At 43.4% G+C, this 72,089-nt stretch overlaps 3 protein-coding genes across 3 annotated transcripts in view; all 3 read right to left on the bottom strand.

The window, feature by feature from the left end:
- gpr156 (G protein-coupled receptor 156) overlaps window positions 1–9,811 on the bottom strand; it is a gene marked incomplete at its 5' end in the record, with an annotated part of 10,663 nt that extends 852 nt beyond the window's left edge. Inside the window, 9 exons of the mRNA XM_080786424.1 lie at window positions 1–1,887; window positions 2,421–2,579; window positions 3,199–3,435; window positions 4,111–4,206; window positions 4,744–4,869; window positions 6,032–6,142; window positions 6,835–6,970; window positions 7,448–7,575; window positions 8,759–9,811. The exon at window positions 1–1,887 is cut by the window's left edge and continues 852 nt beyond it. Of these exons, the coding sequence (XP_080642550.1) occupies window positions 475–1,887; window positions 2,421–2,579; window positions 3,199–3,435; window positions 4,111–4,206; window positions 4,744–4,869; window positions 6,032–6,142; window positions 6,835–6,970; window positions 7,448–7,575; window positions 8,759–9,811 (3,459 nt within the window). The 3' untranslated portion in view covers window positions 1–474. The remainder of the gene's footprint in view (window positions 1,888–2,420; window positions 2,580–3,198; window positions 3,436–4,110; window positions 4,207–4,743; window positions 4,870–6,031; window positions 6,143–6,834; window positions 6,971–7,447; window positions 7,576–8,758) is intronic.
- A 13,697-nt stretch (window positions 9,812–23,508) lies between these two features.
- Window positions 23,509–33,419, bottom strand: lrrc58b (leucine rich repeat containing 58b). The gene is made up of 4 exons (XM_080785558.1): window positions 32,681–33,419; window positions 29,172–29,300; window positions 27,159–27,436; window positions 23,509–26,278 (listed from the first exon to the last, which is right to left on the bottom strand). The coding sequence occupies exons 1-4, from the start codon at window positions 33,142–33,144 to the stop codon at window positions 26,085–26,087; spliced, it is 1,065 nt and encodes a 354-aa protein (XP_080641684.1). The 5' UTR covers window positions 33,145–33,419; the 3' UTR covers window positions 23,509–26,084.
- A 1,363-nt stretch (window positions 33,420–34,782) lies between these two features.
- fstl1b (follistatin-like 1b) lies at window positions 34,783–68,014 on the bottom strand. The gene is made up of 11 exons (XM_080786674.1): window positions 67,893–68,014; window positions 67,679–67,735; window positions 47,418–47,519; window positions 46,779–46,908; window positions 45,562–45,594; window positions 45,152–45,282; window positions 41,884–42,002; window positions 40,977–41,089; window positions 39,573–39,683; window positions 38,565–38,659; window positions 34,783–36,449 (listed from the first exon to the last, which is right to left on the bottom strand). Exons 1-11 carry the CDS (start codon window positions 67,893–67,895, stop codon window positions 36,408–36,410), a joined length of 936 nt encoding a protein of 311 aa, XP_080642800.1. The 5' UTR covers window positions 67,896–68,014; the 3' UTR covers window positions 34,783–36,407.
- Window positions 68,015–72,089: the final 4,075 nt, after the last annotated feature.

Genomic DNA, 72,089 nt, shown 5'->3' with positions numbered 1-72,089 from the left:
CATATTCTTACTGAAAGTATAGTCAATCTATTAGTTACATGTCATAGATTTAGTTATTCGGTTATCCTCAATGGCAGCTTTGCATCACCAGCGTCCCATGCTGAGTAGGACACATACAGTATTCAGAAATAAAAAAAAGAAAAGGATATTGGGTCATTTAAAGTGCACGTAACTGAGGAAACGAAACAATAGCAACCATCAATGATATGACCCATGGCTTTATAGAAGCACAGACATCCTCCATTCATACAACGTTAATTCAATAAGGTTAGGAAGGGAAGACCGTACGGTGGACTCCATGTTGCTCCCTGGAAGGAAAGAAACATGCGCAATTGAGACCAAGGAAGCTGAACGGAAAACGGAAGTGTTGGCTGCATATAGCCCATTGCGCATGTTTCTTTCCTTCCAGGGAGCTGCAAGATGGAGTCCACCGTACGGTCTTCGCTTCCTAACCTTATTTAATTAACCTTGCATTCATACAAAAGTGGGTTTGAGGTCCTCTTTGAAGACCACAGGGTGTGGCGATCGATAGAGGTTGCTGTAGTTTCCGTACTCGCTGTCGTCGTCGTCGGAGGAGTCCGAGGAGCTGCCGGACGACAGCAGGGAACCGTGCCATTCACAGTAGGGTCGGTGGTAGTAGCAGTAGTCTGTGGAGCTGCTGGAGTCTGAGTCCCAGTACCCACACGAGTCTCTAGCATGTCTATGGACCTGCCCGCCCTCGCCGCTCGCTTCCGTATGCGAGGGAGACACGACAGGGCCGCCACGGCCTGGCCCGGCGCGAGGTACGCAAGAACACTTGCGAGGCCTTAAAACATACCTCCTCCGATCCCTTCTTTTCACCTGCTGCTGCTCCACCTCCTCCTCCTCCTCCTCCTCCTCCTCCTCCTCTATGTCACTGTTGTCCAGGTGGAGAGAGGTGGGGTCCGCAGTGACGCCCCCTTCAGTTTGTTGAGACGTTTTGGAGGAGGGGGGGTTGTCTGGATGCTGCTGGGGCACAGAGATGACTCTCCTCTTCCCCCAGACAGGAGGCTCTGGTCCCGTGTAGAAGCAGGCAGGGGGACCTCCCCTCGGGGAGTGGAATGGAGGCCGGCGTTTCCTCATGGCATAGGGGGAGATGCTGGGGTAGCGGAAGAGGACGGGAGGACGGGGCGAGCAAGGCGAGCGGAGGGAGAGGGGAGAAAGAAGGGAGGGATCAGTGAAGTTAGCTTGAGAAGGCCTTCTGGGTCCCCAGGCCTGACCGGAGGGAGAGCGGAGGGCGGTTTCCCTCGCCGCGTCCACGCTCAACTCCTGGAGGACCTCCTGCAGTTGCTCGCTGCTCACAAAGCCTGCTTGCCTAACCCCCGGCCCCAAGCTCGCTATTAGGTCACCACCGCCTGCAGTTTCGACACAGTTTGACGGAGATAGGGGCGCAGTTTCGCCAATAATTGTCTTAGAGCCTGCGGGGATGCCGGGAGACACCGGCTGCTGTACGTCGTCGTGCCCTTTTGCCCTAGACTCATCTAGGGCCACAGCCCGTGAGATACCCTTCTGAATTGCACCACCTCCAGCGCCATTGGTCAGAAGAGGAGAGGAGGTAGGGACGGGGGAGGTGGAGGTCGGAACAGGGGAGAAGGTCTCGGGGAGAGGGGTGGAAGGGACGGCGGCGGCAGTGCGAGGGGAGAGAGGGCGCGACGAGGAGGAAAGGTGAGGTTTGGCGGTGTCTCTCTCGGGTGGCGGGGGGGTGGACTGCACCACCACCGTGGTCTGCGTGGAGCAGGAGTTGAGGTTGGTGGATCCAGACGAGTCCATCTCCTGGTCGACTCGGGGCTGGCTGGCCGACATGAGACGGAGCAGCTTACCCTTGGCATTATTCACTTGCTCCTGCAGACTGTCGATCACGGCGTTTTTCTTAAAAATGTAAAAAAAAAGAAATAAATGTGCATGTATTAGTTATGCGGTTAACAATTTGTTGCTCACGTTAATACACTTTTTTCCCCTCTTTATAATTAACACATTTCGACCTGAGGACGATTCTACAAAACACCTTCTAAATCCTAACAGTTTTCTGAAAACTGACACAGAAAATGTTTCTTGTTTATTTCATGTCAAGGACCGCCGGAATTATCTGTATTTGGCCATCGACTCCCATCTGAAAATATGTTGTCTGTCCGTCCGTCCCGTCCCCCCCCCCCCGCGCCCCGAAACAAAGATTAGAGTTTAACACGCGGTCGCTGTGAAAGAATATATATTCAAAGATTTGCGCCACATTTTCCCCATTTTTCAAAAATAGCAGAGCTACAAGCTCGTAGCTATATGAGCTTGTAGTTCTGCTATTTTTCAATAGCTAAAGAATAACATAATGCTTAAAACACCAAGAGGGGTTCCTATAGTGTACAGAATAGGTTAAACAGAAAGTTCACTTGAAGGATGAAAGAGTATACCTCACTGAGCAGCTTCTTCATGGAGTTGTTCTCCCCCAGCAGGTAGTAGATCTCATCCTGGCTATATACAGAGGGCTGGCTCTTACTGGGGCTGCTGAAATACTTGGCCATCTGACTGGGGTTGTTGTGCTCCTCTTCAAACTGCCGCCACTGTGTCAGCTGTATGCATGCATGCATGCGTGTGTGTGTGTGTGCGTGCGTGCGTGCGTGCGTGCGTACATGTATTTGTGGGTGTGATATGTGAAATTTGGTGGAGGCAAAAAAACAACTTAAAGTCAGTTACACTCTAACAACCGCAAATATACAAGTACAAACTGTGTTTCCAAGAACCATATCACCAGGTGTGCATTTCAGTGTATTGCTCATTGTTAAAATATTTGCTCCCTTTTCCGCCGTGGAGGTGCATTCCTTTATCGCAACATAAGCTCGCTTTAACAGCTACCTATACAGCCATCAAGCTGCTGGCACAGCCTACATTGCGGTTGAGTCATAAACATCACATGCATGAGTCATTCCCCGAGGGAAACTCACCCACACGGAGGAGAACAAACGTGCACGCAGTCACATACATTTCTCAGCTTGTCAAAACAGCAAGAATTTCAAGGGAATCATATGTCTGTCTATAGGACCTACGTAGGTGCTGAATGTCATCTCAAAAACGAATTTCACCCACCTTTTCACTTGTAAAACTGTGACGTGAAGATGATTCTGATTCTCTAGTCAATAAAAATGGTCGGTTGTCAAATGGCTGTGGAATCATCAATGTTATAATTCTCACCTGAGGAACAAACAGCACACAGTTGGTGGCCAGTGTGCAGATGAAGATGGCTCCGGCCACGGTACTGTAGACCAGGTTGGGCCAGGCCTGCAGGAAGATAGTCATAGGGACGGCCACGGCCGAGGACAAGGTGACCAGGGTGACCGCTGTGATGATAGTGGGAGACTGGTTGACCGGAGGGTGGCTGACATTGCTGGTCAGTCCGGCCAGATAGGTCCCGTACAAAAGAAGACTGCCCTGGAGACAGAGGGTGCAGGGATGGAAGAAAGGAGACAGGCACAAAAGGTCAGTATGAAAATACTCCCTAATGAATAAAATAAAAATGCATCTGTTCATACTGTTCTGTCTGAACTTGTGTGAAACCTCAAAGTTTCACCTGATATTTAAAAGCTTTGCATGATTAATTTCTTTGGTATACAGCAGTTCGTGTACTGCCCAAAGTCAGTGCTATAATACAGGCAGAATACATACAATACAATATAACACAGTTGAGATGGTTGGTAGGTGGTCTCGCCACTCTTCCAAATTTAGACCACGTGTTCCATGTTAACAGTCTTTGTATTGAGTTTGTGCTTGAAATGTACTGTAATTCTGCAAACTGTTAATAAATATTTCAATCAATCAATCCCTTGGATAGGAACACTACTGGTTGAAAAGAGGTAGTGTTTGAAGCTGAAAGTGTAATGTCTCCACTATCCAAGTGGGCGATCCGTCTTGGCAAGCAGCTCAGAAGTACAAATGTCAGCGTGTGAACGAGAGCCAGGTTAGAATGCCAGGTATAGGCCATAAATCTTACAGATTGCACCTCTAAAGTAGTTTGATATGTCTTGAGTCGGCAAAAAGAAAATATTGCTTTTCATGAAGCATGTTAAGCACTGGTAGTTAAAGTGTTGAATAAGAGTGATAACCTACCTTTTGTACTGCAATAAGGATAACCCACAGATCTGAGTATACAGAGGAACAGGAGTCCAGCTGAGATAAAGAGTAGGACATATCTCTCTCCACCACCTAAAGCAATAGAATCCACATACTGTCAGTAAGCAGCAAAGAAACCTTAATTATATCATCTTTGGACACAGCCAAATTGGCAGTGTCTATAATCAAATCTACTCTAATGCAGACAGCCAGTCCCTTGAGGAAAGAGTGATTCTGCATTGGCAAGATTGTTGCAAAAATCAAGAATTTACAGCTATGTCGGCCTATTAGTGGGCCTAATACAATTTTGACCTAACACAGAGAAAGAAACTTTCACAAATTATCAGCAGTAATGCTGTATGATACGGTAAATGCCTTTATCATCAGCAAAATGTTGATTCCACATTAATTGTCCTTCAATTCACAAGTTTGGCTGCGAGAAGCAAGACATAACATGTATACAAAAACTATTCATGCGTAATCACAGAGAAACTGGAATATGGCTGCATTTATACAGTAAGTGTCCAAAGAAGTTGTCCTTTTCCCGGCCCCCCCACACATGTAAAGCATCTTTGGGTATTAAGAAAAGCGCTATTTAAGTCCCAGATATTATTAAGAAGTGAAGTATACCTTGACAACAGCTCCAAACGAGCGCGAACACCTGATGGGGTCAGTGAGGTTCCAGGCAGACAGGACCAGGATGTCCACCACAATCAACAGAGCCACCATGCCCATCAGCTGGATGTCTCTGATGATCTGCAGCCCATATCACAGGTTATACAGCACAGTGAGCTAGCTTCATGATGTATACATCTCATTCATGTTGTACGGTCCTCAGAATGCTGTTGTACTCAATGTGAATACTATGTTTGTTGTAATGTTTTATAATTATACAGATCGATGCAGTTATAGCTAAAAACAGGAATTGCCCTGTTATAGCACCACCGTGAGGCTGATTTGGGGGGAAAAAATAGCGGCATGTTGTCCTCGGCCTAGTGGAAATGTGCGTGTATAATTTCACGTAAATTGCACACTGTGTTTGTGATTTGTGGCAATTTGTTACGAAACGGACCAATCATGTGAGCTTTGGAAGGATCTTAACCAATCAGGATGGGAGATGGGAAATGGTGCAGATCTGTGCTGATCACATGACTATGGAGATAGTGTATACCGAATTGTGTGATCTATGTATAAAATGTGTGCGATCTACAGAAATGTGTTTTTCCTAAATCGGCCTCATGGTGGCGCTATAACAGGCCGTCGTGAAATATTTGGGAGGTTCGTCATTGGCCTCCAGGGAGTGTGTGTGCAAAGTTTGGCACGGATCGGGCCAACGGTGCCGGAGATTAGCTGGTAACGGACGGACAGAATGGAGGACAATGGAGGACACTCTCTCCCCATGCCTTCGGCCTGGTGGAGACAATAAAAACATTTCGTCTGTCTGTCTGTCTGTCTGTCTGTCTGTCTGTCTGTCTGTCTGTCTGTCTGTCCAACTATCTACTGACCTACTGTATATGTCTAAGTGTAATTTCCCCGTTGCTAAGGGAGATAATTGGCCTCTGGTAATGAGGCAGGACTGCTGTGCTACACACATCCATATTTAATGCATGCCAGCATACTAAGGTCACGGTGTGTGTGTGTGTGTGTGCGTGCGTGCGTGCGTGCCTGCGCGCGTGCGTGCCTGCGTGCGTGCGATATATATGCTGTAAATATACCGTCAGATTCCTAATGAAGAGACCATGGGCTCCATTTTCGTCACCTTTATTCTTTGCCTTTTACTATTTTGAAAAGCATTTTTGAATAGTTCAACTAGCCAATCTATATTGACACGCTGTGAGCTTAGACGGGCCATTTTAACTATTCAAAAATGTTTTGCAAAACAGTAAACGAAAATGGAGCCCCAGATGTTCAAGCTTACCACTCTCTTGTCGGGCACACGCTGAGTGAACACTCTGTAGAGCCTCCACGTCTTCCCCAATATGGGGCCAAACACCAGCGTGCTGCCGATACACAGAGTCCACATTCTTGCCTGCATACAGAGATACATTACATAGTTAAGAGACACAGAACTGTCACGTCAAACAGACGGAGAAACCGGTGTAGCAGGTTCAGTGCATTTAAGCCTATAGTTTTCACTTCATCACATAAAATCGTAAATCATATTATTAAAAAATCCCGGCGAGCGGCACAGCCGTACGACAGTATAAAAATGAAATGGGCCGTTATTAGACGTGACTGATTGAAGGTGGGAGTAGGTAACGATGTGAGGTGCCATTGTTTTCGTCGACTAAAACTACAGCGAAAAATGTTCGTCGACTACCTTTTTTCACTGACGAAAACTAAATGAAAACTAAGCTGTGGTGACTAAGACTATGACTAAATATACTGTCGATTTTGTCAACAAATAAAAACTAGACTAAAATGTTAGGAAGGGAGTAGTAGTTGTAGATCGGCTATTTTCAGCAAGTGTAAAATCAGCCATTACGACGGCATCAAGGCCCGCCAAAACACATTTCAGTCGACTAAATCAAATGTAGATTTTAGTCGACTAAAATATTATGACATTTAGTCAACTAAAACTAGACTAAACACTAATACTAATACATTCCAGGTGACTAAAATGTGACTAAAACTAAATGAAAACGTTTCAAGAGACTACGACTAAAACTAAAATGGAAATAATTTGCTGCCAAAAACAACACTGGTGCCATGTGTGGTTACCTGGAGCACAGCCCGCGATGCTCCGTCCTGTGGGTGCGTTCGTTCATCAATGGTGAACAAGAAGCCGCTGATGTAGGCGAGGACACTTCCACAGAGAGTGAGCACGTTCAGGTTGGGACTGGACATCTTCACTATCCTGATGAAGAACACAAACACATGAGGCAATTCAACATGTGTTTACTTTATAATTTATTTTAAAAGTAGCGAAAAAATGTAGATCTACAAAGCTCAACACACACATCACGATGCAACGCATTGTGAACTAATTGCTATTTTAGATTTTGTTGATTGAAGTATTTGTCCGTTTACAGAATTACAGTACATTTCAAGTACAACTCAATACAAAAGCTGTTAACTGTGAGTGGGCGACACCATAAAGCATTACACTTGTTTACAATAGGGCCCACCATTTTCAATTCATCAAAACATTTAGAGACGTACTACGAATATTCTACTTCTATATAGCCAAAAACAGGAAATCATCATAGGAGGTAAAAAGGGAAAAATATATATACAGCGAGGGGGAAAAGGGGTGGGTGGGAGGCTGGTATAGGGCTTAAGTGGTTTATTTACGTGGGTACATGTGTGCGTGACAGACATGAGTATCTTGTACCTGTTGTTCTTGAAGCGCAAGGTGAATAGAAGGAAGCAGAATGACAGAAGAATGCCACTGGAGAGAAGAGTCCAAACCACTGCAACCAGCACTGGAGAGAGAGACCGCCGGGGCAGTTCTACCCCCATCTGTGAACACACGCACGCACGCACGCACGCACGCACACACACACACACACACACACACACACACACACACACACACACACACACACACACACACAATAAAAAAACAGTGAATATCTATATAACCTTACGTCCTTTCTAAAGAATATATTATCATTACGTGATTTATTTTTTGTATTTCAGCGACAATATACGTAGGAAGAAGTTCATAGATCATTTAAACAATTCTTTATTGAGGCAAGCACGCCAATCAATCACCAACTTATATTGTTCACGGGTGCACAGTATCTGAAAAAAAAACAAAAAACAAAACAATAATAAAAACCAAAAGCTAAACAGCAAAAACATTATAATAATAACAGAGATATAAATGTAAAATAGTGGTTATTTCCCATTCATGGCATGTCCATTCAGACACAGAAGAGGAATTATTCGGTCCACAGCGGCTTCTGTGACTTTGTTCGTTATGATCTTATGAACATTTATAAGTGTTACGAGGTCCCCGGAAAGGTCAGTGGCTGTAAACATGGAAATAGAGCACTTATATGATCAATCTATACTTTTCTATCTATGGAATCAAACTATAACCGGGTCGTCAGATTGAGACGGGGGAAATAACCAGTGGAGCCGAGTTGATTCCTCTGTGATTCCGCCGGGGGTTAAAGTAGGGAAAGACTCTCTCCCCGAACGAGTATCCGGTGAACGAGTAGACGTGAGAGCGAGAGGCCACGTTATAAAAGGACACCTGGCCCCTTTCCACGTCCACGTACACCCCTACACATTGGGGCTTGTCCTCGAGTGGCAGGTGGACGGGAGGGCTAGCGAGAGCCCAGTACTGCTTGCCATTCCTGAGGCCAACGGTCCAGTAGCCTCCCTCGGGGTTCAGCATGTTGCCTCCCTTGCGGTTGACGGATTCACGGCACACGCCGACGTCCCACTCCGTCTTCCCTTTCACCTGGACTTCATAGTAGAGCTTCCCGGAGGCGAAGCCCTGCTTTCCCAGGACACTCAGACCGGGGTAGAACCTCTTGGCACTGTCGTTGACACCGAGGGTGACATCGCCGTGATGGACCTGCTTCCCGTTGGTGGACAGCATCAGTTTCGGGTGAGCCGTGTCCGGGTCCAGGGTCACGTCCACTTCCCACGGCTGGACTCTCTGGAACTCGGTCTCGCACAGCCTGTTCACCTGGGCCTTCAGCATCTCCTCCAGCTGAGAGGCCACCCTCCTCACCGCTCGCCTCGCCGTCCCCACGTACACGACGCTCTCCACCGCCGTCTCGGGCCGTTCCTCGGTGACCGGCGGCGTGGAGACGACGGGGAAGCGGCGGAGCAGGTGCAGGTGGTCGTCGGTGTCGGCGAGCCGCTCCAGCTCAGCGCTCCATCCGCTCAGCTCGGCGGTCTCCCGCTCCAGATCTTTGACGATCCCCTCGGCCCTCCTCTCCGCTTCCCTCTGTTTGCCCTCGATGGCTCCCACGAGTTCAGCTTGACCTCTCTGGACGCAGAGCAGCAGCGCCGCGAAGACCCGCAGGCCGTCCTCGGTCTCTCTCTCCGTGTTTCTCCTGCTCAGCTCCACGGTGCGTCTGATCTCGCCGACCGCGTGCAGTCTGCCCTGGATCTTCCGCTGCACCTCGGCGTCTGTCTCCCTCAGCTGAGCTCTCCTCTCCTGGCTCTCGGTCTCTATGGGCACGGTGGCGTGTGCTCTGTGGTCCTTCTCCATGCAGACCTGACACACGTACACCTGGTCAGTGTTGCAGAACGACTCCAGCAGCCTCTCGTGTTTCTTACACACTCTGTCTTGCATGTCCATCACGGGGTCGATCAGACGATGCTTCTTGAAAGTGCCAAGGACCTGATGGGGTGCTAGGTGCGTCTCGCAGAAGGACGCCAGGCAGTCCAAGCAGGATTTCAGAGCCTTGACTCTCTTGCCTTTGCATACGTCACACGGAACCTCTCCTGTTAACGGCGGGGCGGAGGCTTGCTCATCGGCTCCCATCTCCACCGTTCTCCTGAACTGAGCAGCCAGCTCCGATATGAACGTGTTGACTTTGAGCTCGGGTCTCTGATAGAACTTCTGCTTGCACATGGGGCAGTGGCTCAGTGCGATGCTCCGCCAGTATCCTTGTATGCAGTCCCTGCAGAAGTTGTGCCCGCAAGGAGTGGAGACGGGTTGGGTGAACACGTCCAGACAGATGGGACAGAGGAGCTGCTCCTCGGACAGCAGACTGCCAACAGAAGCCATTATCTGGGAACACATGCAGAAACAAAACAATCGATTATGTAATAATGTCGTCCCGTGCAGTCCCTAAACTGAATTTATTTCCTTCCAGACCATCAAAGGACCACACACTGCATGTTTGTTTGTTTGATTTTTGTGGAAGCCATTGGATTATCTTTATTTCGATACTGCAGTATAGTGGTTGACAAAGAAAGTATGCATATTTCAGTGAATCTCTTAATTACACCAACAGTGTTCTTAGGAAGTATCGTTTTGGTGAAATTAAAATAATTCTATGTCCACTTTAGAGACATGCCTGCTATAAAACAGTCACTGCCTGTGATCTTTAGCTAAACTGCTTCACATTGGTGTAAGACATTTGTAGATTAATTTTCTTTCTTTCTTTTTTCCATCATTATATACAGTATATATATTGTTTTGACATACCAGTATATAGATTATGAAGTCAGTAAGTAAGTAAGTAAGTAAGACACTCCCACAATACACTATATATATAGCTGAGAGACACGCATAGATGAACATGGAAGTACAACATTGAAATCAGATATGCTCCACATCAACTGGCAAGAGACGATCCGAATACTCTGAATAATGTTGAAAGCTGTGACTAAGAGTGTCCCTTTAAAAGCACAGTCACAGCTGCCTTGCGTTGTGAGCTGTGTCCACTTCCATTAGTAGCAACAAACTGGTATATCATTTCATTGAAGGATATTTCATTTTAGCCAGCAAGCCCACTAATCAGGTTTAATAGATTATTAACACACTGTTAATGTAACTCTGAGACTGTATAAAGATGTTACCGGAGTGGTTCATTTTAAAATTAACATCCTATATAAAACTGTCTGTCGTTTCTTTGTGCAGTAACATTATGCAATACATGAAAATGTTACAAAGATAATCTATAAATACGAAGAACCTCCGTATGTGTGTGTCTACTGTGTGTCTGGCTTTAATTATGTCATCTCGAGAAGCGTTAATCTGATCGACAGAGGACCCAAGGGAGTGCAGTGTCGAGTATTCCGCAGTACCGGCCCACTTCCAACGGCCCCACATGGGTACGGCACTAGTAATTCCAAACAACTGTAGCCAACTGCTCCTCTCGGAAACTATCTATATCTAGACATCGAAAAGGTCTGGAAAGCTGAGAGAAAAGCATGAAAGACAAACTATTATGGGACAAAATCAAATGAAACTCACCTCCTGGCTGCCCAGTAGAGTGATATGCCGCGTGAAGACGTGTTGAGTTCTCTAATACTTCGGTTTCTATATTTGTAAAGTGACATTAGACAGCAATACTGTATCCTCATATTGCTGGTGGGTAGTCCGCTTGACCTGCTATTAAAGGGAACAGCTGTTTTGAACTAAACATAGAATCCCCCCCACACCCCACCCCAAAATGAAAAAAAGCCTGCCTGTCTCCACAACTCATTCATTCATAAATAACTTACAAAGATAATATTTTGGGACTATTATTATTATTATTATTATTATTATTAACTAGAAAAAGTCTCCGCCAGGCCAGGTTGCCTACCCACGGCCCGCAAACTTTGGTCATAGCCAGCACTGCAGAGGAGAGACAGGTGACCAACAAACAAGTGACAATCATTGTCAATAAATAAACATTTAAAACTGTTGCAATCAGTTCCATTGTTTCTGCCTCTTGGCCAGTTCCCACTTGCAAAATAGACTTCAGTCTCAATGTGTTTTTACTGGTTAAATAAAGGTTAAATCAAAATAAAATAAAATTGTGCTAAATTACTTAAAAATGTTATTTGTACAAATTGAATGTATGAAACCTGCAACACAAATGCAACCATGACTCAGCTAATGGTTTTCCATTATAACATGCTAACCTTCCAGGAATAGAACTCCTGCAGTTTCTATTAGTTTGGATTGCCCATCGATCGATGATGTCACTGGTAGGCGGGTTTCTGACCTCCTCTGAGACACAGACAGAGTAGACAAAAAAAGGTATGTGTGCGTGCGTGTGTGTGTGCGTGTGTGTGCGTGCGTACCATGCTGAGAGTACATAGTCTCTGCAGTATCTCCAGGCCGTGTTGCTTGTTAATACCAGGGTGGATGAGGCAGTGTTCCGAGTCACAGTGGGAGCTGCAGTTGAACTCAGACTCCATGGTTGGCCTCAGTCTGCCCTCTGTCACACACACATCCTGAGGAAACAAACAAATGACAATGAAACAGCCACCTCCTCCAAGTATTGTATTATTGCCCCAAACATACACAGTAAAAGCCGTGGCGCTCGATCGCTTGTCGCTCGATCGCTTTTTCAACCTCATGCCTCATGCCATTTGTCCCCTCAGCCATCGCGACATTAAACAAACTGCCCCGCCGATAGGATGGTTCTGTATACAACGTACATGTACGATAGGATGGTTCTGTACACAGTGGGGACCTCATCTTTTTGTATTGTCTTGGTGCCTTATGTGCTCTGTGTTGTTTTTGATGTGGGTGTTTGAACAGACTGTGAAGACAAATATCCTTCAGGACAATAAAGATTATTATTGTAGATCATTTAACTCCGACAAGGTGTACAAAATAAAACCAAATGGACCCATAATAATTGCAGAAGACAGATTCACTCATGATCCTATAAATTAATTCCTTCCGTGACATAAAAGCCTCAGTATAATGCACCCAGAAGGGAGTTAAATTAACTGTGTAGGTATAATGCATATATAGTTTCAGCCATGTGTATCATTTAAGTTTTAATAAAAAGCTTTTAAACCAGAGCTCCTCAATTAGGTTTTATTGTATACAGTATTAGTCTTGATGCTAATTCATCAGATCGAGACTTCAGTGTATTCTTGGCTCCAAGTAAGATTGACATACGACACATACGTCATGACACGACCCAATATATGGCAGTGCTCCACTTTGAAAGTGCTCTCTTTTTTTGGATCAGACCCACTGGTTGAGAGTTAAGCATGAGACCCACTTTTTCAGACTACCCGCTGATTGAAAGTCACTGGAGAGTCGAGACTGGGCAAATCAAAAATCCAGGCAAACGATTCAATAAATATTTGTATATGCAACACTTGGTGGGACCACCATGTGGTGCTCTCACAAATTTCTCCAAGAAGATGGTTCGGACATCCATGGGGATTAGAATTAGATTGATAGTGAAACCACAGAAGTAACAATAGACAAATCGAAATGTATGTATCCGCAGAAAAACAACAGAATAAAATAAAACAAAGCAAAAGTCAGGCTAAAGTGGAGGTAAAAAATAATCAACAAGAGGTCAACAAGCCACAAGAGCCACAAGCGCAGGTCGTCCAATGATTCGTGGGGCAGCGGTTCGAATCCCGGCTCCCCCTGTCTACATGTCCTTGGGCAAGACACTGAAACCCACGTTGCCTCCAATGAGTCAGTCGGTGCCTTGCATGGTAGCTCGCCACCATTGGTGTGTGAATGTGAGTGAAGTGAGGACGCTGGCGTTGACTGTTCACCTCCCAAATAATGAATGGATATTGCAAAGCGCTTTGAGCACTTTAGAGATAGTGTATACTACAGACTATAGAGATAGTGTATACCGATTTGCGTGAGGTATGGATAAAATCTGTGAACCTGTGTAATATAAAGAAATGTGTTTAATATATAGCTTATCTCACAGATAGTATCAATCGTGCCTGGAGTTGGACCCTATCCCAGCTGAGGACCCAGGACTTAATTGGCCTACGTATGTGACAGGAAGCCTGCATGCCTCTGCTTATCCTCAGTTTCCACTAAAATGACATCACAGATGTGAACCGCCCATCACATGATTATACTCTGGAGATAGAAAGCAACCACAAGCTGTCTACAAATGTGATACCAGTACGCACGTGTGTGCGTGTGTGCGTGAGTGAGTGAGTGAGTGAGTGAGTGAGTGAGTGAGTGAGTGAGTGAGTGAGTGAGTGAGTGCGCGCGTGTGCCGTGTGTGTGTGTGTGTGTGTGTGTGTGTGTGTGTGTGTGTGTGTGTGTGTGACAGAGAGAGAGAGCGAGAGGGAGAGAGGGAGAGAGGGGAGACCCGGGAGAGGGGGGGGGGGGTTGGTTGACTCGGTTGATTGATGGATGGATGGATGCAAATAAATGTAGCTGGTCCGTCAGTCATCTTACGACTAAACTCACAAAAGACTATACTTGTCACCTGAAGGGTTTTTATGAGACTGCAAAATGCTGCACTGACATGTTGCAGATGTATAATCATCCGTTACGATATCAGAGCTACGTAGTATCACCACCACGATGGGCTCCCACAAGATGCATAATTGTATAGGCCTGTTGACAACGTGTAAGTCTATCTGCTTTTTTTGATACTGTATAGTGTCGGCCTACCATCCATCCAGACAGGTGGTGGTGTGTGTTTACATGAGTAGCATGTTTATGGGCTACATACCCCGTCATTGTCTGTTAAGTGACTAAGACCCCCGCGGGCTGTATGGGATAGGTGCAGGGTGAGGGTGACGGGGATTCCATCAGGACAGTGTGGGAACGAAACTCTGAGAATCGGTCTGGTTTCGTTACAAATGAAGTCTGGGGATACATTAATTCACTTTACAGTATGCAGCAACTAACTCCAGTATGTCTCTGTGAAGCCTTTTTGAGTCTAAGCCAGTGATATTCAAGTTTGGTCTTGTAGCCTATATGTGTGTGTGGGACTGGGGTTGTTGAAGATTGAGCCAAAAACAACCAAATGACCCAGATGCAATAATTAATATTCTTAGTAATGTCAAAAGAACAATGAGGCCTCAGGCAGCCTATATCTGGGAATGTCTGCAGTTCCTGCCTGCATGCCCCATCATCCACTTTTCCAAGTTTAGACCACAGTTCTATACCGTTTCCTGCAGGAAAAGCCGGTGGAGAGAGGCATTTCCGACGTTTTTTCAAAATCCTCTCTCTCCACACGCCTTTGACAGGGGGAAGAAAAGACCGCCAAGCCACCCTGAGAGGTCGGTCAACATCCAGCCATGGGGGGTCACACACACACACACACACACACACACACACACACGAGCAATGAGCAAGGCCGCCCATCCCAAAACATAGGACATGTTTTGACAGTTCACACTAGTCAGAAAAGGAGTGTCTCTGTCCTTTTGTAGTCCTAAAAACCGCAAGTAGGCCTAATTCCTGAGACAGTCACTAGGCTACCTGTATTGTATAAGGAAGGGCACAATAGGTCAATCAAACCTTTTTGCTTGTTATCCCTATAGAGTGCATCTAATTTTCTTCATTAACTGTATAGAATATATGAGCAACAATAGGCTTACTTCATGCTGTCTGACCTCAGCTCAGTGCATAGGCCTATACACAGCAAGACGTATAGGTTGTTCTGCATTGCCTTTACTTTACAATACTTTTCTTTTATTTAAGAAACCGCGAGTTTAATCCATTCATTGTGCTGTCAGTCATCCATTTCTATTCCTTGGTGCAGCATATTGCAATCCAATGCAGCCTCAACGCAAAAGGAGACCTCCCGTTCAGTAGGCAATATTAAAACATTCCACTTCTGCCAGTAATCTCTTGAGCAGTCTATTATTCTTTAAGCTGATCAAGAGTAGGCTACTTTGAACGCAATATTTTTTGGGCCAGTTTCACAAATACTTTCAATTTTTTTCAGACCACATGGCGCTCTTACAGGCTACCCGGGTAGGAAGTTAATTAGCCTGGATTATAATTTCTCGTTTCTCACCTGCGTGCCAATAATGCAGTTTGTTTTGTTTATTATTATAGTCAAGGTCTGCCTTAATCCATCCATATACGCCATCACCGTTTCTAAAAGAAATACCACAGCTCTAATGGTAGGCGGGATGTTCTAATTATATTAATATGGCCCGGCTTTGTTCGCAAACGAATAACTCCATCACAATTGGTTTTTTTTGTTTTGTTCTTCTTCTTTTTCTCCAGACAATCCACGAGATGCGCAATATAGGCTGTTGCCTGGCCGTGTATCGCACTCACAGCAGACCAAACGGATGAAACTTTAGACGTGAATAATATTATACTATACGATACGCGCTGTTTTGTTATTTAACAAGTAAAAGAACGAACCTTTACCTACCTACATATCCCTGCATGCGCCTGGAGGGGTCCGACTCGCCACTCTACTGGCTCCATGTTGAACTTGTACATATCCCACAAAACTTTTAACATGTGCCGCGATGACTATAACTTGGCTCATTATATAATATAGCTACACACAACAGTATAGCGTACAGACAATTGTTGTAAATAGATCCAGAATGTGTGAGGCTGTGAGCACTGTCTGTTGTTCACGAAACTGTCCACACAGGCTGTCGTCTGCGAAGATGACAGTCAGGAAAAGTCATCATCACTGCCTGAGTTTTCACGATCACGGAGTGTGTCCTGTGTGTGTGTGGACTGGAGAGGGACGTCTGTGTGTGAGTCACTGTGCCTGAAGGGAGGCGCGCGTGTGCGTGTGTGTGTGTGTGTGTGTGTGTGTGTGTGTGTGTGTGTGTGTGTGTGTGTGTGTGCGTGCGTGTGCGCGCACAATGAAGGTGTTCTATTATTGCAGTTATAATCCATGTGAGTGGACCATGTTGCAATATAGTAGCACTTATCATTCTTGGAGCTTTCCAGCACCAACTATTACCGTATAATCAAGGTATAAAAAGAGGATTAAAGTGAGAAAAGGGTAAAAGTTACTATGTGGACTTGTTGCCAAAACGTATTTCTGGCAAAGGCACACAAAACACTTTCATCTCCAGCTGAACTGTAAAGAGTCTGCATGAAGACTGAAGAGAAACATTTTAACTTTTTAAGTAGGACGCAGGTCCCTTTTAAAAACAAAATTAAAGATTGGACAATATATGGAAGCTGTGTAGTTTACCTTTCTGGGGTGGGTGCTGGGTGGTGGTGGTGGTGGTGGGGGGGGGTGTCTAGTTTTGCTTTTGGTGTGGCTTGTATGTCTTGTATTTGTTCTTTGTTTTTAAGAGAGATTCTGTAAAGTGATGTGAAGTATAAAATAGAGTTAAAGGGGTTATTCGTTTGCTGCATGGGGACCCGCTGGAACCGCCTCAAGTTCTCCGGACGGTCGGACCCTACTTTGAGAACCACTGGGCTATATAGCCTATATATTATACTGTAACAGTATGGTATGTAGTCTGTCACAATGTCACATGCTGATGCTTGGGTGCTCCCACCCAACCACGACCTGACAGAATGGAGTCCCAGGGGCCAGGGTGGTGCAATGCAGGCACAGGGTGGGCATGCGAGGAGAGGGAGGGGAGGGGCGTCACAGATAAACATTATTCAATAACAGCACTTGTTTTAGCGGAAAGAGAAGCACTTTAGTCATTGTTATGTTCATGTGAAAATTCCATTACACAACCTCAAATTCATCAAAAATAGGCTTGTTGGTTTTGGAGAAGGTACAATCTATATACCACACTAGAACAGAAAAGTATTCTGTCAAATCTGTGCTATAGTCCTGCTCTACATTGTTTTACTGATTGAATGCTTATAGTCATAAAAGGATAACAAACAAAAAACTCTGGGAACTTGTTTACATTGTGGTCCTGTATTCAATTCATAATTATAATGGCATAAACAATTACACAATGCATGGGAAAATTACATTTACCTCCCCTTGAGGTCTCTGATTCTCACATTTTGGTGGCAGAGTATAGGTATAGTATAGTAGCTATAGAATCAGAATTTTCCCATGTTTGTTCAAAACTTTGGGTGGTACCAGATCATGGTTGTCCCAACTAGTGTTGTGGTTGTGGGTGTCACTCACTTTAGAGCAGTTAGACAAGTATGAGGGTATTGAGGACACTGCAGACCCTTTGACTAGCCTATCTTAAATAACCAATCCCATTGATATTTGCTTAACCCTGTCTAAAACAAACTAGCAAAGTGTGTTGGAATTAGGTGGGTCATGGGCATAAGGCAGAGAAGTATATGTCATATCATATGTTTGTTTTGGGAGGTCGGAAGCTTATAGTTTTCAGTGACATTGAGATTAAACCAAGTGGTGAAAATGACATTGAATGAGTGCTCCTGCTAGTTTTGAGAGCACCCAAAAATCATGTATTTGATTGACTTTCTTGATCACTTTTGTTGCACGTTTTTCATCATTAGTTTGTTGTCAAGAATACAGACCAAATAGGTAACCTCTTCTTTGCTTGAGATATACTTAAGTCCTACATGCCTACTTGCTTCGTACAAAATAGCAGGTGACATGTTGTGAGTATGTAGTATAGAACATGTATTTGTATTATTACAGCAGGGTTAATGTGTTAAAGCAGTGGAATTATTTTGATATCTCCTCCATGAGCGACAGGAGGAAAAAGGTGTTATTAAGATATCACAGAGATTTACGGTGTGAGCCTACAACAAGGGTCATTCCTGAGGAGGGAGTGTTACTGACACTCATGTGGGGATAGGGAGAGCATTAGACGCAGACATGTCTGAAATGATCAAATAGGAATGATAGTCACATGAAAGTGTAGCTGGTTGTTCAAGTGGGTATAGTTATGTGAGCCCACATAGTCACTCCATATACACTGTATGCACAAGCTTCCATACACGCACACACATTTGACAAGTTTTGATTGTAGTTAATGTTAATGGTTGGAAACAAATTGGCAGCCTGAGGCAGATTCATCAGATGTATTCCAATGGTGCGTGTGTGTGTGTGTGTGTGTGTGTGTGTGTGTGTGTGTGTGTGTGTGTGTGTGTGTGTGTGTGTGTGTGTGTTTGCATGTGCATGCATGTTTTGGAGTGTATTTGGGAATAGCAGGCACAACTCAATTTTTTTTCAATGACTCAGACGTGATGCTATTGTCTCGTGTTGGTAGGATCCTTGATTCCTTGCCATAGACTGTTGTTATACAATGCGTGAAGGGGGGGACACTGTTTAGTGACATCGCCCCTATGTATTGGTGGAAATGGCTTTATTGTGATGATCAAAGAATGACATTGAGGCTGAAAGTATGAAATCATGTACTATACCATATATGGTCTTGAGTAAAATAAAACTTAAACACATCCAATGACTAAAATGACTGACAGCTTAAAAAAAAAACCCTGATATAATTCACAGGGTGGCAATTTTGTGACAGTTCTCTGTGTCCATTGAGGATGAGAAATGTGGACGAACAAGTGAATCCCAACACGAAAAGCAGGCTGTGAGCTGAACAATTTTTTTAACTCGAAAGCCCAAGATCAAATGTCAACTACATTAGCTCCCCATTGCAGCGGCTTTGTCATCTCTGTTACACTCTAAGCGTGGCAATTACTATCATGTTTCCTCAAGATCAGGATCAAGTTAGTACTCCGATCTCGTCCAATTGGAGGCTTGGCGGTACGGATACTCAGATTACCGGGGGGGGGCCTGAATATTTAATCTCGGGACACAGGGTGGTCATTTGAAAAGAACCTACAGTCACAGAGGAGAAGGTGCACACGATGAAAGGGGACGCGTCATGTCTCTCGGCTGAGGTTATCAGGGATCGACGATCTTGATGGTCAAATTAGGTAACAAGTGTCTCTGAAACCTTCCTTTTCTCGTATAAACAGAAGTATATTCACGAGGAGTACATTTCCAGCACAACAAAATATCCACTTTGATGATTTAATTTGTAAAAAAATGATTCAAATGTGACATACTTTCATTTAATTTGTGTTATTTTGGCAGCGTTGCCAAAGTCTGACAAGTAGGTTAGCCGGCAGTAGCAATAGCCTTTGTGCAGTATATCATACACAGAGAAATATCCTAGAACATGGACCAAATGGTCTTGTAAGGGACTGTGCATTGTATTGTACATAATAACACCTGAGGTAAAAGTCCACCAAATAACATTTGGTCCCGATATTAGTCACTCACAGACCATTTCCTATAGACTGAAAATCTAGAGGCACCATTTCCTGCCATGGCAGAATCATTTCCTGTGCAGCTGTGACTGGTATCCGGAGAACTCGCCAGTTTTCCGACTCGCCGCGTGCGGTTTAGTGCATCTTTGTTTTACTTGTGCACCTTCATTTAAATTGCATTGAATTGAGAGAGAGAGAGAGAGAGAGAGAGAGAGGATAGTTGTTTAGAGTTTACACTAGATGAAGTAGGAATGCTAAAAGTTTAAACACCAAAGTACCGAAACAATGTAATTAATTAGTAAACAATTCCTAAAACGGTAGGCCTACTATCACATACCTTTTTTTATCATTATCCAGCTGACCCATTTAATTGTTGCACAACATCATTTGATCACTTTGGAAATGAACTATAACATCTGTGGGTTTGACGCACTACACTGATGAAGACAGCATGTTTGGCATAACGATGAAGATATCGATGAAGAATTCTCGCTTGCGGCTGGAGTTGGCAAAACTGGCGAGTTCTCCAGTATCCTGACTATACTAAGTGGCGAGTGGGAGTCCCGCTCTGTAATCCATGCGCTTTGGTGGGTGGAAATTGTTCTTTGTGCAAAGCTACACATCAACCCCCATGCAGTCCTGCAGGCCTCTCCTGCCCCACCCTGTCCTCATCAACCAGAACAGAACAGGACCCTCCCCTATAACATGCCCAGGTTTGCCCGCTAGCATACCCAATTCCAAAATCCCTCTCTCTGGAACAACGCAACTCTTCCATTTTGTGTATAGCCATGGAGCTGCATTAAGCTGTGCCTCATCATGAAAGTACCCCTGAGGGGTCCGTCCGTACAGTAGTATACTATAATATAGTATATGTCGTGCGATGTCAAAGCATTAGTAGGACGAATGAGGACAGCGCAGGACAAAATGTATAGGCCTAATACAACAAAGCACAAATACAGTAGTGACTCTTATAACTATAGATAACAGGACCACACCTCTTGAACATACACATCTACAGTAGCCTATATACTGAACATACATGCTATGTACCACTCCATCATATTCTGCGCAGCTGCTTGCCTGCTCTGTTTATTCTCAGTATGGAGGGAGGGAGGGAGGGAGGGAGGGAGTGGTGTGGTATACTTTGACACCTTGACATGGATAAATTGCTTTAAATAGATATTTCCAGCCAAATTAACTCTAATCACTTCTTTTTGAGGCTCTATTTTTTTAATACTGCACCACGCTCTTTGATTATTGCTATTACTGTGTATCCAAGTAACCAACAAGTCACGCACACACGCACGCACGCACACACACACACACACGCGCGCGCGCACGCACGCACACACACACACACACACACACACACACACACCACACACACACACACACACACACTCACACACACACACACACACACACACACACACACACACACACACACACACACACAGGATTCTGAGAAGAGGACAGAGAAGCGATTTTAGGTTGATTGTTTTTTATCAATTTCTTTACCAGAGAAATATACTGTCTGTAACACAATAGTTGATGTTTAGTGTTTGTTAACCCCGGCCGCCACTATTACATGAATTAGTCCCGGGGAGCTTAGCAGCCTTACTTTGAACACAAGGCTTGATTGTTGCGAGGACGTCTGGAGTGTGTGCGGGCTATTAGTTGAGCGAGTGAATGTGTAGCCTATTTGAAATTAATGGGGTCTGTGTGGGGGGTCTGGAATGCATGTTAACACATGAAGGCCATGATGTGAGCTGATATGGAGTGGTGTGGAGTTGGCTCAGGTTGATAAGAAGCTTACTCTATTATAAACCAAAATACACAATTCAGATTTCTCTGATATTTGATACACTGTCTGTGGTCCTGCTGTATGTATTCTTCAAAACTGCAGTTTATCATCAGAGAACTTTGGCACTGCCCACAGTGCCAAAACTACTAGTAACTGCTCTACTGACCATGGTATTACTGTGCTTAACTGACCAGCGAACTGGCCTGACCTGAACCCCACAGAGAATCTAGGTTGTATTGTCAAGACTAAGAGGAAGGTGTGAGACATGAGACTCAACAATACAAATGCATTCACGGCTGTTATCAAAGCAAACCTGGGCTTCCATAACACCTCAACAGTGACAAAAGCTGATCACCTCCATGCCACGCCACATTGATGAAATAATTCAAAGGTAGCCCAGACCAAGCATTGACTGCATACATTAATATACTTTTCAGATGGTCGACATTTGAATTATATTAGGGGAGAAAATTAACTTTTACACAATATTCTAATTCATTGAGATCTGGACCACACATGCATGCACAGCACGCACACGTACGCACACACACACACACACACACGCGCACACACACGCTGCAGTACCTGGCTTGTAGACAGCTGTAGAGGGTTCCTCCTAGTCCAAAGGCACATGCAGCATGTGTCTTACATTTCATCTGTATCCGTAGACTCAGCAGATACGAGGTCCTTGAATTCCAACATTTTCAAATTATTATAATATATTATATTTTCCGCAGTTCTGTTTTGTAACTGTTGAGAGGTGAACTACTATGCAAGTGTGAGTGTGACCTCCACCACGCGTGGTGTTTGCTACTGATGATGGGGCGCACCACTTTGTCTGTCCGTCAGGCTTTACTCACTGCTGGCTCCATTTCATCATGGCCGCCTCATGCAGCTCAGGTTGCAGCCGGCAGCATCCTCTTGCTCGGTCGTATACAGAGCATATGTGCACAACATCCCTGCATACAAAAACTGCGGGGTGTGTGTAACATAACTCCATGCGCACATGGTTGATGTAATATACAAGGGAGAGGACTCTAGAGAATCAACTGTTGTTGGCGGAGGTCTCCTGCGTGAGCATGTTGGTGTGTTCAAAGGAGAAAATTAAAAGAGGCACAGTGGCACACAGGCAGGAACACTGCAGCGATATATGGCCAAACAGACCATTGAACAAACAACACACCAAAACAACAAAACAAAACATTGGTCTGGAAGAGGGGGGGGTAAAAGAGAGAGAGAAACATGCCAAGGCAGGGAGGGGAGCTTCGAGGGGGGTAGAGAGAAAAGAAGCTGTTAGTGCCCTTTGGCAGGTGATGTAAAGGGGATTAGATTGAGAATGCACTCACCCTGGCATCTCTTAGTTCTGGGTTAAAGAAGAGGTCTCTCACTATTGAAGCCTGGGGACTGAAATCACCTTCATATGCAAATGAAACCTGGACATATTCAAAGTAAAAAAAAAAAAAAAAAGGTTAGATTGGCTTGCACACACACACGCACACACACACACGCAGCTATGGTGTATCACACTAATTATAAGGACCTGCCATCGCGCAAATTCCAGCTTTTCACCAGAGGAGAAAAACTTTTTTTTTCTTTCCAAAATGAGTTAATAGCACAGGCAGACTCTACACATGACATACTAGAGCATGCTCAAAATGTACTTTAAGTAGTAAAAATAAAAGTACTCGTATTGCAGAATGTCCCATTTCACAAGTTCAAAATATGTACAAAATCTTTTGAAAATAGCCGATCTACAAGCTTGAAATGTATAGGGTTTGAAGTGGTTAATGTATGTTTTCTAATGAACATTAAAATCACCAAAGTAACTAACTAAAATTTTCAAATAATTGTACTGAAGTAAAAGCACAAGTTTTGGCTCCGAGATGTAGTGGAGTATAAGTAAAAGTACTGTAAATTGGAAATACTCAAGTAAAGTACAAATACCTCAAAATTGTACTTAAGTACAGTACAGTACAGTACAATACAAATAACTTTCCACCACTGCAGAAAATATTACATGACAATGTTATTATTAAAATGATTAAATCAATCTTTTATTGTTATTATACTGTAGTGTACAGTCTAGATATATTAAGTTTTTAAAAAAGTACACAAAATGAATACTGTACATTCCAATATAATTGTCAGTATCTATTCAGCAAACCACTTTCACAAAACATGTAGCTGTGATGTTGGCATTAATAACAGTGATATAGTTTTGTTACAACACATTGCTTTGTTTTCACCTTGTGGTTAAGATTGTTAAAGCAAAAATTATATATATTAAAAAAAAGGCAAAATGCATAGAATTAACTGTCACATTTCAGGGTGCAAATATCACATTTTCGTGTATTTCTACATGTCAGAAATCACTTTCATCAGTAAGGCACTTTAGTAAGTACAAAAACAGCTCTACTATAAGCACTATTGTAACAAAGGAGTATATTCTAATATCTAAATTTAGGGCCCTCCATAAAGACCATCTGTGTTCTTCCTGTTCTATACCAACTTGACACACACTGCCTGTGGGGGGGGGGGGGGGGGTCATTGTCCCCACGAACAGAGGAAGCAGGAAAAAGCTGGAAAATTGAGAATCTTCCAATGGAAGTAAACAGGAGCTGTATGCCGAGTCCTGAAAACATTGAGCACGAAAGATCAGACCCAATGTTTATCCAGAGAATCAAATATAAAGGCCTGCCACTCGTCTCAATCAAATAGCATTTTTATATTTATTATCACTGGCAGATTTCGATTTCCAAACGATCCATTCTCAATGCCATGCCAGGGTAATGCTGGCTATGAAAAAGGCCATGACGCTCAAGAGAGTCGAGCGTGGCTTATTCCAAAAAACGTCTCCACTGAATGTTTTCGATGAGTCAATTCTGCAGGTCTCCGCTCTTCTTTTTATTATGACTGAGTCACTTTTGGGAGAGCTGACGCACCACTTAAAAAGAAAAATAGGAGAAAAAAAACTGTGCTGATTGGGGCACGAGGTGGTGAGAACATCATCACTATGTCTAGAGAAAACTCAACTCTGAACAAACACTCACACGTGGCAAGCATTACGTTTTGTTCAGCTACACTGCGGTTCCCAAACCTTTTTGGTCATGCACCCCCTCTTCCCTCCCGACCTAGCTGACGCACCTCCCCCCCCACATGAAAATATAAATTGCATAAGCTATATAGAGACACATTTCCTATTTATCCACATATATGCACATGAACCTGAATACGGCATATATATGCAGCAATGGGCTATATTCTGCATATACTTGCCATATATATATTGGCATAATATATTTAAAATAAAACCATAGCACTGTGTACCATTAAGCCTTTTCATGTCGTGCACCCCCTAGAAGGCGCTCGCGCACCACAAGGGGGTGCACACACACCACAGTTTTTGGGAACCACTGAGCTGTAGCATGTATTTGCGATTCCACTGGGAATGGGTGTATTTTATTGTACAATAGTCTACCCTGGTCCTCTCGATACACAGTTCTTGTGCACAGTACAAAATGGAGAATACATTTTGCACCATAGGCAAGTTTCACATCATGATTTGAAAGATTTGTCTATCCTGATAATCCGTGTGGTACATACCGGTAATCATTTTAGCCGAGATAAACACCAGTACATGGTTTATCATGGGGCAGCCCAGCTGCACCAAAGTCCTAGTTTGGCCATAGTTTGCTCCGATTAGAACACAACAGGGACTACAGAACAGTCAGCGTGTAGAGGATGGCAGGAGTCTATAAAAGGTTGTTTAGTGATAACTCAAATCATCCCTGCTTTATTAACTTATGAAATTCACTCGAAAACATCGTTGTGTCGCCATCCTCAGGAAATGCCGAGTATTTGATGAACCAGAGGAACCACCCAGTGCATTTCAAGCTCTTGAGTTGCATTGTTGCACTTGCATTGTTCTGCATCTGCATTATTTGTATCCAGTCTTTCTTCTCCCGTCCCTGGAAAAAAGGAGAGAATTTCCGACAGCAAGTTCAGCCTCACAGTTCAACCAAGAGTTTTGCTGCCCTCCAATGCTTGACCATGAGGTTTGATTTGCTGCCCTTCAATGCTTGACCAACGAGGCCAACACTTTGTGGGAATGAAGAGAGTCACGGAGCTACTAGAGCTGCTGGGGATTTGGGAAACAAATAATTTCCCCCCCAGTCATGTCTCCTGAACAGAGATGTAGTGAACGACAGAGAAAAGAAACCCCACATTAAGGCATGTAATGTGGTTTTCAATTTCAAACCACAGTATAGCACCTATTTCTTTTTGTCTTTTAGTGTGTGCACTGGGCTCATGTACGGTCCGAGTTACACTTAGTCGTGCACCAGTGTGGCACACCGAGAATTGCCGATCTAGAAAGCTCACGATACGTGTCGGCGTGACACCTCGTGAGCCTTTTGTGAGGTTGGGTGTGCGACACCAGTACAAAACTAAGTAAATACTGTGTGCGCACCCTGTATGTGCACCTGTATTTGTGTGTGCGTGTGTGTGCGCACTCGCACACACAGCATGCCAACAGGCTGTTAATTGTCTCGAGTTAATTTCTTCAGAAATGTCTGAACGAAACAAGCGAACGAAAAGAAGTGATGCCAAGGTGTGGCGACACCTCAACCTCTCCTGCTATCCCAGAAGCACCCTCTGTAGGCGGTCGGCAGGCACGCTGATGTCGTCCTCCGAATCTGCGTCACTCGGTGGATTAGAGCTGCAGGGAGAGGTGCACTCTGGAGAACACAGGTAATGCATGAGGGGCAGCCGGTATTTCCCGCAGAAATCCACAAACTTGATGTGCCGCACACACGAGTCAAAGTAAACACCTGCCAGAGAGAGAGAGAGAGAGAGAGAGAAAGGGGAGGTATAAGTGCATGAATGTAACCAACACCAATGCTGCATGATAGGAATGACTTTACGCAGTGCACAATATCAAGAACCGCCCCACCGGTTGACTTCAAACTCGGTGCACAATAGTAGCGCCGAGGACAACAGGGAGTGAAGTGTGTGAAGTCAGTTGGATCGGTGGTTGTTCAGACCACCGATACGCTCGTATGTACATTCATTAAATCTCTGTGCGAGTGTCCTCAGAACATCTCGAGAACCGCCCAAACAATCGACTTCAAACTCGATGAGTGCATTGCCCTAGAGACCAGTGTTGTTTTTGGCAGCACATTTTGATCTTAGTTTTAGTCATAGTCTCAATAGTTTATTTAGTTTCAGTCACATTTCAGTCACCAGTCTAGTTTTAGTTGACTAAATATCATAAGCTTTTAGTCGACTAAATCTACAGTTTTTTTTTTAGTCGACTGAAATGTATTTTGGCGGGCCTCGATGCCATCGTAATGACACCTGCTGAAAATAGCAGATCTGACGCGTTGTGAGCTTGTAGAGCTGCTATTTTCAGCATGCAACCAGGTGTAAAATGACTTATACTGGAGCTCTTGTCCACTAGTCCCTTCCTAACCTTTTAGTCTAGTAGTTTTTATTTGTTGACGAAATTGTCAGTATATTTAGTCTTAGTTTTAGTCATCATAGCATAGTTTTAATTTAGTTTTCATCAGTGGAAAAAGGTAGCCGACAAACATTTTTCGTCTTAGTTTTAGTCGACGAAAACAACACTGCTAGAGACCCCTAGGAAACGTGTTCATAAATAACCAATAGTCGATTCCACCCATCTACTACCATCAATATCACACATCTTACCGGCACACTTGGGGTTGGGGCATTTGCTGGCGAGGTCAAGGTAGTGCAGAAGGTTGGAGGGCAGTTCGTGGGGGAAGTATGGGATATTTCGGCTTTTAATGGTGCGGCCCGCCAGCTCCAGCAAAGACGGGGGGTCGTAGGTCATCTCCTTGACGAAGCGCACCACCAGCGGGTTGCCGCGGAGACTGAGCTCGTGCAAGTGGACGAGGCTGAGGATCTCCCTGGGCAGGTAGGTCAGCAGGTTGTTGTGGAGACTCAGGGAACGCATCGAATGAAGCCTGGAGGTCAGAGATGGGGAAATTGTTATACATCATGTGTACAATTTAGGCCCTTAGCAGACGCTCTTAATCCAAAGCGATTTACAATAAGCAAGAACAAAAAGCATGGCAATACATCACACATACATAAAAAGTAGTTATCATGAACATGCGTAAGCTAAGAACGTAACCATGGAATATCTATATAATGAAAATATACATACCGGTCTAAACTAAACTATACTATACTATGGTATGACTACATAAAATGCAATTCTACTGCTGTCTAGTGTCTACCAGAGTAATCTAGTAAGAGAGTGGTATCTCGCCGCAAAGTGGGTGCCTATGGGCGATAGTTCCAAACATTGCTCCTATGGCTGGAACTATTCCATTGAGATAGAATGAGCACTTCCACATTCCATTGTTACAATGAGAGTCACCGGGAGTGTCATTACTCTCTTACTAGAGTACTCTGGCGTCTAACATGCCATAAGTCTGTATAAAATGCTATCTACTGTAAGTCTATATAAAGTGCTTATCAAAGTGTAAGTGTTGTGTAATGATGAGTCAGGTGAGGTAGATCAGTCACAAAGATGGCTTTGAGGGAAAGCACTGATCTCACATTTATGGCAGAGGTCCTTGAATCATTTAACCCAGGGGTTTTCAACAGGTGGTCCGTGGACCACTGGTGGTCCCTGGAAGTATTGCATGTGGCCCTTGGCCATTCATTTAGTAATGTAGGATTTGTCGATTTAAAAAAAATGCCATTCCACTAGTTGAGAAACAGTGAAGTGAATGACCTGGTGACCTATGATGACCGTCCATGTAGTCATTTACCGACAAGTTGGAGGTCAAGAAATTCAACAGAAGAAGAGAGTAAGAATCTCAAAGAGGGGGAAGTGCAGCGGATTGTCTGGTTGAGTCATTATTAATAGGACATTATTAGTAGTCAATGGACCATTGGTTGAGAAACAGTGGGATGTATACCTACTACGGCTCTTGTGGCACATCATGAGGCCGACGTGTGCATAATTGGGGAGATGTGCCATTTGCCATGTTTGAGAATTTCAACAAATTTACCCGTACAGTACAGTACAGTACAGTACAGTACAAAAAGGGGTGCCTTAGGGGCGCAGTGACGGTGCTACGCAAGTCCAGGGGAGCCGCGGAATACTATTTAATAATAATATAAAATATAATATTTGAAATTCATCAATATCACTTTAACCACTTAAACCCTCTATACTAATAAAACAGACCGGGCACTTACTTGAGGCATTCTTTTTTAATTTACTGCCAAAAACTACAGATCTAGTTGCGATACATTGTGATCTGCCATTTTTGGTGAATGTTCCCCCCAGAAAAGGGGTTCTGGGGTTCAAGTGCATGGTTAAACAAGTATAAGGTTTTTTTTTTTACTGTAAAATGAAATAAATGTAGTATTCTATAAAGTAACAATGTCATTCAGGGGTGCCATGGATGAAATAGTGATGTGCCCTGAGCCAATCAAGTTTGAAAACTACTGCAGTGCACTGCAGTACATACAATGCCTACCGCTTTCAACGTACAAGAGGTGAACAGCTAGGTGGCATTTTTTTACTATTATTATTACTATTTTTTTATAGATATCGTGCAGTTGGCAGGATGATCCAACAAGCTTCTCCATCGTAGTTAGGTCAAGTGTAGCTGCAATATGTTAATCACGTGGATCAATGTGAAAAGCTGATGGCCGTGTGTTGTGTTGTGTTGTGGTTACCTGGTGAGCTGCGGGGGAACACTTTGGATGCGGTTGTCACACAGAACGAGGTAGCTGAGGTAGGGCAGGTTGGCCAACTCTGGCGGAATGGCCGTGATGAGGTTTCCACCCAGATACAGCAGCTCAAGACTACGAGGAAAAACAACAAAGGCGAGAGAGAGAGAGAGTATTATATCAAGCCATTATATCAAGCTTCTATACATGTAATAATACTGTATATGTTTTGTGTAGGGTCAAGATGAGGTCGGGTAGGTCAAAACATGGTTATGTTCAGTTTCAAGCACTGAGAAAACTGTTGCGCCTTTCTCCGTCCTTTTTTTTCTCAAACTTGACTACGGTAGCGGTGGTCTCAAAAACATAAGGGAAATGTTGACAGAAAAAGACTATAGCACTGACGAAGGTCTTAGGACCGAAACGTTTGCTTTTTAATTGCACTTTGAGCACAGAGCACTTTATGAGCATGATAAAATAAAATATATTTTTTTTTCTTAAAGGAGAATTCCATGCTAGAATGCTTTCTTAACTTTTTTACCTTTCTTTGTAGTTGTTACGTCCCCACCAAAGAGGTCCAGGTGTTTTTTTGTGCAAAAACTCCTTATTGGCTATTTCCCTGACCATAAGCCCTCAATGAATTGCATTGAATGGAATGGGAATTGAATGGGGCTATGGGGTGTTGTGCTAATCTAAATAAGTAGAAAAGTGTGCCGCTTGGGATATTATTTACATTATAAAGAGAGGATATATATACAAAAGAATAATCATTTTGAGCAAAGGAAATAAGCTAATTAGCACAAAACCCCATAGCTTAGTCAGGCTTACCCATGACATAAAATACAAATAATTGGTATAATTGAACTAAGTGGATAAACTAATCAACTGACATAATGTTTCAGAACTTCTTTTTTTTTTTTAAAGATGACAAATAAATAAATCTACAAAAATAAATGGCATGAGCTTCTAAGCAAACCATTTTTAAAAGGCACCAGAGATAAACACTCTCACAGCACATACCACATGGGGGTGTTAGTGTCACAGGATAGCATCTAGCTGCGGCTAGCCTGTGTTAGTGCTGCCAGAATAGGCCAAAAATGACATTTGAATATTAATTTTAAAACACCACATGGATTCAAATGAATTTCGAATGTATATGATTTTAATATGAATATTGCAGCCTCAAATGCTGTAGTACTTTCGATTCCTTTACAGTCCTGTATGGGCCGCGGTTGGTGCTGCAGAGAAATGCGCTCTCTTGAGTCTTGCGAGATCAAATGAATGATTCATGATTATCTTAATAGCCTAATTTTTGTATAATGTTTTAGTTTAGGAGGCACAGAGTCTCACCAGAACTCACACAGCAAGTTATTTATTTATTTTTGAATCTGAACAAATGCACAGAGACAGTGTCAACAGTTTACCTATACTGAGGACAAGTAGCACACAATCGTCAAAGAGGTAGTAGCAGGGATGAAGCAGGGACAGGGGAGTCACAGTCAACAAGAGAGAGAGAGAGAGAGAGAGAGAGAGAGAGAGAGAGAGAGAGAAGGGGTGGGTGAGCTGGATGGTCAGTGAAAGCAAGCTGTCAGCCTAGTGGAACTGCTGACCACAGCAACTGAGAGAGAGAGAGGATGCTATTATATTGTCCTTGGTGCCTGAGCAAGCCTGCTCTGTCCAGGGGGAAAGGAGCCATTTAGGACCCTCTCAATGCCTTCGCCAGCAGAAAGGCACAAATTATGAGAGAGAGAGACAGAGAGAGAGAGAGAGAGAGACAGACAGACAGACAGACAGAGAGGGGTAGAAGATGCTGCTGATAAATGGTGTTCAAGTTATGTAGTTGTTGATGTACAAGCAAACTTGTTCCTGCATTGAGGAGTCCACAGTCCATCGCCCCTTAAATGTATCTGCCTATCTTATAGTCATCATGGCTTTAGCAGGTCAAACCTTACGTCAAGACCCTCAGATCAAAGTACCTCACACTTTTCAGGGGTTGACAGACTTGACACTATAAGGGTTGCCCACCTGCTAAAGTAAACCAGGTAAATAAAAGATTTGGTCAGGTGGAGTTTACTTTCAGGTTGCCCAACCGTGCAAGTAATCGTTTGAGAGTTGGACCCAACCATCTATAAACACAACAGTGTGGAAATGTAAAATAAGAGCACCGTTTGTCTATAATATGCCGTTTTCGCTGTTGCTACATTTAAAAAATATAAAACAACAACTGTGAACCCTACGTCATATTCATACAGGAGGTATTTGTCATAAAAACTAATTGGTATGACATTTCTTTTTTTAAATCACACAGCCCCCGAAAGTAAAATGTTAAAAAAATAAGTGTTAAATTGAATGGCAATTCAAATTTTACCCATACTAATTTACTTTTCGGGCAAGTGGCAAGTAGGCAAGTAGAACATGACCTGTACTTGCCCGAGAGGCAAGTGCCTCTGAGACTTTATAGTGTCAACCCCTGACAAACAACCAGCCACGACCAGTTGTTTCTTATCAGACTGTACACACACACACACACACACACACACACACACACACAAACTTGCATTGTTTGGATGGATGTTTAGCTGATCTGTTATTTGTGGTTGTGTTGAAGCGTTCACCATACCGAGTGCAAGATGAACTCATTTCCTGTGATGGGAATGTTTATAGCTAGCAGCAACTGTCCCAGATACAATCTAGGATAGCTATCAGAGCAACAGATGACGACACACGTGTGGGGTAATTACTTGGATAAGGATTTGCACGCAAATGGTACACCGATAGTTTCTTTCTTCCAATGGATGTGGTGCACAAAGGTTCCCTCTCTTCATGTGTCGAAGTGCAAAGTAAAATGTATAATAAATAAATGGAAATGTCTTATTCATATCATGCCCTTCCATTTCTTTATAATCCTAAAATTTTATGTGTACTACACACACAGAGAGAGAGCCCTGGAGTTAAATAAACAGGTGCACAGTAAAAAATTATCCGAGTGTACAAATGCAAACAAATTAACCTGATAAGAGTGGATTTTACTGTGGTGTTTACTTTGTTTGCAATGTCACTATACAGCCACCTGCTCTGCTGCTGCTGCTGTGGCTGTCTGGCTGATGCAACAGGCTACTTTGGTCTTAGTTGCACCTTACCCTGATGTTGGTGCATCAATCATGTATAAGCTATCCCGACATGGATCACGACTATCATACTAATCATAGATGTATTTTTTATCGATTTTTAGTACATTTGCATATATCATAATAGTTATAAGTAAAAGTCATACTCGATTAAAAAACAAAAACAAAAAACATCTGACCTGTGTGTGTGTGTGTGTGTGTGTGTGTGTGTGTGTTTTCTTGTGAAGATCCCTCTCTGTTCTTATGATGAATTGAACATGGGCCCTATTGTAAACAAGTGTAATGCTTAGTTTATATGGTGTCGTCCACAGTTTTGAGTTGTGCTTTAAGTTGAAATCATGTACTGTAATTCGCCAATCTGTTAATAAATTCATCAATCAATCAAAGTACCTGGTCAAGTTTTCTATCTCCGCGGGTATGCTCTTTAGTCTGTTCCCACCGAGCGACAGCGACTGCAGACGCCGCAGCTTGGTGCACTGCAGCGGGATCTCCTCGAAGCGGTTGCCGCTCAAGTTCAGCACCTCCAGCTGCATGGAGCCGAACTCCTTCGGCAGCGAGAACTCGTCCAGGCGGTTGTTCTTGGCCAGCAGCGTCTTCAGCTTGCCCAGCCGCGTTATGTCCTCGCATATGACCGACAGCGCGCTGTTGTTGCTGATGTCTAGAAACTCCAGGTTGGAGAAGATGCACGCCGAGGCGGGCAGGGAGGTGAGCTGGTTGTAGTTCAAGTAGAGCTGCCTGGCGTCCCTTTTCCTCTCCTCGCTGACGCTGTCAACGCTGAAGTTGTTCAGACTCAGACGCGAGAAGTCCAGCACGCCGTTCCCTGGTCCTCCTGCTGCCCTCCCGTGAACCTCCATTTGCCTTGCAGTTTTATGGTTAAACTTCCAACAGGAATTCTTCGATTTGTTGTGGTGGGCTTAAACCGCCCCGAAAACCACCGAGTCTAAAAACCCACCCAGCTAGAAGAAGATCAACATTCCTCCTCGTAAAGACGAAAAGGCAGGGAGCCAAAATGCCCATTTGCTTACATTTAATTTCATCGCGCTTTACCAGTCCACTATATCTAGGTCAGTTATTATTCACGCTTGGTCATGGTTATTGGTAACCATGGAGTGTAGTGGAGACTGGAGAGAGAGATCTATAGTTTGCCAGAAGCTGATTTCCATGAGAAACACTAAAGCCGTCCTATGGGGAAGTTATTTGTGTTCCACGTTTCGGGGTTGGCTGCTCGAGGCAGCGACTCCGCCCCACTACAACCCGCTCACTGGCTGGTCAACCACTCCGTCATGTCATGTGCAACAAACTACAATTAAGCGATTTATTGATTTTTTTCTTTTCTTATACGTTCTCGTGACAGGCCCAAATGAATTACACGTTTGTTTTTATTTATGCTTTTATTCTTTATTTTTATTATTATTGTTACAACAATTACAACATGTATGGGTGATTACTGATGATTATCAACTACTGTCACTGGCTTCACAAGTTCACATTGGTCTAGTTCCCATGTCCATTATGCAATAGCAATACCCCCCTACTATTAGATTATGCAACAGATGCATTTGACGTTTGACATAGATGCTTGTACAAATTAATGTGTAATACTGTCTACCCTCTACCGTTGTAACACTCCCACTGGACTCCCACTCAGACTCAACACGAGATTGTGCTGCTCCTTTGTGTGGCTGTCTGGCTGACTGACGGTGACCCCTCAATGATCATTGTCGACTAATCGATTGCTAGGTCGTTTTGGGACCTATACCACATGCGGCCCCCACCATCACTTAATGTGGGCCGCAGGTTAATATCATAAACTGATATATTATTGATTTCAGCTGCTACAATTCCAAACATGCAAACATGACCCGCTTTTAAAACCTTTAAAAAGTCTATATTATATGTAGCTTAATGACTATTATTAAATGTGTTTATTGTTATTGTATTTTTTATGTCCAATGCATTTGTATTTTAAGTTCATGAAGTTAACATAACTTAATGCATTTAAAATTAAACAAAATTATTCCAATTAAAAAATAGCACAAATGATTCATCAAATGATTCAGGATTTCGCCTCTAGTCAACAATACATTGTTTGTCAATAGTCATGCTTTTCCCCCATGGCCATGTACATGATCTCTCATAAATTCTTACAGTTTATTGTTCTTCTTAAACTCTGTTGATGAGTAATCAACCTGTAAAGTCTGGTTTCCACAAGATTGCATGACATATATAAGATTATAGATAACACATTTCCATGACAATAGGTTGTCTAAATTGCTGTGTATAACCTTGCCAAACGTTGATGTGGGGGGACATTGCTAACCAATAATGGCATTTTGAAAGTCACTCTCAAATCTGGAAAAAAAAATGTACATGGGGAATTAGAATTGACCAGTATTTTATATATTATGCTTCACAATGTGGTATGCCTATGGTAGTTAATAATTAGGTATACATGGGCTACAGCCAGGTCAGGAGAGAGATAATGGCAACAATTTGTAGTGGTTTATGGATTTTATTGTCATACATACAGCATTCCTTACAGTCTCTGCAGTCTAGTAAAATATAAAAGACCTAGTTTGAACTATGCAAACACTCACGCAAACACTTAACAAGGATAGAATCATAAAAGCATGAGTTTTTTACTGCTTAACTTTTGCAAAGCACACTCATTCTTGCTATATCACATGTGGTATATTACCGTATACTTGCAGGCAAAGGTAGACTTTTATAGTCGGCAGGTTCTAAGGCACTGATTTTTATGAACATTTAAAAAAAATGTAGACATGGGATTTTGAAAAAATCCAAACTACTTTCATTTTCGCACACGCACAAGTGCGCATACCACACACACACACACACACACACACACACACACACACACACACACACACACACACACACACACACAGTTAATTAATGCGCCTAAGCTACTTTAAGCTGATAATGAGGCTAGTCCTTCTGTTAAGAGTGATTTTGAAAGCACAGGTATAGTGTTGTTGCTGGGTCCATGGTAATGCTTTACCTGGATTTGTACATCATCATTCAAAACATTCTCTATCAATACTAGGCTTTGGTTTCAGTTTTCTCCCTCCCATATTTCAGCTCATGTCTTGCGTCTTGCCTTGGTGCAGTGCTCCACATTCAGAAGCTGGACTGCTCAGATGACCGTTGCTCAAAAAAGTTCCAAGACAGCCTATTGTCAAAAAATGTTTTCAGTTAAAAGCACCAGAGGGAGCTGAGAGAGTAACCTTGGAGCAATGTGATTAACATCTCAAGCAAATTAACACATTTAACATAGAGGCAAACACATTGCAGCAAAAAATAAAAATAAAATAATAATAATAATACAACATAAAATGAAGATTGCATCGGGGCATAAAAGCCTGGAAATAGACGAGACAGAGATAGAGAAGTGCATAATAGCAGTTAAAAAAAAACAACCAAAGTTGAGTAGGCTATCTGTAACATTCCTCCAGCCTGCAAGCACCAGTTCAACAGACATGCCAATTCTAAAGCCTAATTTATTGTATTGTACAACAGTATCGCTCGCCAAAAACACAACATATTTCCAGTTATTTCAGTTACAGAAAATGTTATAGTCGGCGAGCGACCGTTTCATTCAACGAGAATAAATTAGTCTCTCTCTCTCTCTCTCTCTCTCTCTCTCAGAGCACCTCCCAGAGCCCGTGTCAGGTTCCTCCTCTTCTCTTTGTTCTCTGACACCTCTCTGTCTATTTTAAGGACCTTTCTTTTACAGTGACTTTAATTGTTTCAATCTGTAACCACTCACCATCTTCTTTTCATATATATACTGTAAAAACATAGGTATCGTAGAAAAGATTTGCCCCATTCCTAGTGCAGGGGTCCAGTAATACAATCAAACAGTGTGACAGTACTGAACACAAGGGAGTCCTATAATAATACTATTTTGATAGCCCCTGATTCTAACAAATATCAACACAAAGACACAAACACAGTAAAAACAAGAAAAAATGACATTAACATAAAGAAAAACATGAATAAGTCAGTTCAGTAACAAGTAACACCACAGGGCCTCAAGGTGACTCAAGTATGGAGGAAGGGTGATGGCATATCCTCTCCTTCATCGTTTCTTCATTTAGGCCTCTTTTGTGCTGCTTTTCATCTTCTCAACTGTTTCCTGGTTTTTCAAAGTACAATAAAAAACAAATTCAGCAACTGATTTGCAAGTGGGGACATAGTAAATTACAGCAGCACACATTACTGTGTATGTATTCGTTATAGTCCCAACTCCTTCTGGAGTGAGAACTCGTCCCTAAATATTTGCTAAATACTTTCACCTACAATACATGCCCAAAATAGGTTACACCAGCAGGTTGAAAGTAGTTATGTTGAAGATACATTGTTTTTGTTTACAATGGCAGTGTGTGCTGCCTCACTCGAGTGCATATAGTACATGACCTCGCTGACTCGTACATGGCCTTGCGCCAATTTACAGCGGTGCGTGTCATGTGAGCACTGCTGGGCGCACACACACACACACACACACACACACACACACACACACACACACACACACACACACACACACACACACACACACACACACACACACACACACACACACACACACACACACACACACACACACACACACACACACACACACACACACACACACACACACACACACACACACACAGCCGTAACACTACACAAAAATACTTAGTCAGATGCTTTGCTAAGACAACAAAGCATAAGACCTTGAAAATCAGCAGTGAGTATAGGCTTCTATCTATGCCGTCTGCGTGTGGAAACAAAAGCCAAACGCATATCTCAACCTCAATATTAAAGCACAATATTAGTATACTCCTCATTTCCCCCTGTTCTTTTTGACGGCCCATAGACCATTTCCGTTCCCGAGTTTGGTTTGAGTCATTTATAAAATATAGCAAGTTTGCTATATTTGAAATCATTTGAAGGATAGGGTTATTATATAACTATATCATATCATATCACTACTATCATTGTTTGGGGAAAACACAAAACACTGCAAATAATAATACAAATTAAGTCACATGATAGCCTCAGAGGTGACATTTAACAAAGCATCAAATTATAGAATGTATATTGTTATCTGGAGAGACGCTATAGGCACAACCTCTGACTATGGAGCATGTTCATGATTCTTCAGTCTGTGACATTTGTAAAAAATGACTCAGTTCAGGAATGCCATCTGGCAGATTCCGGTGTGACCAGCAGGCTCTCTGTCAGCACTGGACTCAGTCATTCATTTGCGCAAATAAAGGCACTTATCTCTAGCATCGGAGCCCAGTGCCCACAGAGTGCGAGCGTCTTCATTCCTTAATCCTCTTATACTATACTCATCGCTCAGCACCTGCCCAAGTTTGGGTTGGATTGTGCATGTCTTTGTACTTGTTTTCGTGTCTCTGTCAGCACTGACCTTTGACTGCGCTCTAGAAACCCTGAGTGTTCATTTAACTTACAAATGTTACAAATTTCTTACATCTGTGTTGCGTCTGTAACACTCTCAGAGTTACAAATGGATAAAGTCCATTGTGAGCGGAGTTGTGAGTTGTGACAACTCCACTCACGGCGAGTCCAACGGCAACGTTTAGACGAGAGAGTCGCGGCAACTCCGCTCGCGGCCAGTCCAATGGCGGCTCTTCTACATAGACTTATATTGGCGAACTGTGACAAAGTCCTTGACCGGAAGCTGACAGAATGCCCCGGACTCAGGCAACAGCCCAGCTTAAATGACTTGATCTTTATGTTTTTAGTAATAGTAATAACATAAACATTACAGAGACTTTAGTTGTCACCGTACAATACTTTAAAACAGTTGTCATGTTGCACATATGCCCTAAAATTGCCGATACCTGCGCCGCCCTCGTTGAAAACAATGTATTTAACCCATTCTGGGCGCGGACCCCTTTTGGTGTTTTAAGCATTATGTTATGCTTCAGCTGTTGAAAAATAGCAGATCTACAAGCTCATAGCGCGGCACTCGAACTTGTAGGTCTGCAAATCTTTGAATATATATTCTTTCAGAGCGAACGTTTTTAACTCAAATCTTTGCTTCTGGGGGAGGTCCCTGGAACTACATATCGGAGGCCAAATACAGATAATTCTAGGGGTCCTTGACATGAAATAGTTTGAGAACGACTGACATAGAAACATAGGTTTTTCAGAAAACTGTCAGGATTTAGAAGACATTTGTAGAATCGCATGAAAAGTGCTTGAGGACATTACGGTGCAGTAAAGCCAGACTGACCTGGTGCTTGTTGAGTTCGGCCACGCGGAGGCTCCACTCCTCCTCCGTCATCTCCGCCCCAGCGTCGGCAGACTCGTCCACCAGCGCTGTCTTGTCTGGACAGAAAACACAGCATTAAAGGAGGCGGAGGTTGTTGATGTTATTCGTGTACGTTAGTAAAAGTCCGGAAGTCAAAATGTACAAAAAGTTTTGGCATCAAAAAGTACTTAAAGTACCAAAGGTAAAAATTATGCAGAGTGTTTGATTTCAAGTTTTCAAAATGTGTAAAAGTCTTTTGAAAATAGCCGATCTACAAGCTCACAATGCGTTGCATTGCGAATTTGCGACGCATTGTCTGCTTGTAGATCGTCTATTTTCAAATGGCCGAAATGTATATAGGGCTGAAGTGGATAATGCATATTTAAAAAAATTATAATAATCAAATCTACAAAGTAACTAAAGTTTTCAAATAAATCTAGTGGAGAAAAAGTATAATATTTGACTAAGATTTAGTGGAGTAAAAGTAAAAGTATTGGGAATTGAAAATACTCAGGTAAAGTACAAATACCTAAAAAATAAGTACAGTACACCACTGCATTAAATGGATGATAAACAATAATGACAGTCACACATTGTTATAGCCAGGGTTACATTTTCTTAGGCTCTATATAATTCTTTGTATGGAAAGTCTGCATTGTGAGCTTGTACAATGCTATTTTAAAATCAAAACCTTTTTTGTTTTTGGATAAATTATGACAATTCCCCCAAAGTAGGGACATACATCAGGGTTAATGTGGTTAACATATGTCTTTTAATTAAATTGCTAAACTGTGATATTCACCAAACACAGATTTTCGAAGAGGAAATAAATAAATGTCATTTATTTAACTCAGACTGACCAGAAGCAGGGATAAAGCCCATCAAAATGAATGCTCAGTCCAGGCATATCAAAAAGCAGAGGGATGGATTTCCCCACCATTGGCCCCAGACAAACCGAACCCTGTGTGCATGCATAGATTGTAGTCTTACCGCTGCAGGTCATAGCAGTGCAGACCCAGTTGCCGCACGCGCACACACATCGGTTACATTCCACCTGGGTCTCAGCCCCATCCTCATATGTCTCGTCCTCCAGGGCACACTCTGCAGAGAAAGGCACACACGCACACACAAACACACAAACACCGCACAATGACACAAGATATCTTTGACACAAGATTCTCTCTTAACTAGCATACTAAAAGCCAGTGAAATGACATTTCGTTCTCTTGTGCATTTTATGTATATCTGCTGAATGACAATAAAGTTATCTAACTAGATATCGGGAAATGTTTTTTTTTTTTTTTCTTTGCCCGCAGGCCGGTCGAGCTACTAGTTTACAGAAACAATATAACCCAAAGTCTTATAGACTCATATATTAGGCCTATATATCTTGCGCCAACCCCTTAACCCTTATCCCTAAACTTATTTGCCATTTTTACTATTTAAATAAAATAAATAACTTTAAATAGCTGATCTACAAGCTCACAACGTGTAGATGTAGATCGGCTAGTTGAACTATTTTAAAATGATTTTCAAAATAGTAAAATAAAAAAAAGGCAAATAAATGGGGGTGGCGCAAGATGGAGCCCTAGAGTATTCTCCAAAATAATTTGTAATTAATTAATAATAATTAATGTCAATGAAAATACAATGTCCTTGTATGTGAATGTGAACCAGGTCCTTTAAGCTTTCAAGGGGGGAAAAAAAAGTTTCCATAATTTGTTGTGTACAGTGTTTCTTTTTGTTTCTGTGTGCATCTGTTTGAGAATGTGTCGGTGTCTTGACTGTGCGCCAGAGAGTTTCTATGTTTATAAGTCCTTGGCTCTGCAGCCAGAGGCCCATGGATTCAGTGTTCTGCCATGAATGTTTTTTTTTCTGTCCTGAGAGCCAAAACCGCTTTTCCTGTGAACTTTCCCCCAGATATCTGAAAGTCCCTTGAACTGGACCGGCAGATTGAATCAGACAAGCAACAACAAAAAAAACGCAAAGCTTGCCTCATGTGATCGCTTGAAGCAATGGAGTTGGGCAGTAATACTCGATAAAGTTTTATGCATAACATAACCCATTTTGGGTGGGAACCCCTTTTGGCATTATGTTATGCTTTAGCTATTGAAAAATAGCAGATCTACAAGCTCATAGCTTGTCTGCTATTTTTTTTAAATCGAAGAACGACTGACATAGAAACATGGCTTTTTCAGAAAACTGTCAGGATGTAGAAGATTTTTAGAATCTGAACTCAGGTCAAAATGGGCTAAGAAAGGTTATTCTTCAAAAGTATTTTTCCTTTTTTCCTTCTCCCATGCATGTTGTTTGAAATGGTTGCCCTAGTGCGCTCTTTCTATGAAGCCTTTCTACAACAGTGTAGTGGTGCGAAGCAATCTGGAACTAACTCACTCTTCTCCGGGGGATTAAAGCCTGGCTTCAGGCAACTGAGGAACTCATCAAAGCTCAGCTTCCAGTCCGCATTGTCGTCAGAGAGCTCAATGAGGGCATCCACACACAGGCTCCTAGGATGCAGACACACACACACACACACACACACACACACACACACACACACACACACACACACACACACACACACACACACACACACACACACACACATGAACGCATGCACGCACGCATGAACGCACGCAGTCACATGCACGCGAGCAGATATACATTTGTCTGTCTGTCCTTGAAAGTCCAAGGACAGTCCCAGGACACCACGGCGATAGTTATACAGTAGCTAGGTACAGTAACATGTGATGTGTGTATAACCAGATGCCAGAAGGCAATGTTCCCACATTTGACCACTTTAAATCTGGCTGTCCCTATTTTCGGGCACGTCAATAGACGAACAATTAAAAAATAATGAATCTGGCAAGGTCACGACGCGTTGAGAAATGCCGCATTGTGAGCTCGTAGATCAGCTATTCTCACCGTTTATAGGGCTTTTTACGTGGTTAAATGGAAGAGGTTACGGTAAGGTGAAAAACACACAAAAACACAAGAGCAAAGCAGTCTCATATACTGTGCACTGATTCACACCAGCAACAAACTTGCACCGGCACCAAAACGAACACGTGATGAAGACAAAGTCCCCGTCATTGACACACTACTAAACCCTGACCCCCTCTGCCGTGATCAAGGGTCTCCGCGGCCCAATTATCTCGGCCGTTTCAATGTGTTTATTTCCCTCTTTTCTATTGGAACCGCATCAAAAGAGAAGACCCCTGTGATCCTAAACAGCGGCTGAGACGGTAGACACGCACGCACGAGCACGCACACGCACACGCAAACACACAGGCACACTAACCTGAGCAGCTTGTTGCTCTCCTGGTCTGCATAGGACTGCATGTCCACAGCTGAGTCATTGTGCTGAATGAACTTGAGAAGCTCTGAGGAGTCCAGCTGGGAGTCACCATTGTCATAATTCTGCAGAAACATACGCATGGTATATGCTTATAAATTGAATCCATATACGGTACTCCTACTCTTGCCCGAATCCCCCTTAAGGCATAATAGCAATGTATTTTAGTAACATAAGGTCAAATATATTGTCCCAGATAATGTCTTCTCTATAACATTGACCCCTGCCCAAAAGGGCCAGTGTCCTGCAGGGTTGTAACGAAAAAGGATACAAATTAATTTCAGTTAATATTTCAAATATTACATGAAGGCACATTGCCTGAAAATATCAGGAAATGTCAAATGTCGACATTTAGACCAAAATATTGTGATGAGTCTCGCTGAACGACGAGACTAATCTTGACCAATGACCATATTCTCGCTGATATCTTATCAGCACAGCTGAGAATTGCCATGTTGTATCTCCTACTAGGTGACATAATAATGCATATAGGCCTACTGTATAATATATATCGCGTTAATAGAGGATTCTCAATGTATAATTAAAATTTGGGGCAGATACGATGTTGCATTCATGATTTGTGGCTGGCATTGGTTGCAAAACGGGCCTTTATAATAGTGTTTGGCCAAGGCATTTATTATTTTGCTTCATGTGCATCTGTTTGAAAATGGTTGAGCAGTAGAAACACCAATGAATGAATAGCATTTATGCAATAAAAGCCATCGCCAATGCAATACACCAACATTAAGCACCAATGCAGTGGACACTGGATCGAGGCATTTGGATTCAGGGAGCTGTTGCTTGGTAACCTATAGGCTCTGTAATCCTCTCCCTGGTAAGGGCCTCTGGCCTGGTATGGCAGCAGAGGTGCTGGAGCTTTCAGACAACAATGAACCCAATATAATAATAGTATAATGTTTGTCTTGAGACATGGATTCACAGGACACAATGGTGAAGAGAGAACAGGCATGACTTCTCTAGTAAACACGGGTGAATTTCACTCAGATTTTTGTCATTTTCATAATGTTGTATGACGTCTGAGGTGTGGGTGGGTCTTTCAGTACCTTCATGATGCTCAGTGACATCATAGATAGAAGGGTTTATTTCCCTTGCCACATCCCTGGTTTTTTTGTACAGGCAGGTGTGAATTTCACCCGTGTTTAGTGATCCCATACAACCACAATGGGCTTTATTTTTTCCACTGGATCATCCTCACAATGTCCCAGGAATGTGTGGACCAAAGGAGAAGTTCCCAGCTCCATTTATTTTCTTTTTTTAGGAATATTTGTTAAAATAATACCCACGTTTTCCACCAATTTTGTGTTCTAGAGTTAAAAATCACACCCGTGTGAAGTGAGGGGCGCTTTTTTATATATTAAAGTCTAACTCATGTTGATTAGGTGATGTAATGGTGATGCAAAACAAACGGTGTCAAAACTAACATTAAATTCTCTTTATTGTTAACGGCATTTAATGTTTGTGTTAGGGACAAGCTGACGTACATTTTCCCTTCATTGACAATGGCGTTTTTTAGAACAAACATTGCACTAAACACAAACATTAAACCTGTATATAGGAGGGGCTAGCGCCCCTCAAAAATGTACACTGTGTTATTTAAAATGGGGAGGATGCTTCTATGTCATTATGTGGATCAAACACATGTCCGTTCCTGTCCCTTTAAGTCCCTTCCTGTCAGCGTGTGGGAGAGCGGAAGGTGTCCTACTCTGCAGGGAGAGGTGACCTTCATTAGGCTGAATCATGGCCACCGGCTGACATACTTGAAAAGGTCATGACACCAATGGCTTGGACACAACTTTGATTGCTTACCTTTGAGCAGTGGGGGACAGAAAGGTGGGGGGCCGTAGGGGGACGGGGGGCGTAAAGAGGTTTTGAAGTGGACACATTAGGAAGCTCTTTAACTGAACAATGGCGTCAAGCTAAGCGGTGCACCGTGGAGAGCACTGGACATGTGTTTACAGGAAGACCGAATTCAAGACGTGTGTGCCAAGATCGTCAGAATTCAAGGCTCTTAATGAATGAACAACAATAAAAGTGATCATCACTCTGATTATTGCGACGGTAGGTCGCAGTTTACTATGAAAACCTGCACAACCTGTCCGTCCGTCTGTCATGCCTTGTGACACGCTCCATATATGGCCATGCCAATACAGAATTCATTCCATATGTTGATATGAACTCATCTGACCTTATCAAACCCTAGTGTACACTCAAGACACTGCCCCCGCTGCCGCCCTTAGATCTCCATGTATATGGAGCCGACCTGTTCTGACATTCCATAATGTTGATCTGACCTGTACGCATTGCGCTCCATATATGGCCCTGAGGGCGAGAAGCGACGTCGCCTCTCGCCCCCAGGGCGTCCTTACTGGTTGTTCGAGTTAATGCTTGAATTCGAATGGCCGTTGTTCTCACAGTTATGTGGCAAGTTTGGTCTTACAAAAGAAACAACAACACCACAGAAAGAAATACAGTGCAGCCGAACGAATACTGGACAACTCACCCCGGTGCTTGAACTTTCACCAGTGAGGCGGATAACTTGTAATATATGCTATTGACTGTTTGTATTATTTTTGGAAAAACATAAAAAGATACTCGTATGGAAAGGCTATATTATTTCACTTATATTGACCCTATAAACAATTTAGTATAATTTGGTATATATGTAAGGTTTTGCCCACTCAAATGGTACCTCGTCAGATAATCCCCACATACTGTGGCCTACAACAACTTCCGTGAACCGACTTCACTGTAGAAGCCGTTTCATAAATCATATTTGTACCTAGGCTGTCGGCTGTCGTGACAGTTTACAGTTAAAGGAATTCAAAGTCCAGCCGTCTGCCGTCCAGCCTCTCCCAGTCCCGACTCCCAACCCCTCACTGGGGGGAAAAGTCCGGAAGGAAAACGGAAAAAGGGGTTAACCCATTTTGGACGGGCACCCCTTTTGATGTTTCAACCATTGTGCTGTACTTTAGCCATTGAAAAATAGCAGATCTACAAGCTCATATAGCGCGCCACCGAGTGGCGCGCGCTACGAGCTTGTAGGTCTGCTATTTGTTTTTGACCGTGAAAATGCGGCACAAATCTTTGAATATATATTCTTTCAGAGCGAACGTTTTTTTATTCATTCATTTCGACGTCAGGCCTAAAGGGGGTTCAATTAGTTGTCCCCGTTATACCCAGTAACGAGGCCCACCTTGAAGTACTTGAGCAGGATGTCAGAGAAGTTGGAGCCCTTGACGAACCAGCCGTCCGGGACCACCTCGGTCTGCAGCCACTGGATCACGCGGCTCCGCAGCTCGTTGCGGTCGGCCACGTAGCACACCACTGTGAAGATGGAAAGATAATATTAAATTATATTATAACTAAATAAATAAATATATGAATGAATGAATGAATGAATGAATGATAATAATGTGGTAACAATTTGTAATCATCACATTGCCAGGAAAGCATAAAACGCCATCTGATCCTGATCCGTTCAGGGTTCACGCATCGTTAAACCTGATGAATCAATTGACTTACAGTGCTTACAGTGCTTCCCCCCCCCCCCCCACCCACACGCACGCACGCACGCACACACACAGACACACTGTACACACTCACCTGGGCTGGCAGCTGCCTGCTCTGTTTTCTTCTCTGCATGTGATGAAAAGAGAGAGAGAGAGAGAGAGAGAGAGAGGGGTCAACAAACATTTTTATTTGTGGAGAAAATCACTAGAATTGAACCTTCTCAACTGGCAACTGGCTGTCACTGAGCGCTTGGCCAAAGGTCTGAACCTGAGGATAACACAGACATGATGTAACTTTTCTGTCCCCAGATACCTTCCGTGCGCCGGTCTGATCATTGTTCAGGGCTGCAGAGGCCGGTTTAAAAGCAGTGAAAGTTCACTCGAGATAAAGCCGCGCACTAATAATAGATGCACTCATGGCTACGTGGAGGTGAAAATGTAAACGTACTGTAGGTATAGGCTGCAGACAACCAACTGGCTGATTAAGATCAAAGAGTCCGGAATACTTACGACGTCTTACGTCAGGGGTGGGATACTTTGACGATGGAGAGAGCCACTATATTTTCACACTCACTCCAGAGTATATAACTGTAATTTAGCTATTTAAATTGGAATCCTGAAAGGTAACATCTTTTGAATTTCAAATGCATTCAGTTATAGTTACCTATCGGTTATATGTTAATGTTCTGAACTAAATACAAACTCATTGGACAAACAAAAAAAAATCACACCTGTGTGAACTGAGTGGTGCAACCCCCCCCCCCCCCTCCTCCTCTCTCTCTCTCTCTCTCTCTCTCTCATTAGCAGGCAACAGTGCAGCACTATCTCTCTCTCTCTCTGTTTCTGGCACAACAGCACCACTTTTGCCTCTACTGGTACTCATAGTCACACACATAGGTTAACACGGACATTGCTGTTCCTTGGAGTGGTTGCCCCCGGGCCGCCCAGTTCCCCATGTATGTCTGACGTCAACCAAGTGTTGGGTGGGGCTGGCGGGATTTGTTGGACTCATATCGGGTTGACCGTGACATGTCATATCATATCAGTTCAGAGAATATATAGGCCAGGTCAAGAGATCAGACGTAGATAACGTCTAAGACCTGAGAGAGAGCCTTTATGATAGCATCACCCTGGCGAACGCATCGACATGCTCACGACGCATCACACCGCGACACGTTGCGTGTGAGTGTGACATGAGACTATTATTATCATTCAGCGCATGACACAAATCTGGCAAATCTGGAGACAGTGTGACTGACTGACTGACTGACTGACTGACTGACTGCAGTGCTGTTTTGAGGTGGCTCGTACCCTGGCAGTGTCCGTCGTGGGCCACCTGTATCTTGAGGCCGGTCAGACAGGCGTCTCTGTGGAGCTCGCAGTGGTTCCTGTAGGTTTTACCGTTGCTTCCGCAGACGGATCTCTTGTGGGGCTTACAGCTCTGCGTTGGGGGAGAAACGGAGAGAGAGACGGAGGAGCAAGAGAGGAGTGAATAAACAAAGAGAGAGGGCAAGAGAGCAGAGAGGACATGAGACAAGAGGAAAAGAAAGACGAATTGTAATCACTTAAGCTTAAACTTTTGTTGCAGGCCAAATATGAAAAATAGATAGTCTACAAGCTGGTCTACACGTGTTAAACGTTTGCTTATTTTCACGCATAATAGAGACACTATAGGGTTCATGATGTGATTTAGTAAATGTCTGGAAAAACAACTTGACTGACTTGAGTGATTGTATTACATTTCATTTCATTATGGAAACAACACCAGTAAACAATGGATGTTCACAAAATGTGTAATTACTCAAACTGAACTTACCTCTATGCAGAGACAACTACGCTAGTTACTCTAACTGAACTTACCTCTATGCAGAGACAACTAGGCTAGTTACTCGAACTGAACTTACCTCTATGCAGAGACAACTATAGGCTCTCCCTTCTAACTGAACTTACCTCTATGCAGAGACAACTAGGCTCTCCCTTCTCGCTGACAGCACATTCTCTGCCTGCGCCACAGAACACATTGGCGCATACTTTGCTCTTACTCTGAACCTCCTGGGAGAGAGAGAGAGAGAGAGAGAGAGAGAGGGGGAGAGAGAGAGAGAGAGAGAGAGAGAGAGAGAGAGAGGAAGGAAGGAAGGAATAATATATATGAAATGCATATACAGGCTTCGTACACAGAGGGGTGCTGTTACACTGCAATGAAATGGTCATTATGAGAGCATTACATTTGACAAAAGTTACATTCCAGTCACTGACGTGTTGGTGGTTCTGTGATAAGACTATACACACACACACACGCGCGCGCACGCGCACACACACACACACACACGCACGCACACACGCACGCAGAAGCAAGGACGCAGTCAAATCCTCACTGTTAATGTATCCATTTGTAACTCCATCTCCGAGTGTAAAAATGTATCACACGCGCACCCACACACGCTCGCACGGAATTTTTCATTTCTTTCTCTCATATAATTCACTAAATTCACTATCTTTCAGACCTCTCTATAACCCCAGTAGGAATAAGCCCCAGTGGAATACAATTGCTCTCACAGTCGGTCTTGCAATAAAAATGTCCCAAGTAAATGCTGTCTGCAGTGCCATCCTTTGTTGCCTCCCTCTCATGCTCTCGCTGTTTGAAATCTCTTTGTCCGTCCACCTGAATCAAAGGTGTTCGGAAGAAGCAATTATGTCCGTGGTTACCATGTCAACTAGCTCTGGTCCATAGCCTTCTACTGCTTCTACCATTCTGCCCTGCGCAGTAAGGCTATGGGACTTTCCGTTTTCAGACCAGCCTCTCCTCTTTGGCGTAAATAAAAAGAACGTTTTTGCTACTCACCAAAACAAAGGCGGGTTGTGTCATTAGAAAGCCTACTTTCCTTAGTGGACGCACTCTGAGCCCCCCACCACACGTATAAACGGTACTTTTTGGCCAGAAAGGGATTTGTTTTCACCGGAGGCAAAATATTCTCTATGAGGCAGTTCTCTGGGCAATATCAGTAGAGGGCGCAGCGGAGTAACTAAAAATATATTTTTTCTGGTGGAAACAAAATCCCCTTTTGGCCAAAAAGTACAGTTTATACGTGTGGTGGGGGGCTCAGAGTGCGTCCACTAAGGAAAGTAGGCTTTCTAATGACACAACCCGCCTTTGTTTTGGTGAGTAGCAAAAACGTTCTTTTCATTTACGCCAAAGAGTAGAGGCTGGTCTGCATTCATGCGAGCGGCGGAAGTTGAGACTGAGTAACATAGCTCTAATGCGCGCATTAGAGCTATGGACCAGAGCTACATGTCAACCACCGTACGGACACACTACATCTCAAGAAGTGATAACTATATACTTCACGGGAGTTTGATTTAAAAGCGGACAATAGAAAAAAATGGCTATTCATGCAACATAAACCAAGTCTCTCTCTCTCTCTCAGAGTGTGTACACATTCTCCTGGTGCTCAAAGGACAGAGAAAGAGCGTGCCCACTATTTCAATATGAATGCCTGTGCAGGACATTCAGGATATGACCTCATGCGAACAAAGTAAACACAACAAACATTTCTCCAGCTAAAACATTCCTCCACTCTTTTTCCAAGTACGGACACACTACATCTCAAGAAGTGATGACTATAGATACTTCTACGAGTTTGATTTGAAAGCGGTAAAACAATAGAAAATGGCTATTCATGTAACATATAAATGGAGTTGGAACGACAGACGTTCAGGAGGCGGAGAAACACACATTGACCCTGCCCTCCACGCCACTCATACCGTCCCCATTTATACCTGCCCTGCAGTACCACCCAGAATCCTCCATGTTTCGCCCGCCTTGCTGCGGCGCACACTATAGCCTCCATCCTTCCTACAGGCTTCTCGCATCCCACCCCCATACCCCATCACCTCCATAGTAGCTCCTTCCCCCCGCTCCCCTCAAAGGAGCTCGTCATCGGGCATGCACTAGGAATACTGCACTCACTTCGCCAAAGTGGAAACAAACGATTAAAACAAAACTCTCTCCGCTCCTTCTCAGGTTCCTGCTGGGTTGTGATCGTCCATGCGCACGTTGCGACGAACGAACGCCATACGACCTCCTCCCCAAAGACTCCAGGGTGGGCGACCCCCCTCCCCCTGGAACCTACACACCCGAACCTTCATTCATTCATCCCTCCATTTCCTTACTGCCAATACATCCTTAAACCTCCCCAATGATGTGTTTTCTCCAACTATAGTGAAACCAAGTCTCTCTCTCTCTCTCTCTCTATCTCAGAGTGTGTACACATTCTCCTGGTGCTCGAAGGACAGAGAATGCCTACTGAATGCCAGGATATGACCTCATGTGAACAAACACGACAAACATTTCTCCAGCTAAATCATTCCTCCACTCTTTTTCTCCACTTCCCGTCCCGTCTCTGTTCACTCGCCTACTGTATATAGGTTTAGCTTAAATGCCATCAAATGACCCAAAAAAAACGACTATGTAGAATCATACATCAAATTTAAATTGTTTATACGCATAAACCAGTGTTGTTTTCGTCGACTAAAACTATAAGACAAAAAATGTTCGTCGACTTACTGCCTTTTTCCACTGACGAAAACTAAATGAAAACTAAGCTATGGTGACTAAAACTAAGACTAAATATACTGACAATTTCGTCAACAAATAAAAACTGGACTAAAATGTTAGGAAGGGACTAGTGTACAAGAGATCCAGTATAAGTCAATTTACAATTAGCGCGACGCGTTTCAGCAAGTGTAAAAACATTCATTATTACGGCATCAAGGCCCGCCAAAACACATTTTAGTCGACTAGATCTACAGTTGATTTAGTCGACTAAAATCTGACGATATTTAGTCGACTAAAACTAAAACATCCCGGGTGGCTAAAATGTGACTAAAAAAAACGAAATGAAAACTATTCAAGAGACTATGACTAAAACTAAATAGTTTAAATCTGCTGCCAAAAACAACACAGCCCCGATCTCCAGGCTGTGTCTCATCCGCCCCCCCCCCCCCCCCCCCACACACATTTTTAAGGTTGTGTAGATCGGGGGCTATTTTAAAGCGGATAAACTCACTATAGTCGTCTTAACGAGTCTACAGCATATACGTATACACTATACCACCTCTCTCTGTTTCTCTGTTCGCTTTGTTTTCCTTTTTTTCTGTCGCTTCATGTCTTTGTCTGCCGCAGAACAAGGCCGGTGAAACTTGCCAAATTGAGTTCACATGAGCTATACGGGCCAGCCAATCACCAGGCGCCAAGCGGAGCTCTTTAGAGAGCTGCTTCATGATCCTCATTATACCTCCTCCTTTCCCTTGTGTGTGTGTGTGCGTGCGTGCGTGCGTGCGTGCGTGCGTGTGTGTGTGTGTGTGTGTGTGTGTGTGTGTGTGTGTGTGTGTGTGTGCCGGGGTGTTTCCACATCTGGAGTCAGAGCTGGCTGTGTTTTCCTTTGGGCCCATTCCCATGGTCTGTGGAAATGTGTACTCCTCCCACTGTGGAGGACTGACTCCCCCTCCTCCTCCTCCCTCCCTACACAACGGTAACACCCAGAGTGTTCATTTTAACTCTGTAGGTGTAGAAAGAAATGTCTTCTTTAACACTATCCGAGTGAAATCAACACTCTGGTATTCTGCTGCGTACTAATAAGCCCCTCTTTCCTGAAGAAAGTTGGCGCACTGTAAGCTGAGAGTGTGTGTGTGTGTGTGTGTGTGTGTGTGCGTGTGTGTGTGTGTGTGTGTGTGTGTGTGTGTGTGTGTGAGTGTGTGTGAGCGATTGGAATGTAGGTTACAATGTAGTCTGACTCTTGTGACTCAAGTGATGCGCGATATAATCGATAGCATAACAGAATCGGCCATATCAGCCAGCAAAGAAAATATCACTAAAAAAAGTAATCAGTGAGTTCAATATAAATCAATAGTGTCTAGCACCTCTAGTATGGAACAAAAGCCACATCAAATAGGATGGATAGGATCTTTTTTTTCTTCTACATTTAATTTGTGTATGTGTCATTCAGTTGTGAAATCAGACTTGGAAAAGAGCATAGGCTATTTATTGATTGATTGAATACTTTATTGACAGGCTTTGGGCCAATTAAGTCCCCCTAGGGCCTATATATAGTTACAGGCTTGTTTTCATTGTGGTCCTCTGTATAATATCGGAATCAGTCAGAATCGGTATCGGCATAATATGACCCTGCAAATAATGGAATATCGGTCATAATAACATAATCATACACCTTCTCTTATCATACTAGACTAAGGTCGAAAGGTCACTCTGGGTCCCGTGGGGGACATGGTAACCTTAACTCTCACCTGACACACAGAGAGAGAGAGAGAGAGAGAGAGAGAGAGAGAGAGGGAGAGAGAGAGAGAGAGAGAGAGACAGAGAGACAGAGAGACAGAGAGAGAGAGGGAGAGAGAGAGAGAGATAGAGATAGAGAGAGAGAGAGAGAGAGAGATAGCAGAGAGTGGAGGATGATTCTGTGGGGAATAAAGAGGCAGACATGTATGTCTGTGCAAGATTGCAAGGAACTTTCACACACTCGTACACACACGTGCGCCCGCGCCGCACTCACATACACCTACACGCACGCACACACGTGCACGCATGCACATACACCTACTGTACATACACGCACGCAAGCACGCAGGCACGCACGCACGCACACACGCACACGCACACACACACACTACCGCTTCAAAGCAATCCCTGGGGGCTTGAGTAGGTTGAGTCTATTTTGGATGCTAGCCGACAGATCTGTTCACAGACATTTCTGAGTGAAATGGACACTGGATTGGTGCCGTGCGTTGGAAGCCTGTTGCAGACTATGTGGTAAACTCCCGTAAGCATCTGAATAATGGATGGACTTTCACTACTACTATAGAATATACTATATCTCTTTCCTTCTCTCTTTGTATTGTATTGTACAAATTGAACCACAGTACCTGACATTTAGCTCATGGATTCAACCCGAGTCATTACGGCGTGTTGCTATGGTGACGGGAAATACAGGCTTGTATTATGGTTTAATTCATCACAGAATTATCTGATGACCGGATTGCTCACTGACACGCGCGCACACTCAAACTAAAGGCCAGTGAGCATCTTACTAAACTAATATGCTTTTTTTTTTGTAATCTCTGATTTGAATCAAAAGAGAAAGCTGTCAGTGATATACATGGTTGACCTATCACAGCCTATATAGGAGTGCTTATTGAATGCGGAAAGAGTCTGAATTTGAATTAACGATTTTACTTATGAGCGATCATTGATTGGCTCGTAAGCTTTCAAGGGGATTTGAATATTGTCCACTCATCATCAGCAATGCCTGTCCCCATTTCCGTTCCCCTCAAGGGTTGTTTTTTTTTCGCGCGGAGTTCCCTCGCTGGAACGAGGGGCAGCCAGGACATGGGGATAGTGTTCTGTTTTTGGTGACGCATGAAGTCCTTCGAGGCTGCAGTGTAATAGCAGTTAAGGGCGATACAAATAAATGTGATTTGGACATGCACGCCGCCGTGCACGCCCACACACATATTAAACACCCCCTTCTCCACCATCTATCTCCATTCCCTCTTTCTATACCAAGGCCGGGGGGTTAAGAGTCGAGTTCTCTCTTTCGTCCATTATCTCAATTGAACAGGTGATGAGGAGGAGGAAGAGTCTCTTGAAATGGTTTGCGATAAGATTGCAAGATGTCAAAGTTGAGAAAGTTTTCACCGGAGCTATACATCGAGTCTGCCTCCCCACACAGTTTAATCGCTTCTTCTACACTGTAATTCTCTCCGTGTTGTCATTTCATTTCCCTCCCAGTGTGCCATGCGTGCCCTTTTACGGGCCGCAGGAGATTCCCTGGCGAAGGAGAGAACCAGCCTCTCAAGACACAGCTGCATGCAGAGCATATAACGAGAGCGGGGCAGAGAGAGGCAAGAGAGAGGAGGAGGAGGAGGAGGAGGAGGAGGAGGAGGCAGGGGGATGAAAAATGTGAGGAAAAATCTATGCAAGGTCAAAATAATATAGAAGCAGGAGTGGAAATAGGGGAATGCAGAGAGAGGCGGTGTGGGGGGTCCACTCCAAAGTCAACCCCCCCTTCCCCGCCGCAGGTCTACTGGCCCCACATTGAAGTGGATTGGAGTTAAAGGCCAGTGTATTCTATCTTCCGTTTGCCAAGAATATGCCGCCTCTTTCCTTTTTGCTTCCGCCGATACGGGTTCCCTCCAGTGTGTAACAGCACCACCACAGCTCTATCCATCAAGCCGCCAAGCAAAGGAGAAAAAAAGGCATTAAAAATGTCTTTCTTATTTCTCTGTCTCCTTGCTGTTTTTGCCCTCTTGTCGTGACTATAGTACACACAAGGACACACATGCAGAAAGCGCACACACAAGCGCTAACGACCTTATCGGTGTCCATTAATATACAGCGGTGAAAAAAAATGCGCATGTCTTTCTTGGGGAGGAAAGAGTGAATATAGAGGTCAAGGATTATGGCTGCTTGCATGTGTGTGTTCTTGTATATGGTTGTCGGTTCCCTGTTTCAGGGGGCAGTCGGTCGATGCTTGTCTGCTGAGGGGGTCACTTTACACAGCCGTCATTAGTCCCTTCCCACAATGCATCATGGCCGGTCATTAGCGTGCAACATTGATTTAGACTGGTACAAACAAAGTAAACACAGAAGATGCCACTGTGATATGCCTGAACTGATCATGTGTTTATAGTAGTTACTTATTCAACAACATATCAATGTATTAAGATGCAGTGTTGCGCTGGCTACTAGTTACCTCATTTAAAAAGTAACTCCGTTAGGGATTACTTACACCGAAAAGTAATGTGTTACTGTGAAAAGTAGCTTTTTAGTTACTTCATAAAAAAGAAAAAGGAAAAACCAATAATGCCCTAATCGCCTTAATTGTGGGCTCGCTACAGCGAGCACACACTAGTTATTGCCAGCCTATATTTATTATGTTTCTTTATTCTGCCGCTTTTTTTGGCACCCTACTACTTCCACATACTTTATGCTAGAAATTTAGTTCAAACTTCAAACTGTTCAGCTCTTTGCAGTGATGGGTGCTTGTATTTTTATTTTTACAAAGTTTTATACTTTTTATACTTTTTAACTTTTTAACTTTTTTTAACATCCTTTATAATGAGAGTCGATGGAAGAAAGGTCCCATTTTTCACAGTTAACTTTTTTGAGCTCTTATTACTCCGTCATACTTTCACTTTGAAACTTCATTCAAACTTTATAATGTTCATCTATCTTTGAACTTTCATTGGTGAAAAAGTTGTTTTGAAAAAGTTTATACTTTTTAAAATATTTAACTTTATTTATAGTTTTTGCCTCCCATAGACAATGAATGGGATTTATCTCTAAATCAACCTCACTTTTGCAGCCTCATTACTCTGGCATACTTTGTCGTAGAAACGTGATTTAAACTTTAGAACGCTCACACGACTCTGGACTTTTTCGTGGTTGAAACCATATTCGAATACGTTAAACGGTTTTTCCGAAATCGCAGTTCAATCGCAGGCCGTTTCGTGTAATTAGTGCCATTTTAGAGTGCGGGCCTTCTTTGACTAGAGTGTGGAGACTGAAATTCTTTCCTTGAAAATTTACCAAACAAATTGTCGTCCCGGCCAAAGTATTCATTTTACACGCATGTTCTTTTGTCATTTTGTAGCCACACATGTCCTCTTTCACACAATGTGACCACCAAAGCACAGAGACATACAGAATGTGAACTACGGCCTTTTAAGTGACACAAAAACAGTCAATCTGCTCATTGACCTCCATTGTATAATTCTTACGAGGAAATTATCGCGCTGACAATTCTTAACTCGCTCTTATAACCACATTTTCAATCGTACCAACACCACAATCGCACATGGTGTACCTCAATATCTCAGGCCACTCACAGCGAAAGAAATATTTGCATTCGACTTTTACTTTTTGCGATAGAGCAATTTGTTCGGACATAGTTTTCCCCCATCCAGGACCATTGAAATCTCCCAGTCATAGTGCTGGCAAGTAGTAGAACTCTTTTTACTTCCACAGCTGAGACATATAAGGGCTTAATTGCAGGGCTGACATTAAAGTTACAAGATCTCAATGAGTTGCTCTGCGATACCTTGTGAGCTTGTAGGTCTGCTATTTGTGCAATTAGGCTAGACACATGCACGCACGCACGCACGCACACACACACCCTGTCTTCGCACGCACGCACGCACACAAAGGCACACCTATTGGCTGGCCTTTACACAGCTCTCGCAAGCGCACGCACGCTCGCACACACACACCCTGTCTTCCTATTGGCTGGCCTTTACACAGCTCTCGCAAGTGCACGCACGCACGCACGCACGCAAAAAAAAAGTATTTTTTCCAAAAAAAAGTATTTTTTCCAAAAAAAGTATTTTTTCCAAAAAAAGTATTTTTTCCAAAAAAAGTATTTTTTCCAAAAAAAGTATTATTTTGAAAAAAAAGTATTTTTTTGAAAAAAAAGTATTATTTTGAAAAAAAAGTAATTTTTTGAAAAAAAAGTAATTTTTTGAAAAAAATGAAAACTTAAAAAAAAAAAACTTTAACCTCTTTTTTTTTTTTACTTAAAAGAAAAAACTTGAATTTTTTTAATAAAGATCTTTTTTTTTTCATTTAAAGAAAAACTTTTAAAAACACTTCTACAGCTTCCACATACTTTATTCCGCTTTATGCAGTTATTTATGCTTAAACTATAGTTTTTCCAAATGTTCATACTTTTTTTTAACTTTTACTTCAGCTTTAATACATTTTCTACTTTTGTTTACAATATGCTACAGTCCCGAAATATTGATTATGGATTTAGACCACCAATGGGAACACTATTACTCCGGTCCCCGAGTTTCAAACTTGACACGGCAAAAACTTTATACATTGCAATTTATGCGAGCCCACGCAGTTTCTACAGGAACTGCCTTTCTAGTTTCAGTACTGTTATTGATAATAATATCAATGTGTGTGTGCTGTTATATAGCAAAACAACAACTCAAGTAGGCTACAAACAACAACACATGGGGGTTCCACTGCTCCAGTATGTGCAGATAGCTGCTCTTACTGATTATTGGTGGTGGTGGCAATACTAATTTGAGTCTGGATTTCGACCAGACAATTAATTAATAGGTTTAATTATTATGCACGCACAGCCTTTCCCTGTGTCTGTCCGTCTCTCTCTCTCACACACACACACGCACGCGATCACACACGCCTGCCGCGGGAGTCGGACACAAACAGACACGTGCACGTATGCACGCACGCAAACGTTTTCCGTCCCATTTCGCCGTGCCAGGGGAGGAGGTGGACCGCCGTTGGATGAGTCTGGGTATGCAGTCTTATAGGTTATCGTCACACAACTTACATTGAAACGTTCTTTTCTTTGTGCTCGACAAAGTATACTGAGAATATATCCATTTGGAGAAACACAATGTGGGCTCCGCCGCCGCCATGACAGTCTTGTTAGCAAACACAAACACACCCACAGCGCGTGCAGCGGCTCCGCCGCACGCCACCACACACACTCGGTCTCTGCCTCCTCCTCCCTCTCTCCCAGAAGTCTGTCTCTCTCTAGCAGAGACTACATGAAAGACAACGGAATAACGGAGTAACGCACCATGTAGTAACGGTAACTGAGTTACTGAATTAAACACGTAATGCGTTACAGTACAAGTTACGTGTAACACGTTACGTACCAACACTGTTAAGAGTTTTTTTACTCTCACAGTCACTCAATGAGTCAGGCACCAATCAATTTAGAAGAAGATACATTTGACAGTTTCCGCTCTCCTTCAATTCGCTCAATTTCTTTGTTCTACTCCAGCAGAAGCTCAAGTGACAGCTCAAGTGACAGCTTGTTATTGAAGGAAAGAATATTGCAGATGCAAATGTGTTCTTCAACAATGCTACCTGGTCACAGAATATGCTCAATGTTTTCAGGGATTTGAAGGGTGAATGTAAAGCTGTTGCCAAAATGTCTGAGATAAGCTCATCTGTATGATACGATAGCTACTCATTTTTTTGCGTGAGTTGACAGACTCCACTTCATGTTTCAGCTGTGTTTTTAAACTCAGTAGTGTGCCCTGCACATGTAGTAACGCATGGGTTATAAATTATTATAATAACAGAAAGTGTTTTTTATTTCTCATAAATACGCAAACATGGTGAAACAACTACAGTCACAGAGAGCAGTGCCAAGGTAGCTGCTGCCTGCTAACGATGCAAACAACAGCCTTGCCTGTCGTGTGTGTGTGTGTGTGTGTGTGTGTGGGGGGGGGGGGGGGGGGGGGGGGATAGCACTAATTTTCAACATTTTACTGTGTCATAAATATTTACATCTGTAGCCTATATTGTGATTACATTTGACCGTACATTTGACTCTTGTGTTATATTCTTGTGAAATATTCAGTAAAGTATTGTGGTGAAATATTCACCCCAAGTTGATAAGATATGCAGAGAATAGAATACCAAGAACCCCCAGTTTGAAATGCATTAGGCCACAGACCCCCATTTGATACCATTTGCTCTCTGGGAAAATCAGGGTCCATTTGGTTCCATTTGTATGCTCTTGGAGTATGATGACTGTGCTAACAGTATTATCATAAAATATGTCTCAGTTTGAAGATTCCAAAAAACATATTTCATATGTGTGAGCTTGTAAAGTATAACGTTCAACCTAGAGACAGTGTTGCCAAGTCTGATCATTATAAGCTACTTTGGACTTGTTTATCTATTGGTAGTCCTTGACATGGAAATGTTTGAAACAACATTAGACAACAAAGTTTGACAGTCAACACTATAATTGATTATTTTAAGACTAATTTCCGGACCATTTCTGATTTACCTACTTTGAACTGGCCTATTAACATTTTTATAGACCTGGTTGCTTGTTTCACTCTCACATCCACGATATGTGGCAACCCTGGTCCCTGGTTTGTTTTGGTTTGCGTGTGGATGTTTTTTTGTGTTGCTTTAGCATCTTTAGCACAGTAGCTATCAGAGGCTGCAGCAGCTGCTGCTGTCATGAAAACGCAAGTTTCTGTCCCAGAAGCTCACGTTAGGTCTGCGCACACTGTATGTTGCTATGGCAACCTGTCATCAAATGCTGCTAACGTTGTGGTCAGCACTGTTAGCATGTGTGCTATCAGGCAAAAGCTGAGATAGATATAAAACTACTGGCCAAAATGTCATACAAAACACAACACCTAAAATCGGAATGTTATTGTGACCTACAGACCATCATGATTTGCTTGCTGGACCTATAATTAATTTATTTGCATTAAATTGCCACTCGCCCATATAAATAAAAAGCAAGATGGTTGCCGATTGCGAGCGGAGAGACCAAGGGGCCAGCTATGCACTCCAATGTTGAAGCGCTGGGCCCTAGTGGTAAGAGGAAGGACTGCAGGCGGACCCGTGGATTCTTGACGAGGAAACCCCGTGCAACCGAGCGCCCAATGTAAAGCCCAGGTGCACTCTGGGTGCACTTCCGCATTTGGACACCAAAATTTGGTGTCCAAATGCGGAAGTGAAATGCTGAATCAGCGAAAAGACGGTACTTCCGGCAGCCTTCCGGGTGCTTCAAAACGCCACTGAGCAACTTCCACTGACGTGAATAGCGGAGGGGGCGGAGCTTCGCGCTAGTTTAGTCTCTATCCTTTTAATACTCTATGGGAGAGACGGAGAGAGTAGTGACGTGTGAGCCGGGGGCGGGCCTCTGACAACAGCATGAACACAGGGCAGTGTTGCCAGGTTTGCGAATTGTAAGCGAGTTGTAGTGTGTGTAAGTAGCCTGGTTAAAAGGCCTTGTTTCTGCCCGTGTTGGGGCAACAGCATAATGTCCACCAGTTTCTGTCGACCAGTTTCTGTCCACCGCTTTTGGCACGTGATCAACTTAAGCAATGTTATATTAGATATTGTAATAACATCACCATACAGAAGGTAAGCTTGTATTTGCATCACTATGCATTCACTTGTGGAGACAGACAGTGTCATGGAGATGGTACAGCTAACCGACAACAGCGCCAACTGACTTCATGCTTGCATGCAACCCGCTGATTTACGAGCATGCTTCCAATTATGTTCCGACGAGGGAGGGAGAAGCGGAGAGGGCGAAGCACACGAAATATGTAGAAATGACACAAGAGAGTGAGAGAGACAGATTTGGCCTGAAAGCCTATGGCCAGGGGAACATTCCTTAGCCGGCTTGCCCCAGCTGGGGTTTGTCTTGAGCCAAAAATCTCATCAGTATGTGGGTCAAAAGAAAAAAAGCCCCTCCTCTCAGTCGCCTTTGTCTCCCCCTACTTCCCGCCCTGACCCTTTACTGTCTGGCCTGCCCAGGTCTAGGGCCTGGCCACATGCACCCAGCACTTCCCCGAGACATGGACTCTGGCCAGGAGAGAGAGAGAAAGGGAGAGGACGAGGAGGGAGGGGGGTTTAGAACATAACGTAATGTGTTCTCTGCTCCTTTGCCCATGCTCAGAACAGTGTTGATTCCGTCGACTAAAACTAAGACAAAAGAATGTTCGTCAACTACCTTTTTTCACTGACGAAAATTAAATGGAAACTAAATGAAAACTAAGCTATGACGACGACTAAAACTAAGACTAAATATATTGTCAATTTCGTCAACAAAATAAAAATAGACAAAATTGTTAGGAAGGGACTAGTGGACAAGAGATCCAGTCATTTTATACTTGGTTGCATGCTGGAAATAGCAGAGCTACAAGCTCACAACGCGTCGCAGCGTGTATAATCAGTCATTTCGACGGCATCAAAGCCCGTCAAAATACATCTTAGTCCACTAAATCAACTGTAGATTTAGTCGACTAAAATCTTATGATATTTAGTCAACTAAAACTAGACTAACACCAAAACATTCCAGGTGACTAAAACTAAGTGAAAGCTATTCAAGAGACTGTGACTAAAACTAAAATAGAAATGTCCTGCCAAAAACAACACTGGCTCAGAATGAAAATCTACTGATGACCCCCCTCTCTCTCTCTCTCTGTCTCTCTGCTGCACCAGGGGTCAGCTCGAACCAGGCCAGTGAGAGGAGAAGTGGGCCATGCAGTTAGAAAGTGTAATGAGCTCTACTCCTAATTTATGTTGAGTAACCACGCGCACGAACGAACCCGTTTCTTGTTAAGTTGCACACACACAAGCGTACAGCTCATTTGACAAGGGCTCAGGAGTAACTAACATATACCGTAGACAAATGGCTTGTAGCTCCCCGATATATATATATATATTTATTTTTGTAGCCTACTTCACCAAAAAGCCTTTAAATAATGCCTTAATAATGCACACAGTGACAGCACTATCTCACACTCTCATCTTTCCCTCCCTCTCAGAATCCTCATACATATCCAACAACATCCAGCCTCACTTATTCAGTACACTTCAGTGCCCGCGGGACTTGGATTTAAAACCTCAGCTGAGCAAGCTGAAAGGATCATTTCTGAAAATGACTGACTCTACGGACACGCTGGGTCTAAACATTCTATAATTTACACGGCAATGAGATGACGTGGCCTTGGTATAAAGAGGGCAGTAAAGTGCCCAGGTTAAAGGAGAATTCCATGCTAGAAGGCTTTCTTACCTTTATTTGTAGTTGTTACGTCCCCACCAAAGAGGTCCAGGTGTTATTTTGTGCAAAAGTGCATTAATGGCTATTTCCCCTAATATAAGCACTCAATGTTGGTTGGGTTTTTGTGCTAATTCGCTTATTTCCATCGGAATAAGTAGTAAAGTGTGTCGCTAATTGGGATACTATTTACATTATGAAGAGAGGATATATATAGAAAAAATAAGATTTTTGAGCGATGGAAATTAGCACAACAACCCAATGCCCCATTCAATTAAATTAAATTCATTGAGGGCTTATGGTAGGGGAAATAGCCAATAATGCGCTTTTGCACAAAATAACACCTGGACCTCTTTGGTGGGGACGTGACAACTACAAAAAAAAGGTAAGAAAGCCTTCTAGTCTGACATTCTCCTTTAAGCGTGCAGCTCTCCGTGAAAACTCTGCAGAGGGTCAAGCTAGAGCTCCTGGTGGTGTCAGGTCCGCAACAGAACATGGTCTGTATAGAAACAAAGGGATGTGAGTAAAGGCTGGTCGGCACGAAAACAGAATGTCTCCACACACACCACAGGCAGGCAGGATGATGTCACTTCATTCCAAAGCCACTATGGCACTTTTCCACTGCATGGTAATGGCTGGACTCGACTCTGCCCGCATGTTTTGGCTTTGTATCACCTCCCCATCGAGGTTCAAAACGAACTGAGGCGATACCATTTTTTTGGCTTTGTATCACCTCCCCATCGAGGTTCAAAACGAGCTGAGGCGATACCAAAAGGTTATGCGAAAACACAACAACAGACTATTGATTGCCTTTTGGTCAGTGAGAATCATCACTAGCCGTGAATGATTCCCTTACACTGGAAGTTCCTGATTACTTGAAAGATATGAAAATAATAAGAGTTACTGCATGGCCTACAATAAAATGTCAGAAACGGCATAGGTCAAACAGAAATTGTTTCCAGACAGCATTAGCATTATTATTATTTGTAATGTTAGCATTTGTTTAGCACTCTCGCAGAGGGTTTGACATTGCTATGCCAACCTATACAGTACACTGCGTGCGCCATATCTACAGTGGATATTACAAAGCAACGCGATTAGAATCGAGTGGAGTTGAGCGGGTACCATACAGTAGTGGGAAAGCGTCATAATTCCACACCCATAAGCCCCGTGTTCAACGGCTGAAATTCAGCAGTCAGAATGGTGATTAAAAGTGTGATAAAGTCGGAGAGGGAGAGAAAGGGGCAGAGAGACACCAGAGAAAGGGACTAAAGTGAAGCAGGAAATAAGTCACGGTCTAGGCAGGGCCACATCTGCTAGCAGTTAAAACGTCACCATAGAAAATAAAGTCCTATACAGACAGAGCACCCCCCCCCCCCCCCCAGCTCAACCCCTTCCCCTTGTGGTGGTTGTTGTCACAGAGAAGAGCTGGACAACAACAGCCCTGCCCCTGGCCTGCAGGGCCACTACTAGGGGACTCAGATCAATCCGGGGAAGAATCTGTCCTGATCTGTTCATCTCTTCAAACTGTCTTGTGCTTCTTTCTTTACCTCCCTCTCAGTATAGCCATGCACGGTCGTCCATAAACATGTATTGATTTTGTCATCTCTTTCGGCTGAGCACCGGTTCCGTGCGTTCACCTCTTGAACTCGCATAATTTTCCTCTAATCTCTCTCTCTCTCTCTCTCTCTCTCTCTCCCTGTCCACTTTTTCACTCCCTCCCTTTCTCTGTTTCTGGGCATAATTCCAGTGTCTGGGAGGGAGGGCACTGGCCCTGACCAGGGGAGCGGGTAGAATCCCCTGCCCTAGTCGTTGCTCCCCTCCATGGGGCCAGTATTGGGGCTAATAGTTGGAACATGTTTGGAGAAGCAAAACAGGCCTGTTTACAGGCTTCCACCCAGGAATGTGTGCTTTGTGTACAGGCAGCCATCTTGGAGTCTGAGACTGTGTGAGCTTTGTTAGTGACCACAACATTTATCGACTCAACTGTGGTGGGGCTACAATGATAGGACCATGGGAACTTCATTTAGAATGATGTCATATGCTATTATATTACAGTATCTTGTCCCATCTGAAGTTAGGATGTTTCCTAACTTTGATGTGCAATTTAGCTACAGTGACAGTAATAGAAGCATCCTAAATGTATATCATATCTTAGTAATAGTTTAGGATGGTATACAGAACCCATCTTAAACCATCAAAACCCCTAATTGTTGTTGATGTTCATTAGGGATTAACAACAGGGATAACAGAAATTTGATAGCTGAGAGCATTAAAAATAGCAGATGTACGAGCTCAAAGCGCGTCACTTCGTAACTAAGCTCTGTCTGTTGTTTTACAAAACAGCTTTGTGTGTTCTTTTTTGCTAAGGGAGAAAGTAGGGGCCAGGGTTTCCCTGCAGGCTATTTGTCCTATGGCGCCACAGTACAGTACAGTACATACTGTACGATCAATGACCACATTAAAAGCCTGTCTGGTAACATCTGCAATAAAAAAAACATAAAATGATTTTTTTTTTTAACACTGACTAGCTATATGTAGGGGAAGATAATCACACCCGTGTGAACGGAGGGGCGCTCTTCTTATCATCGTACATCATCGGGCCAGAAATAGCCGCTTTGCTCGTCCACGTGTGACGTAGATTCTCCATTCATTGTCAATGTGAATTTAATGTTTGTGTAAGAATAAAAAAGTGATATTGAGTACCTTAAATATATATTTGCTTCACATAAGGACCTTCATAGCTGGGATATATAATCCTTTGCCCATTCTGTATACGGGAACCCCTTTTCGTATTTTAACTAAAGCATTATGTTATACTTTAGCTATTGAAAAATAGCAGATCTACAAGGTCATAGCGCAGCACCGAGTGGCGCGCTACGAGCTTTGAGAATACTTTTTTTTATTTTTTCTAAATGGGTTAATCCATCCAATGTACATTCCAGGAAGGTCTGTCTGTCTGTCTGACTTTCTGTCCTTCACGTTATCTCAAGAAGAACCTTTCATGTAATTGACTTCACGGCACGCAAGGCAGGTATGTATGTGGCCACGTATCCAAGGGAGTCTCGAGTGTGAAGTCGATCAGACGAGCTGTTCCCCAGAACGGACTCGCCCCAACGGGCAACGCGTTCAACAAATTGCTTTATGAAACTCCCGAAAGGTTTTTAGTGCAGAGAACTTCTCTCCACATTCATTAACTCTGACTCACAATCCCCTTACTTTGCATGCGGGATTAACACTAACAGTTTGTCAATGTGTCGTTTGTTTGTGTGTGTGAGTGTGTGTGAGAGAGAGAGAGGGAGAGCGAGTGCGTGTCTGTTAGTGTGTGTGTTGGGGCCGAGGGGGGGGGGAATTAATGACAAGACACCGGTACAGATGGTAGGCCAAATGAGGTTTCCTTTAAAGCCAGGCCAACAGTGTAGAGATCACACAGCAGTGCCATAAAACAAGTACTGCCTTCTTCTTCTTCTTCTTCTTCTCTCACCCTCTCTTCTTGACACTACCACTAAATAGCCTTTAAGTCTTTACCTCAAGCCAGTCCCTAAGCCAGTCCATGACTGCATGTAGAGCCACAGTAATTAGAGCAGGCTGGTACAGACCATCGACTGTAAAAAAAAAAAAAAAAAATAGGTACAGACAGAGGACACAGTGTGTGTGTGTGTGTGTGTGTGTGTGTGTGTGTGTGTGTGTGTGTGTGTGTGTGTGTGTGTGTGTGTGTGTGTCCCTCCCCCCCACATGCTCTCTCTCCACCTGGGCACAGATTATTTTTATCCCACCTTTGGATGAGAGAGAAGAAGAGGAGAGGCATCAACAGCAACAGAGCGCTGTGCCGCTAAATCAGTGTCTGACTCTGCTAGTGGTCAACCCCACCGACCGTTACAGAGCCTCGGAGCCTCTGCAGCCTGCTGGGAATGTTAACCTGCTGCTTGCAAACTGTGCTCCTTAATCCTCTCATATTCTTAGGGGCAGTCCATTGGACAATGCAGGAGAGCGTAGCGCTTTAATATGACTGATTGCCTGGGCTGCCGGTATGGTGCCTGCTTTCCTCCTGATGCATGGGCCTTTGTGCTTTTCAAAAGCAGACCCAGGCATGCAGCCATGTGGTGCAGAATAGATAACAAAATTATTCTCTGTGTCATTAACCCCCCCCCCACCCCCTTCCCAGTGTAGTAACACAACAACACCAGATGCCGTTAAGAAAGGAAAAGTAAACACTGGTTTATCTGTGTTTACATGTGTGTTTGCATCCCCCTATGAAAGCCAATGTGTGTGTGTGTGTGTGTGTGTGTGTGTGTGTGTGTGTGTGTGTGTGTGGGGGGGGGGTCAACCACCTCTGCATGTCAAGCTGGGAGTGAGAGAGCGCCAACATCTTTATTTATCAGATGCATATTATCTCTGCCCTCGTACATAATGGAGTTCTTCCTGAGTCACTAAACTGTAGCCTATGGCCACACTATCTCTGAGCCGCGGTATCTGCAAACACTGCAATTTCTCGCCTCAGGAAGCACAGGCCGGGGCACTCTCCTTCATAATCAACCACGGGTGTCCGAGTGCTTTAACAACCCTATACCTTCATGCTGAAAATAAACGAAAAGCACTGACATCATGCTATACTAAAACGTTCATACACTTATGCACGTGCACGGCACAAATGCATCTCTTCGGTGTCGGGCAGGAAACCTTGTTTTGGTTTATTTTTGTTCAGAAATGAATGCCCTATTTTATACTTACACGTACACTTTATTCTTACTTGTGTCCTAATACACCACCTCCAGCACACACAACTGCCACAGACACCATTATACATCCAATCAGATGTTGACCTCTTTCAGGCAGCACACATGTATGGCATGCCTGCTCAGGCCCTCCTTCCCAGGCCCAGTCAAGAGCCCATACATTATCTGGGTAATTACCCTCTGAGAACAAATGCCTACCTAATGCCTCCCCCATTGACTTCATGAGTACATTCAACAGACTGCACTGTTCTGTCTCTTCACCCTCCCACCATACCTAACTGATGACAGAGGTCAGGGATCCAATAAAAGGCACACACACACACACACTCACACACACACTCACACACACACACGCACGCACGCACAAACAATGGGGCATTTTCCAGCAGGCAGAGAAAGGGACAGCTATAGGACAGCTGGGGGGGCCTAGAGACATTTGGTTGTGAGCAATGTTGCATGTGACACTCATACACAAGTCACTAATAATGACTGGGTTGGAAATGTAGTGCCCATATAGTGACTAGTGAAATTTTTCACTGCTGAAGCTTAATAGACGAACATAAATATCCCTAAATAACAAGTCACAAGACAAACCCCGAGCTAAGTTAATTCCCCTTGTTTGTCATCTTCTCCATACAGCCCCTTTAAACTGAGCAGGTCAACAGAACCAGGTGTTACTTCCAACAGCTGCCTACGGCCACGTAAGACATGTGACACGCCACCTGGTGCGTGCATGTGTTCCACAAAGGAGGGCACATCATATGTTTTAAGGTTTGACACACTGTCTGTGGGTCGATCCGTCTCTCGACTGACTGACATGACTTCACACGCATATAAGCGCCACAGACTGCACGTCATCGTCATGGCTCAAGTTAATATGTGAAGTATATGATGTGAGGTCGTCATCATCACCCCCTGTGGTGTTGGGGAAAGGTCACCTAACGTCACATTAAACTCTTGTGTTTACACAGCAGTGGTCGGAGCACTTAACGCAGCAGTGACCACATCAACCCCAAGCACGCACGCACGCACACACAGTCACACACACACACACACACACACACACACACACACACACACACACACACGGCTATACGTACGTGTACAAACACCTATGCAGCCAGAACACAGAGACCACCCATAAACTTGTGTCACAAGGAGTCCTTTTTTTTTTTAGCTATCACTCACAGCTGTCTATTACACTTTCTGTTTAATCAACAAACAGAAAGTATAGGCTACTCTTGTCTTGAACATATTTGGGTATCTGGGTGGGTGTGATCAATTAGGATGCATATATAGACTGTTTTAACACAATGACAAACATCTCTGTGGAGAACGACTAAATAAACATTTAAACTGCCTCAAAAATATAATGGGAGGAGAATAGGGTTGTATATGGTTCTTGCCCTTTAGTGGGTCACTTTGGACAAGGGCATCTGTATACAAAAATGCCTATATATTGTATATTGGTAGGCGTTAGCACTTTCTGAAATGAGAATTATCCCCCTGTTAAAATGTAACGGTCCCAAACGTTTTAGGGCTAATTGCACTGTAGACTGCCTGTCTCCAGGATGAAGTCTCATAATGTGCAGTGATAATGCCTTACCGCTTTGAAGCTAAACGCACGCCCTAAGCTCAACACAACCCTGATGAAACCCCAGACGAAATGATGATTTCTCCACAGTATAGGATATAGATATAGGCCTGTATACTTGATCCAGATGTGCTTTGGGAAGGTCTTTAAAAGAGTTCAGTTCTTCCCTACGACGCACTACTAGTTCATGTTCGCGATCCGAGCGTTCGGGATTTTTTTAAACAAGTATAGGCTATAAACTACGAAAGAACATTTTAAAGAAAGAACGGGAGATGGAGACCAACTTACCTCGGCATTACAGAGCGCTACGGCCAGCAGTATGAGCACTGGGACACTTCGGAACATCTGGAGACAGTGTAGGTATAGCGGGGCCGGCGAGGAAAGAAAAGACAATTGGGTTTTCTAAGTTTAAACATGTCGATTCTTTCTTTTCCGAACCACAACACACAAGGACTGTATACGCAAACGTTATCTCATCTGTATCGTAAAATGTATACGTTACCATTTTGTAAATCTGAGGAGGAGAGAAGAGGGCGCCGGGATATGTTTTGTGTCGATACGAAAAGGGCGAACGGAGAAGTGGAGGTCCGTCCGTGATTCCAGGAAATTTGAGGAGCGCCGAGGAATTCGTGGTCGTCACTTTCTTTCTCAGCCCCCTCCGCTGTGACGTGGCCAATGAGAATGTCTGGAAGTGCAGAGACGTTTACCGACAGAAAGGCACAAAGGGAAAACCTTACCTAGGGGGTCGCTGGCTCTCTGAAAGAAGTCATCCATCATATTCATTCTACTGTGTCTGTGAATATTTAAATATTTTTTCCCCCTTTTTATAGATTTGAAACTACTTCATGTTTTAGACCTGTCAATGCCCGCTCATTAATTGCCCTGCAATGTCTGTGCAGACTGTGCTGACTGGACAGGAGGACAGGCTATACTGTTTGTTTATGGAAAATTAGCCTACACCCAAATCCGCAATGCAACTTTACTTGACAGAGGTTAAATTATAACTATTAGGCCTACCTACTTATTCTAAGCCTATGAAATAATATATTGTGGTGACTCTCCCACTCCAAGCCCAAGGGCCATCATTCACAAACAAACAAACATCAGGGCCTTAATTCCGAAAGGGTCAAACTTCAAAGACAAACTACTAAACTATAGTGTTGATGATGTCTTGGATATTTTTGTATATTAGGCCTATTATTATTATTATTATGTGTATAGCCTATTGTCTTTAATTGTCTTGATGAATTGAATACACATTATACACAGGACCACAATGGAAACAACACAAGGCCTTTTGTGTTACCTTTTAGCATAGTAAAGGGTACTATTTTCAAACTGTATCAATCACACACACGCACACGCATGCACGCATGCACACACACACACACACACACACACACACACACACACACACACACACACACAAAGACAGACAGACAGACAGACAGACAGACAGACAGACAGACAGACAGACAGACAGACAGACAGACAGACAGACAGACAGACAGACAGACAGGTCTCCTTCCATTGCATCCCTTATAGTGACTGTTAGATCTCATCCACTGCTGGAAGATTTATGCTCATAAGGTCCTAAGCTTTACAGGAAGCATTATGAAATATAAGATAAGCAAGCCCCAATGCTGTACGTGTGCTCCTCCAGCTTAGAGTAATTAACTACTGATTGGAGAGGGGACTGCAGCTTTGCTGAGACGGTGAACATCACGTTCGCTGGATTCTGAATAGAAATGAGAGGATGGATGCATTTTTAGTTTACCACTGTAGGTCATCAATTATACACGAGTTGACATCCTTGAGGAAAATACCTGTTAAAAATATTCCAGACCCCAGGGCTCTGAGGTGTGTGTGTGTGTGTGTGTGTGTGTGTGTGTGTGTGTGTGTGTGTGTGTGTGTGTGTGTGTGTGTGTGTGTGCTGTGCACACACAATCACATGCATAATGTACAAGTACGTGTCTTACATTGACATACAGTATGAAGAAACCGCAGATGTAGGCTACAATGATGACAAGCTCCATCACATGTACATGAATATTCTTTGTGTTTTCTCTTTTTGGTTTGCACAACCTTTTATTTGTATGTTGTTTAAAGGCCAAACCACACCAGTTGCAACTCCTTGCAACAAAACAGTTTTAAGGTAAACCACACAAATGCAACTCTTGCAAGGAGTTGCATTGGTGCGATTGACCTTAAAAACGGTTTTGTTGCAATGAGTTGCAACTGTGTGCATGCATGGTTTGGGCTTTACAGTAGTTATGTCTTTTTAGTATCGGGGCTGGACACAGACATTTTGTACCTATAATTATACTTCACATTCTCTTACTAATATGGTCTTTGTTTGCTTGACTGCTTTCACTGGCATACCGGAAGCTACGTGAATGGAGGGAGGAAAAACAGGACAGAGGCACAAGTCCTAAGTTTGCCACATAATGGGGGACAGAAATGCATAAGGCTCTGACTGTACCTTCACAGTATAATACTGGGTGCTGAATTAACTCAGAGTGTACGAATCTAACAAAATGGATGCGCATAAGGGTCCATTTGGTTACATTTGTGGACCCAGAGGTATAATTGGATACAATAACACTGAGGATTTGACAGCGATGCCTGCCTGCAGCAGTGCACTGCACATGGGTATTTCCCACGTCCAACTGTAGAAAGTCCTTAGGGTCACTGTTACCACTCACAACTTTGCTGCGTACTCAGCTATTTTTGTCTCTCATTACACACAAAAAATAAATAAAAAAAACATTCTATAATGGAAGAACTATAATGTGTTAATTTAAATACGTAATACTAATAATAATAACTATAAAACCGAGTGTTTTTTTTTTGTATTTCACCACATGTTCTGCAAGCATACAAATAATAATGAATGTAAAATCCCATATAGCATTCAATTTGTATCGGTCACAGCCAGGTGTTACATCCACCAAAGTAAAAGTGGTCAGGAGGTGCACACACATCCCAAGCTAATTCAACGCCTTGGTAAATAAAGTTTTTGTGAGCTTTCAAAATGATGTGCAGACTTATTCTTTCTTTTACATCCATCAAAGTACACCTTTTTTTTAATGTTTTTTTTGCAGCTTTCGCCTTTATTTTATAGTCTTTATAGAGAGAGACAGACAGTAGGCTGACAGGAAATGGGGAGAGAGATGGGGGGGGGAAGACATGCAGTAAAGGCCGTCGGGATCGGGAGTCGAGCCCGCGGCACACTGCCAGACTGGATTACCAGCCAAGGTGCCTGGACCGCTGAGCCACGGCCCAGGCCCAAAGTACACATTTGCATGTCTGGGTAATGTTTTATTATCCATGTTCCTGGTGCTGCATGTTGATTGTAACAATCTATGAAGGAGAGCCAAGTATCGCAGTGTTCAGGATAGGATGGAGATCACATGGTATTAGTTGTGCCTGCTGTCTTGCTATATAGTTCTACCAGAGGCTCTCCAATATTCACACACATCCATCAGTGCCTGAAAGGGTCAAAGACTAGATCACACACGTCTCGCACGCACGCACGCGCTCGCACGCACACACACGCACACACACACACACACACACACACACACACACACACACACACACACACACACACACACACACACACACACACACACACACACACACAATCTGTTTATTAGCTTTTTCCTTGTTGTGCCTGTCCTGTTTCCTTTCATTAAGGTTGTGTTTCATCTCCTCTCTCTATTCAGGCCAATTGCCTGAAGTCTGATTCTGAGGAAAACAAACCAATGCAACCGGTGTGTGTGTGTGTGTGTGTGTGTGTGTGTGTGTGTGTGTGTGTGTGTGTGTGTGTGTGTGTGTGTACACTGTGTGCGTGTGTGTTCTCTCTCAACAGATGTGTGCTTGATCACACAGTTTGTGGATGTGCATGGTTGCTCTTATGCGTGTGTAATAACAGCATAGGTACCTTTGAGAGGGTCTTGTATACACTATACAGCCAGTCACTCAGTCATCATCATCATTCAGCGTAAGGACCTTGGTTCACACTCACACACACCCTTGCTTTTGGTTCCAGCCTTGTAATTTCGTAGCTTCAGTTTTCACAGAGGTGTGTGTGTGTGTGTGTGTGTGTGTGTGTGTGTGTGTGTGTGTGTGTGTGTGTGTGGGGGGGCCATGGGGGGGGGGGATGAGTGGATAAAGAATGTTCATCCATCAACATTTGCATATCTACTCTAATTGCAACAGCAAGTCAGTGCCAGACTAGTGCCTGGGAGCCCTAGTGCCGATCAAGACAGATTTTGGATGGGTTTTCTTCCCTTGATGGATTATGCCATGAAATTATGAGTAGCCATGTATCAGTGAACTGCATCTCTCCTGCACTCACTTTCTCCAGTGAATATTTGGCCAAGGGCATGCCTGCCGTGCATGCCCATTACCGACAGTCCTTATTACTTACTTAGAGACACGTAAGCATGCGCACACACGCACACACACACACACACACACACACACACACGCACACACACATTGAGAGAAGTGAGAACAATAAGTCACACACTCTGGCTCCATAATATGCAGGGATTTATTTATTAATTTGATTGACATTTCGGTCTTCTGGTCTTCCTCCTCAGAATCAACAAATGGCAGAGTAACACAGAGCAACACTGGGTTCTTATGTAGCCTACGCCACACACGTCATTTATTTCTGTCGCGTATTGCC

Source organism: Protomyctophum bolini (assembly GCF_963924005.1).
Source record: "Protomyctophum bolini genome assembly, chromosome: 16".
Taxonomy (NCBI): Eukaryota; Metazoa; Chordata; class Actinopteri; order Myctophiformes; family Myctophidae; genus Protomyctophum; species Protomyctophum bolini.
This window is presented reverse-complemented; position numbering and strand designations above follow the sequence as displayed.

What these genes read in the sequence shown, in the direction of transcription:
- lrrc58b (XM_080785558.1), bottom strand. Translation starts at nt 33,144, where the DNA reads ATGGAGGTTCACGGGAGGGCAGCAGGAGGACCAGGGAACGGCGTGCTG. An exon ending in GAGATAGAAAACTTGACCAG is followed by an intron (nt 29,301 to 32,680) that starts GTACTTTGATTG and finishes TTTTCCTCGTAG; the next exon opens with TCTTGAGCTGCTGTATCTGG. An exon ending in CCCCAACCCCAAGTGTGCCG is followed by an intron (nt 26,279 to 27,158) that starts GTAAGATGTGTG and finishes TCTCTCTGGCAG; the next exon opens with GTGTTTACTTTGACTCGTGT.
- fstl1b (XM_080786674.1), bottom strand. An exon ending in CCACGACGGACACTGCCAGG is followed by an intron (nt 45,595 to 46,778) that starts GTACGAGCCACC and finishes CATCACATGCAG; the next exon opens with AGAAGAAAACAGAGCAGGCA. An exon ending in CTTTAATCCCCCGGAGAAGA is followed by an intron (nt 39,684 to 40,976) that starts GTGAGTTAGTTC and finishes CTTTCTCTGCAG; the next exon opens with AGTGTGCCCTGGAGGACGAG.